This window comes from Podarcis pityusensis (assembly GCF_964106645.2).
Source record: "Podarcis pityusensis genome assembly, chromosome: 17".
Classification (NCBI taxonomy): domain Eukaryota; kingdom Metazoa; phylum Chordata; class Lepidosauria; order Squamata; family Lacertidae; genus Podarcis; species Podarcis pityusensis.
The window spans coordinates 28,570,412-28,642,500 of record NC_138042.1 but is presented as its reverse complement, the minus strand read 5'-3'; the positions used below and the strand labels follow the sequence as shown (position 1 = coordinate 28,642,500).

The 72,089-nt window shown below is 43.4% G+C and overlaps 1 long non-coding RNA gene across 1 annotated transcript; it reads left to right on the top strand.

The window, feature by feature from the left end:
• Positions 1-31,147: 31,147 nt before the first annotated feature.
• Positions 31,148-56,600, top strand: LOC308466353. Its single transcript, XR_013980790.1, has 3 exons — positions 31,148-31,285; positions 46,775-46,862; positions 56,125-56,600. It is a non-coding gene; the product is annotated as an uncharacterized lncRNA (long non-coding RNA).
• Positions 56,601-72,089: the final 15,489 nt, after the last annotated feature.

Below are 72,089 nucleotides of genomic sequence, written 5' to 3'. Positions count from 1 at the left end.
GAGTCTCAAAGCGGCTAACATTCTCCTTTCCCTTCCTCCCCCACAACAAACACTCTGTGAGGTGAGTGGGGCTGAGAGACTTCAAAGAAGTGTGAAGGTCACCCAGCAGCTGCATGTGGAGGAGCGGAGACGCGAACCTGGTTCCCCAGATTACGAGACGACCGCTATTAACCACTACACCACACTGGCTCTGTGTGGCCATGGAGAGTGCAGTGATTTTATATACACAGACACATTTGAGATCCTTGTGGGATTTCTGAGTATATGAGTGTGGACCACATTACATGGTGCTTTACAGAAATGAAAAGGGGAACAAGTACCTGCCATGAAGAGCTTACATTCCATTTAAAAGAAAGGGAAGGGAGAAATGTAGGTGGGGCTGACTTCAAAGAGCTGGCCTTTGGGGACATCTGCTGAGTGCCCACACCCCAGTAGGGCCCCCACAAATGCCAGCTGCAGTGAAGTAGCTGCGCTGAGGAGGAGCATGGATGGTGTCTTACCCATGGGATGAAAGGGTAGCAAAGTCAAATAATGTGACTTAATGCATTTAAATATAGTCCATTGTCATTTCAGTCTAGTGCTTCAATCAGGGAAGGGGCCTGTCACTCTCCAGATATGGTTGCATGCCTCATCAGCATGGGATGATAGGGGTTGGAGACTGACAGGTCCACTAAACCTGGATTTAAACTGTTTTAAGACTTAATTATAATATCAAAAATTCTCTCTTTGTGTGTGCTGTGCGCACACACTGATTTTTGTTTCTTCCCATTGGAGCCATTTTAAGAGATGTCATTCTTGAACCAGGCCCTTGTTCTTCAATCAAACTGGAACCTGTGATGTGAATTACCGAACTGCTGGCATAAACCCAAGGACCCTGTGCCTCTACACACACCCCACCAGTTCATGTGTCAGTATGCGCAGCTCACAACAGAATCACAGCAGAGGGGTGAGACCTGCCTTTATTTAATAATGGGAGCTATCTAATATTCATAGGTCATTATACCTCTCAGTTCTGTTCCTCCAAGATGGGCAAAAATCAGAATGAGCTCACATGATCCTCTTTGGCTTGGCAGCTTTGCTCATGTCTGAGTTGTTATAAACCCTACTGTTTGTGCAGCAAGCTTTCTGGGAGTACACCTTTTTAAAAAACAAAACAAAACCCAACTTTATTTAGCGCAGCAAAGATTTACAATCTGGTTATCCAGATACTAATCACTGGGCCAAAGCGTGTGATTGGTCTAAGAGCCCTTGCAAAGTTTTGTTTCCTCTAAATAAGAAAGTATTTGGCCTAATGTTCTGTGTGACTATATTCTGATACTGCTTGCCTCTGTTATCAGTTATGTCTTGAGTTTTGATTAAGGTTTCAGGTAATACGTTGACTGCCCAGCCCAACTCTGACAACTGGGCAGTAGAGCCAGTCAAGGCAGAGACATTTTGCTGCCACTGCACAAAAGCCCTTAATATTTTACAAGATACATTGATAGGTAGAAGCACAGGCGCCAACTCAAAAATATATATTGGGACAGGGCCTCCCCACAGCTGCAGTGGACCTCGTGCAATTGGCCTAAACGTGCAGTAGTTGGTTCATGCTGCTGTTTCCTGCAGATTTGTCAGCGATCTTCTCAAGGTTGCTGCCTGATCGAAATACTTATATGCAACAAGGATCATGGAGCTTCCACATAGGGAGGAGTCAATCACAGTCACACTTGCTTCCTAGGCAAGGAAACCTCAGCACATCCATTAGCATCTCATGCCTTGCCCAAGGATGGAGTCATAACTCACAGAAAGCAGTTACAGATAGGTAGCCGTGTTGGTCTGCCATAGTCGAAATAAAAAAAATCCTTCCAGTAGCACCTTTAAGACCAACTAAGTTAGTTCTTGGTATGAGCTTTCGTGTGCAAGCACACTTCTTCAGATACACTGAAACAGAAGTTGCCAGATCCTTCTATATAGTGAGAAGGTGGGGAGGGGTATTACTCAGAAGGGTGGTGGGAATGGGAGATTGGCAGATAGCTGAGATGAGCCTGCTGACGACTCTTAACGACTTTAATAGGTCTTACAGGAAAAGGCAAGGGGTGAGAAGGTGAGAAATGGCTTAGTCATGTATAATGGGATAAGAATCCAATGTCTTTGTTCAAACCAGGTCTCTCCATGGTTTTAAGTTTGGTAATGAAAGCAGTCTGAGCAATTTCTGTGTCATCTCTCTCTCTCTCTCTCTCTCTCTCTCTCTCTCTCTCTTCAGCTGAAATTTTCTCCGAAGGAGAAAGAAAACACACACACACTCGCAATCTGTCTTGAAGTTGTCTCTCTCAAGCTGCCTGTCCCCTCCAATATATTCCTCCCATATGTTACCTTCCCATCGGGCTAAATATTTGGATTTCGTGTATACTTTTAAAGCAAACTTGCCAAATGCGAGAGCGGCTCCAAAACAAACAAGTGGTTTATAGGCACATTGTCAACAAGCAGGTCAGATTGTATTAGTCTTGTTGACCCTCCTCTGGTGTCAATGGAGCAGTTATTTTCTCTGAGAACAGCCAAGTCTCTGACTCATCAGAAAGGACCAAGAGGAAAAGAAAAAAGCAGATGGATCTGAGTTACTGCTGGTAGTGGAAGGAACTGGGGTTTTTTTGGCAAGGGAGAGAGGTAAAGCTTAATTTCCACCACTTTTTCCTCAAGAAATGCAACCTCCTCCTCACATTTGGCAGCTTTATATGTTTATATTCAATGGTGGCTGGTGCCCACTGGGTCTGGTAGAGCAGATGGCAGGGACAGCAACACTAGGTGGAATCAGAGCCCATGACAGGCAGAGCCAACTCAGTCTAGATTTGTCCCCATCCTCCTCTCTGCTGAGTTCTACATGAGCAACACTGAGACAAAGGAGGAAGCTGATTGGCTGTGCTCTGCTAAGTACAGTAATTTAATTTACTGAAATTGGGAATGCTTAAATGCATTACTGTGTGTTTAATTCTGGAATGTTCCCCAATAACTTCCGTGTGATTGGTTAACTCTGGTCACATGGGAGGTATCTTATCACATTCTCCATTTTGGTCTTGTGTATGAGTGACTTGACTGTAATGGCTGCATCTCCATGAACAGTGCTGGCTAACTCTCTCTAAACACAATGAGAGGAGTGCTAATGTTTCTGTATGAATGTACAGTGGTGCCTCGCAAGACGAAATTAATCCGTTCCGCGAGTCTCTTCGTCTTGCGTTTTTTTCGTCTTGCGAAGCACGGCTATTAGCGGCTTAGCGGCTATTAACGGCTTAGCGGCTTTAAGAAAAAGGAAACAAACTTGCAAGAACTCGCAAGACGTTTTGTCTTGCGAAGCAAGCCCATAGGGAAATTCGTCTTGCGGAATGACTCAAAAAATGCAAAACCCTTTCGTCTAGTGAGTTTTTCGTCTTGCGAGGCATTCGTCTTGCGGGGCACCACTGTATGTGACAGAAAGAAGCATGGAAGCTGATGTTCTCGCAAAGAAGCAGTAAGGAGAAGTCTGCTGGAAGGAGAGTGGCTTTAATGAGCACAACTTCCTATACCAGGGGTGCCCAAACTTTTTTCAAAGAGGGCCAGATTTGATGAAGTGAATATGTGTGAGGGCTGACCTTTTTTTATGATCTTACACCAAAGTTGTTGAGATTTTTTAAGGATTTGACCCCAATAAAGAAACTGCCACAAGGGCCAGATAAAACTGGCCAGGGGGCCGGATTAGGCCCCCAAGATGGACTTTGGACATGCTATGACAGAGGGTGGCGCTTGGAGGGGAATTGTCATCGCGCCACTCCTTGGTGTGTGGAGTACCTCAGGGTGCGATACTCTCCCCGATGCTTTTCAACATCTTTATGCGCCCCCTCGCCCAGCTTGTTCGGAGTTTTGGGCTGGGTTGCCATCAGTATGCCGATGACACCCAACTCTATCTGTTGATGGATGGCCATCCTGACTCGGCCCCAGACACACTGACCAGATGTTTGGAAGCTGTGGCTGGATGGTTACGTGGGAGCCGGTTGAAGCTAAATCCTTCGAAGACAGAGGTCCTGTGGCTGGGACGGGGCGATATGGGATTGGGGGGGCAACTCCCATCTCTTGCGGGGGCGCAATTAGTGCCAGCACCGTCCGTTAAGAGTTTGGGTGTAATCTTCGACACCTCCCTTTCCATGGAGGCGCAGATTGCAGCTATAACAAAGGCGGCATTTTTCCATCTCCGCCAAGCTAAGCAGTTGGCTCCTTACCTCTCTCGCCCTGACCTAGCCACTGTGATCCATGCGACGGTCACCTCCAGACTGGATTATTGTAACTCGCTCTACGTGGGGCTGCCCTTGAGACTGACCCAGAAACTCCAGCGGGTGCAGAATGCTGCAGCGAGACTCCTTACGGGGTCTTCGCTGCGAGACCACATTCATCCGGTGCTATACCAGCTGCACTGGCTCCCGGTGGAGTACAGGATCAGGTTTAAGGTGCTGGTTTTAACCTTTAAAGCCCTATACGGCCTAGGACCCTCGTACCTACGGGACCGCCTCTCCTGGTATGCCCCACAGAGAAACTTACGGTCTTCGAATAAAAACATCTTGAAGGTCCCAGGCCACAGAGAAGTTAGGCTGGCCTCAACTAGAGCCAGGGCTTTTTCGGCTGTGGCTCCGATCTGGTGGAACACTCTGTCACAAGAGACCAGGGCCCTGCGGGACTTGACATCTTTCCGCAGGGCCTGCAAGACAGAGCTGTTCCACCAGGCCTTTGGCCAGGGCACAGCCTGACTCCCTCCCTCGGCAATCTTCGCGGAGCTCTGGCCCAATAGTTGCCAGTGGCTTGAATTAATTAATTTTATAACGAATGATTTTAGACTGTTGTTTATGCTGTACTTTTGTACTGTTTTATTGTTGTTAGCCGCCCTGAGCCCGGCTTCGGCTGGGGAGGGCGGGATATAAATAAAATTTATTATTATTATTATTATTATTATGAATAGGTGACTGAAATCAAAAGAATGGGATGACTCTGATCCTAGGCACACTTGCCCCATTGAACTCAGCGGAATTTATTTCTGATTTTAAACACACATAGGCTTGGCCATGAAGGTATTTAGGACTGGTGCCAAATGTCAGTTCTTTCCTATCACCATAGAGAGCAAAGGCAATGCAACATTACCAGGAAAAAGCATTTATATCTATTGTGCTGAAAATTTCCCAGAAACAGAAAGTATTAAAATGTCAGCTTAAAGTAATAAAAATGGGACAAATAAGCAGGACTTCTTGACTGCTGGCAAATAAATTTGTATCTTGGCTTTCAAATGTGTCTTTGCAAGGGTTGCAAGGCACTGGTCAAACGAGGTAATGACCGTCCCTCACTTCTCGTATGCTTGGTGGCACTCCTTTAGCAGCAAACATTTCCCTGGGTCAATTCAGACCGATTCCTAGCTGATTCTAGCCTGTTATATAATGATCGTAGAGCGCTGCTGTGTATCTAAATGTTGGGGAAACAGCCGCAAGGCCTCTTTCTTTATTGCTTTAGTGGCTGTAGGTTTGTGGATTTACTATACGCACCAGGTGAAAAGCTACTCATTTGTCAGATGATCATACAAAATAACTTGCTTTATAGGGGTAAAGTCCAGTTTGTGAAATGTAAAATGCCTGATGGTAAGCTCGAAAGTTTTCATCTAGGCGTGATTCAGAAAGTAAATATCTGAGTGCATGTATTCTATGTACAAAAGCCAACGGGACAGTTGAATGTTGCTTCAACACTAGCATAACATGAGAACACAAAGCCCTGCTGAATCTGACCAATGGTCCATCTAGAATAGCATCCTTTTCTCACATAGGATTATGGAACCATAGAGTTGGAAGGGACCCAATGGCCTTCTAGTCCAACCTCTGCAATGCAGGAATCTCAGCTAAAGCATCCATGACTGATGGCCATCCAACCTCTGCTTAAAACCTCCAAGGAAGGAGAGTCCAGAACCTCCTGATGGAGACTGTTCCACTGTCAAACAGCTCTTACTGTCAGAAAGTTCTTCCTGGTGTTTATTCGGAATCTCCTTCCTTGTAACTTGAAGCCATTGGTCCGAGTTCCACCCTCCAGAGCAGGAGAAAACAAGCTTGTTCCCTCTTCCAGGTGACAGCCCTTGACGTATTTGAAGAGGGCTATCATATCTCCTTTCAGTCTCTTCTTCTCCTCCAGGCTAAACATTTTCCTGATGTTTAGTCAGAATTTCATTTCTTGTAACTTGAAGCCATTGGTTCAAGTCCTACCCTCCAGAGCAAGAGAAAACAAGCTTGTTCCATTTCCCATACAACAGCCTTTGAGATACTTGAAGATGGCTGTCGTATTTCTTAGTCTCATCTTTTCCAGCTCCTTCAACCGTTCCTCATAAGGCTTGGTTTCCAGACCCTTGATCATCTTGGTTGCCCACCAGATGCCTATGGGAAACTCTCAAGCAGAACCTGAGCACAAAAGTACTTTCCCCACCTGCAATTACCAGCTGCTAGTATTCAGAGGTGTACTGCCTCTGATACTGGAATGCTGTCAAGCCACCATGGTTAGCAGCCACTGATACCTTGGTCTCAATGAATTTGTCTATAACTCTTTTTGATAGTATAGCATCTACAGGGTGTTTTGTCCAAAACCTTGCTGCTGCTCTGCACACTCCAGCACTGGCAAGCCGAGACTGCCACCTCACTCTGCCTGATAGTATTTCTGGCTCTGCAAAGCTCATACCTTCTAACATTTATCCAATGAAAATAGGGACATCCTATATAACAACAAGGGACGCGGGTGGCGCTGTGGTCTAAACCACTGAGCCTCTTGGGCTTGCTGATCAGAAGGTCAGCGGTTCGAATCCTCGCAACTGGATGAGCTCCCATTGTTCGGTCCCAGCTTCTGCCAACCTAGCAGTTTGAAAGCACGCCAAAAATGCAAGTAGATAAATAGGTACCGCTCCGGCGGGAAGGTAAACGGTGTTTCCATGCGCTGCTCTGGTTTCTCCAGAAGCGGCTTAGTCATGCTGGCCACATGACCTGGAAAAACTGTCTGCAGACAAATGCCGGCTCCCTCGGGCTGTAAAGCGAGATGAGCACCGCAACCCCAGAGTCGTCTGCGACTGGACTTAACTGTCAGGGGTCTTTTACCTTTACCTTTATATAACAACAAAACAACAACAACAACATTTATACGCCATCCATCAGACTGGGTTGCCTCAGCCACAGAGAAGCTACCAACATATAATAAAACAAAATAAAACATTAAACATTAAGAAACTTCCCTGTACAAGGCTGTCTTCAGATGTCTTCTAAAGGTTGTATAGTTACTTAACCCCTTGGCTCTGTGGGTCGCATAACTCCATACACTGCAACCTTCCTGCAATCAAAATAGGGACGTCCTAAGGAAAAGCGGGACATTCCGGGCTCAAATCAGAAACCAGGATGGTTTCCAGACCCTTCAAGTGCTCCTATTTTCCAGGGACATTCCCAGATTTACAGAAGCCATTTTTCAGTAAGATGGATAATTCAGTCTGGTGACACCCCACTCCATGCCCACTCAGAAAGCGGTGGTGTAAAGAAACAGTTTATCACCACATCTGTTGTTTGTTTTAGGGACATTTCAGGATCCTCTACTAGTGCTACCCTCATGGAGCTTTCTGTGGATGTAACTGTGGTCTGTGGAGTAGAGGCACCTCTGGCACAGATCTGGAGGTCTGCAGATCTGGAGGTTAAGGTTGCTCTGTAGGTGAGGTGTATATAGATTTTCCTGAGATGAGTGCTGGCAGAGCAGTGGCACAAGAGCTAATGTGTTGCTTGTGTTTTGGAACTGTCCTAGTATATTATGTAGTATTGGCTCTGCAGTGTGTAGAGGAAATCACAGGGTATAGCATACCCTTAGATAATTTAGTAGCGCTGTCTGGATATTCGCAGCATGAGGATCTGGAAATGATTTATTAGCAGCAGACAGAATGGCATGGCAATGGCCCAAACTTAAAGAACACACAAATCATCCCTGCTAATTGACTGTCTATTCAGGGTATAACATATTGTTCTAATGCTGAAACTGACTCATATATGTCATGTAATGTATGAGAAGTTCAACTATCAGGCAGGGGCTTCTTGAGAAAATGAGAGATTACTTTTGATTGTTTTAGGGATGCAGGGGAATGCATACTGATTATGATGATAATATTTATTTATTTATTTATTTATTCATTCCCTGCTCATCTGACTGGGTTGACCCAGTCACTTTGGGTGTACTGATGTACAACCAAACACTTGGCTCAAAATGTGTGGTTTTAATTTGCTATCTTATCATAAAGCCGTTAATTGTAATGGGCTTTCAACTCTGCTAGGCAAATGACAAATGGTTTGTGACACCTATGCAATTAATCTGGTGCATATTGTCCTTTCAAAGTAGGCTTGTTTTGAAATGCCAAGAGACCAGATTTTCAAGCCATTCCCAATCGCCACTACTTTTAAACCTTGCGGTTTGTGTGTTGTTGTTTTTCTTCTCCTCATTTCTGCCTTTTGCATAGCAGGAATCAAAAGGGTGCAGTCATGACTTATTCAGCTACCTTCCAGTACGTCAGGAGTGGGGATTTCACTTCAGTGACAATTGTGCTGATGGCTGATGTCCTGAGTCTGAAGCCTACTGTAACAAGTGGAGTAGGCTCATAAAAACAATTCCCCTTGCCTGTCAGCATGCCATGCTTATGAAAGTGGGCTTAAAGCAAAAGGAGTAATTAAAATATTAAAGTTCCAGAGATGGTTTGCAAGCTCTTGAGTCATCGCCACAGTAGGCTTTATTTAACCTCACCTAGCCAGGCACGCAGCATCACACAAGGAAGCCGACAGAGAAAAGCTCACACTGAAGATTCCAGCCAAGGGACGGGGACAAATTACAAATCCTAGTACCATTGACTAATAACCTGCTATAACACTTAGCTGGTATTTTTATTTATTTATTAGAATATTTATGAGACGCACTATCATAAAAAATGTCAAGGTGGCTTACAAATGCAATACCATTGATCTATAAATATCTATACAATGTGATCTAAAACTTCAGTAAAGTAAAGGTAAAGGGACCCCTGACCATTAGGTCCAGTCGTGACCCACTCTGGGATTGCGGCGCTCATCTCGCTTTATTGGCCGAGGGAGCCGGCGTACAGCTTCCAGGTCATGTGGCCAGCATGACTAAGCCGCTTCTGGTGAAGAAGAGCAGCTCAGGGAAATGCCGTTTACCTTCCCGCCGGAGTGGTACCTATTTATCTACTTGCACTTTGATGTGTTTTCAAACTGCTAGGTTGGCAGGAGCAGGGACCGAGCAACAGGAGCTCACCCTGTTGCGGGGATTTGAACCGCCGACCTTCTGATCGGCAAGTCCTAGGCTCTGTGGTTTAACCCACAGCACCACCCGCGTCCCAGTAGACACTGGTTAAAAAGAGACATTCAGGAGCTGGGACTAAGCCACTTCTGGTGAACCAGAGCAGCGCACGGAAACGGCATTTACCTTCCCGTCACAGCAGTACCTATTAATCTACTTGCACTGTGTCCTTTCGAAATGCTAGGTTGGCAGGAGCTGGGACAGAGCAACGGGAGCTCACTCTGTTGCAGGGATTCGAACCACCGACTTTCCAACTGGCAAGCCCAAGAGGCTCAGTGGTTTAGACCACAGCGCCACCCGCATCTCTACCCCTCCTTAAAACCCACCTTTAACCCCCTTGATGTGCCTCCACAATTGTACATGCTACTGTCCTGTTAAGTACAAGGACATCTGCCTGTGCAGTGGAACTTCCTCTCCCTCCCTCTCTCCTCTCCAAGACTTTTCTGAGTTTTCCCCGCAACACTCCTGAGCAGATTTGGGGTGCACACCAACATTTCCAACACTGGTGCTGACGGAATGATGGAATGAGGCTTACATCATACATTTGGCAACGGCCAGCTGGTTTCACCAGGAGAACTGGATGAAGGACACTTCCATCCAGTCCAAGAGACCTACGCCTGTCATGTGAGCAGTAGTGGATTGCTCTGCTAAATATCTCATGGTGGGGACCTCTTTAGAATCTAAAATTCACATGGCAATATATATTAGTTTCCTTCAAAATGCAGTAAGCCAGCCCCTTGGGATCATTTGGAGCCTGGACATCTGCCCCAAAGCCTTGAGAGTGCCACCGGAAAGCAATAGCAGACCCACCAAATGTCCCTATTTTCCAGGGACAGTCCCAGATTTACAGAAGCCGTCCTAGTTTCTGATTTGATCCCGGAATGTCCCGCTTTTCCTTAGAACATCCCTATTTGCATTGGAGAAATGCTGGAGGCGTTTGGAGTTATGTGACCCCTGAGCCACCTGAAGGTGGCCCTGTACATGGGACTTTTGGGATGTTTAATGTTTTATTATGTTTTTATATATGTTGAAAGGTGGCCAGAGTGGCTGGGGAAACAGAGTCGGATGGGTGGGTAATAATAATAATAATAATAATAATAATAATAATAATGGAAATCATTATTTTCATTGGAGAAATGTTGGAGACAAATAGAAATAGAAATAGAAATAGAAATAATAGAAATACTTTATTGTGTAATAAATTGTTGTGTAATATATAAGGCAAAGTATAGGATCAGAGCAAAATACAAATAAAAATGTCAACCCCTGCTTCAATTGTGCCTCTTTCAAAGCTGATTTGCAGTTTTGCATTCCTCCACCCAGTAACAACTTGTTTAATAGTGTGGTCAAATTGTGCCACATAATTGGTTGTACACCAAGTGTGGAACCCAAGGGGCTGTGTGCCTGGCTTGTGGCACCAAGGCAACTCTTTGCTCTTGCCTACTTCTCCCACGCTCATATGCTGCCTGCTTACTGGCTCAGTTCCTAGTGGCAAGCACACCAGGTCCCAGGGTGCTGTTTCTGTACTTATGTACACATACCGGAGTATCACTAAATCTTGTACTTTGGATTTGACATACGGCAGGCTTGGCAAACGTCGCCACTGCCAACTTATATAATACGTGACTCCAATGAGCTTTATAATAGGAGTGGGGAACCTTAGGCCCGGGAGGAAAAATCGGCCCTCCAGGGGTTTTTATCTGGCTCCCAGGATGCTTCCTGGGCCACACTTGTCACTGCTTCACATCCCTGACTGAATTATGCCCCAGTTCCCGCTCCATAGGAATGCCTGTCTGTAAGACCTCACCAAAAGTTCAGTGGGCTGCAACATGGCAGCCAAGAACTAAAAGCAATTTCCCTTCAGGCTTGCAGAGTTGACACATTTTTGGCAAGCGACCAGTTCCCTATAACATTTTGGTTGTTACATCCACCTTCCCTCTCCTCTTGGTCTCACCTCTGTCACAGGGAAATTGCCTTTTGCCAATGCTCAAACAGAACAAGGGTTGACTAAATATTAAAAAAAGCATTAGCTACAGTCAACCAGATTAGTTTGACATATCATTGAAATAAGTAAATCCCATGTGACCTTTGTGTTCTGAGACGCAGTACAAAGGCCACGTTTAGACTACCTTAGGAGGATATTTGCTGTTCCCTGTGTGGATAAAGGTAGCAATGCCATTTGGCAACCTTTCTCACACAGCTGTGTGTTCGACACGCACATTTTTCCAAGTAGACACCACAAACCTCTTCACACCAGCGACAGTGAAACTGAGGCATCTGCTGTGAGAATGCCTCCCCAGGGACTTGAAAATAGTCTAAATGTAAAATGCTGTTATTTTGGAACAGCACAGCATCACAGGGGGCTGGACTAGATTTGGGGTCCCTTCCACCTCTTCTATGATTCTAAGAACACATTCCATTTCCTCTCCCAACGGACATGCCAGCATTCCATGCCTACTGAGCATGCTCAGTCCTCAGTGGGCTGCTTTCAGGGTGCCCCACCCCCTTTGAGTTTTGCTTTCCAAGATGTTCCGTACTTCTGCAAGGCTTGCGTTTTGTTTTGTTTTCACTCGCATCTTCTACCTACTTACTTTCATCTTGGATGGTGAAAGGGTTTAGCTTCTCATGTTAAATGAAAACACCCTTAGTGCTGTGAGGTTTCCCACTGCATCCTTGCGAGGGAGGACTTTGCAATTCAAAATGTTACATAACACATGGCTTATAACAGAGGCTGGAATCCTGTGCGTTTTGATGTGGCAGTAACCCCCACTGAGCATATTAGAACTTAACATCTGAGTAAACCTGCTTAGGTTCATGATTAGGCTACAATCCAACATTTCTCCTTCTTCTTCTTCCCATGTAATAATCCGGCGATTTAATTACCTGCATGTTTCTGACAATCTGGCAAAAAATCTTCTGGCTTTCACCTGAGTTCTGGAAAATCTTAACCTTGGGCGTGTGGGGATGAAATTGTATGCATTTCAGCTTTCTTTTAGGCAAAACACCAAGATTCTCTTCCAGCAGCAAATTAATATTCTCTAAGCCATATAGTCTCTGAGTCACATTTGAACATGCCTTTGGACGTACACACTGGATCACATGGAAATGTTCAAAGCACATTGTGGGCTACTTCAAAGGGTTCAAAGAAGTTATCCTCTGTGGTGCTCAGTCATTTTGCAAAGCATAGCTACCTGCAGCCCATGGGCCTAGTCTGGCCATTTTGCCTAGGCCACACCCACTTGTCTCTCACTTGACATCATGTGACATTGGGCACACTGCAGCTTAGCCCCATCTGTAAAGGAACGAAGAGGAGCCTTAGAGTGTACTCCTGATCCTTCATTTGCAAGCGCAGCTTGCATTAGGCACTGTTTAAATTTGGCACCGACTGCAAGATGCACTGCTTTGTCCAGAATTTGTTTTACTTGGGACCTCATCAGTCTTCCACAAGGTATATCATCGGGGGGCAGTCCCCCCCAAATCAAGGAAGGTTCCGGCCCCCAGGCAGCTGTGCACACATGCTACAAGGTGTGTTTGCGTCCTGCGTGCAAGCTGTGGTACATGTGCATGTAATGTCAGCATACCATGCGGTGTGTACATATGGCACAAGCATGCTCCCAGGGCATGCTGATGCCCTTTGAGCATGCCCCATGCCATGCACATGTTCCATGCTGATGTCGTGCAGCCCTGGCCCCCTCAATTGAAGGCAAGTTGGTGCCCTTGCTTCTGCAGTTGTTTGTTGTTAATTCAGCTTAGCCAGTAGCTTGATTATTATTTTTTAATGACCTCTTCTCCACATTGTTGGATACAGTGCAGGATTTGGGGAGCCTTTGGGCACAGTAGCCTCAGTGGGATCTCCTAAACTGGAAGAGATGGGACATGCAAACTGAGACTTTTCTGAGGCTGCATCTGATCTCCTTGAATATTTACTGCAACATGGGGACAGTAGCATTGTTGGGGTAACAAATCTTCCGCTGGCCTTGGGTCGTTGCAGATTCACAACCTTGCCACCCTCTGGAGCCAGACCTGGTTAGCAAGTTACATTTTAGAGTGACTACCCCATCATTTGTTTGTTGTCATCTCTATCTGCCATCAGTCACCTTTTACAAAGTGGGTCTTTCGGTGAAGCGTGCAAAGCCACATTTCATTTGAGGGAGAGTTCTTCCGGTGTAGTTAGCTGAATGAGTCAGGATTTGCTGCAGATCCATTTTACTAGTTAATTATTATTACACAACAAAAGGGCAGGCTTTGGCTATTTCTAGAAAGTGAAGAAATCCTTTTCCAGCAGGGTGAACCAGTTGAGTAAGTAAAATGCTCTTGCAGCATCTAAGACTTATCCATCATCCCAATAGCTAAGAGCTGCCAAGAACTCCCAAGAATCTGGGCATACTTCTCATACATTGGTGCCTTGCTAAAAATAATAAAGGATTACTCTTCTTAATGGAAGATGAGGTTGCCACCTATTCCCCAGCCCTGTTCTTATGCTTGTAGCAACAGGCCAGAGTAGAGAAATTCAACAGGTGTTGGGAAAAGCAGCATGAATGAGCTAACACTGGTTGGCATGGGACTTGGCCCTAAGATTGTGTGGAATGTTGTAAAACACTACACATGAATGCAACCAAAGAGTATTAAACTTGTCCCACCAGGTAGGGAAGGAATATGTTTGTTTCATCTTCTTCCAGTTTCTCTTTTTTCTAATCTCAAGTTCTCCACATTTTCACAACAGTTTGTGATTTATTTTTAAGAGCATCATGAAAATTCATTGGCGTTTTAGTGCAAATTTCTCCTCATGTACTCATTTTTGCATACAGTTTTGCCGAGCACTTTTCCTAAATATAACACATCCCCCCCCCCCAATATTTTCACTTTGCCCTAGAATATGCACAATATGCGCACTTTGCCTTAGAATATGCATATTACTTGGCTGAAGAACTTCATTGTGAAATTTAGAGAAGAGCGAATTCCGGACGATGACTGTGTTTCGGTCTATGTATTGTTTTAGAAAGTGTGAGTTGGGTAGATTTGACTTTAAATGCAGACTGAACCGAATTTCTTCCCTTCCCTACTTGTTCATAACTTTGTTTGCTGCTATGTGTAAGGCAAAGCCATTGACTTTCAAAGAAAAGTCTTGATCTTTACAGAGTAAGCTATTAACACATCAGCCTTTTCCCTTGCTATACTTAAACCATGCATTGCCATATGTGGGCACACATATACAAAGGCCATTCCTGTCGTCTGCAACTACTCTCTTTCCCTGTTCCTCTCTGAGCTGAAATTAGGCTTGAAAGAAAGCCTTCTGCTACAGTAAATGGACAGCTTATTTGAAGCCCCATTACAGTGTATGTATGTATGTGAGAGAGAAGGCTTCAGGAAGGTTACTGCGGGGAAGGTTGTGTGTGGTGCCCACAACAGTTTCTACAGATTGTGAATATGCCCACACGTCCCAAAAGGTTGGTGACCCCTGGTTTAAATGATAATAACTCAATCACCCCTCTCTTCTCAAAATATAGCTTACAAGTTAACTGTGTTGCTGCAGCTAACGCTGCTTTGTTTACAGGCAAATGACTTCATGAAAACCTTGAGGGATTTACGTTTTTTGTGTACCTCGGTGGTCTGTGCTGAGGGCAAAGCACATAGACCTTACACTTATGGTGTATCTACGTTGTAGAGGAAGCCTGTTTACACTATGACAAGTTTGGTATGCCCTCTTGCTTGTCCTATGTTCCTTGCCTACAGAATTCCTATTTTCACAAGGAAATTAATTGCTCAAATAATTGCAGAATTGAAGCATGAAATCATCTGAATTGGCTCTTCTGTTTCATTCCTTGCTGCTTCCATTTATGTGACCAATGTCCCTGTCTTGTAACCTGTTAAAACATTGTAACCTCTGAAGACAGAATGTGGAATAGTAGCAAGATTCTTTTTTGTGTGCAAGCGTTTCATTGATCCACACATGCACTTCTTCAAAATGGTAAAACAGTGTACAAAAGAATGTGTTGATGAAGTCACACATACAATCCCATTCAGATTGTCCCCATTGTTTTATCTGTGCACACATGTAAAGCTATGAAGAAAATGAATGTATGAACTAAGCAGTGCATCCAGGGCTGTCTTAAGCATATGCGGCACCGAGGTGCAAAGATTCACCTGGCGCCCCCCCCCCCCAGGTTGCCCAGTCCCAGGCATGCAGGAGGGCAGAGCTGGCCGGCTGCCTCAGTGTCTCGCTGGCTCGGTCGCCCCTGAACTCACACCACAGTAGAAGAGCCCACCACGGTGCTCCGACCGACGGGTGGGCTCTTCCCTGGACTCCAACTCTTGGGCCCCAGCCTCTCAGCCTGGCGCCCCTGAGAGCCTGGTGCCCAGGTGCCCCGCACCACTAGTGCCTGTGGGTAAGACGGCCCTGAGTGCACCTACACAGCTCTCTCTAGAAAACTAGGAAATATAAAACAGAGCAACAGAGAATTCTTAGTGAGTCAGTGGAAGCAAGACCTTGGAAGCAAGACAATTTGGAATTCCGAAACCTAGAGATCAGATTGAATGCAGAGGGTTCGGGAAGTTGCCCTGCCCTCTGCATATGCATAGGATTGTTATTTGTAGAATTGGTTGCCCCAGGTGACCAACCATGCCATGAGGCATATTTCAACAGACTTCCACAATCCCATGTTTTCTGGAGGTGTGGTAGAACTTGCCTCGGAACATTGTGACACATTTCGGGTATATGCTTTTTTTACAGGAAGACACTGTCTAATACAGATTGATAATGAAGATATAAAGCTGGAAATGTGGCACGGAGGGTGAACGAAACCTGCCATGCCAGCCAAAATCTCACCATCGCAAGTTGGGCTCAGGGCATAGAGGATTCACAGGACTGTGCTGTGCTGCCTGTCTGCCTGCCTGCCTGCCCTTGCAGGGAGGAGCCCAGCCAGCCAACGCAGCCCTTGGTGGGTGCATCCACCCCAATGCTGGCCAGGGGGCCATTCAATGAGGGAGCTGGGGCCGCAGCTGCAAGGCCAGGCTGGGCTCCAGGGCCCAGAGACCCCCAGCAGCAGGCAGGGCAAGGATCCCTGGCATCTCCTCAAAATCATGTGCCTGGGGCTACTGCCCCACTGCCCCTCCCAATGCCATGCCCCTACACACTGTGCCGTTTCAGAAGCATCTGTATTCAAAAGAAGCATTATAGAACACATTGGAGCAGTGGGGAGGCTGTGGCCTAGAGCCAGTGCCGGATTTATGTATAAGCTAAACAAGCTACAGCTTAGGGCTCCAAAAAATTTAAAGGAAATCAACCTGGATGTACATTTCCAAAATATAAGATAAAAAACAAATAAAACCTACATACAGCAACAGTGTTTTGTGTTGTGTAGGCTCCTATGGTGTAAGTAATGGGCCCCGCCTGCTAGCCTGCTCCCTAAAATATCACTGGTTTGCTCATTTCTATATATAGGGTGCCACATTCTGCATGTGCAAATGGCTTTAGATACCTATTAGGTCCATAAATTACCACATAGCATATATTCAACACAAAAAACAGCAACAATTTGTTGTTGACAAAGGACATATAAAGGGCCCCATCACCTTCAGTAGCTTAGGGCTTCATCAAACCTAAATCCGGTCCTGTCTCTGAACCTCCTTTCTTGGCAGAAATGAGAGACACGACTCCTACATGGTAGGAGAGAGTGAATGAGCTGCTCAATGCCACAAACTCTACCCTCTTTGGGCTTTGGCACCGGCTGCTTCTGGCTCTCATCCCTGCCCTCTGCTGGTGGGGCAGCATCCCACTTGCCCTAATGGACCAGCCTCTACTGTTGTTGTTTAGTCGTTTAGTCGTGTCCGACTCTTCGTGACCCCATGGACCAGAGCACTTCTGTCTTCCACTGCCTCCTGCAGTTTAGTCAAACTCATGCTGGTAGCTTCGAGAACACTATCCAACCATCTCGTCCTCTGTCGTCCCCTTCTCCTTGTGCCCTCCATCTTTCCCAACATCAGGGTCTTTTCCAGGGAGTCTTCTCTTCTCATGACGTGGCCAAAGTATTGGAGCCTCAGCTTCAGGATCTGTCCTTCCAGTGAGCACTCAGGGCTGATTTCCTTAAGAATGGATAGGTTTGATCTTCTTGCAGTCCATGGGACTCTCAAGAGTCTCCTCCAGCACCATAATTCAAAAGCATCAATTCTTCGGTGATCAGCCTTCTTTATGGTCCAGCTCTCACTTCCATACATCACTACTGGGATGCCACTAAAAAGCCTCTACTGCCTGCCACTAAAAAGTTAAAGAGACGGAGATACAGTCATGTATCTCCTTTGACACATCCAGCTTGACCCTGATAAATATCTTTTGGGTGTGTATCCTAGATTCCATCCCCCTCCCCCAGTGAACCGAATAATTTCAATACACGAGAGCCAGTTTATCTTTGGCACATGACCAAGTGCCCCCTCCCCCCTTTTTTGTCTTTTTGCCAAGGCGGTTGAATTTTATCAGGCTTGTGAGTATTGTTTGTGGGAGTAGTCAACAATACACATACTTCGGGCCGCATGCACCTACAGCGTCAGAATTGCCATTTGCGTTGAGGGTGTCGCTCTGTTGGCAACAGCCTCGCACCTAAAAAGCTCCTAATCACAGCATTTGATCGCCAGCCAACCCGAGAGTGTGCAAGAGGTATGAGATTGTCTTTTGCGCCGCTTGTGTGTGTTTTTGATTGGAACAAGCTGGTGTCTCTTTGGTAATCTCTGGGCCGCTGCCCAATACTCTTGAGTGATAGCAACGCTTTTGAGAAAGGAAGGAAAAGTCCACTAGCACTCTCTCCAAATGGATTTTCAAAGCATTGTTATACCATGTTATGGTTTCTTTGGTGGATTTTCTCTCTTTGTCCCTGCTCCACTTAGTATTAGACAGAGGGAGTGAATTCTTCAGTTATTTATAAGAGCAAGTCATGTAAAATATTGCACGCTGTACTTAACTGTTGACCTCAGCTAATGTTTGCAGCTGCTGCTGAAATGACCAAATGGAGTAAGGCGGGGGGGGGGGGAGGGAGGAAAGAGAGAAACAACTGGAACAGGCGCAGCTGAAGGGCAAACTCTGTTTGTTTACAATGGGTCTTGCAGGCAGTCCCTGCACAAGCGCCACATTGAAATCAATGGAAGAGGAGGACCAGGCAGTGGCTGGTTAATTGCATGCAAATATTTGCATGGCAATGATAGGATTGCACACACGTTTCGTCTAGAAGTGCCAGACCTCATTTAGATATTTTCACAACCTACATGGCAATCGTCCATAAAGGATTTTGTTGCAGTGATTGTGGAGCTCCTGGGAGAGGATTTCCTTGCCCAGGTCCCCAACTACAACGAAAACATGCCAGTGGCCACGGTTGCCATTGCCTGGATAAAGGAGCTAAGCAGGCAGATGAGCAATAAGATGGAGGAAAGGTCCTCAAGAAGCATCAGGACAAGAGAAGCACAGGGGTGTAGGAAAGGATGATTGGAAGGGGGAAAGAAGGAACTGAAGAAAGGAATCCAGAGAAGAAAAGAAGCCAAGGAAGGGAAACTGGGAGCAAAAGAATGGGCAGGGAAGGGAGAGGTACACAACATAACCAGAATTTGGAGAGAGGATGACAGCTGACGTTGACATATTAATTTGGAATAACCACCCAAATCACAGGTGGCAGGCCTCCAAGTAAACACTGAAGTCAGACCAGGGTCAGTTTTCTTCATGATGCCACAGTAATTCTAGCTTTTTCTCTGAAAAGATATAAAATGAATGCTAACAAAGCAGGAGGGGCAGTACAGAGGCTAACTTTCATGGCTGGAATGGGTTTGCAAATTGCACAGACAAGCTCCATTTATTCCGTAAATTTAATGACTAGAGTTACTTTGGGGCAGTGTGGGGCGGGGGTGGAAGTCAAGCTGACTGGAAGCTGATGAGCCTACAAATAACCCAAATTAGAAACTGACACTTCCTTCTTAAATCAATTATATGAAAAGAAACCTGGAGTGAAAGGTTGTTTTTTTAAAAAAGAAATAAATAAATGGAATGCCTCTCTGAGGATCTGAAATATGAAACCTTCTGGAGAAGATTGTGGAGGAACAGGCTGAGAAGAGAAATTTGAAGAGAGATTAAATTTGGGAGATTCGCACAGGTACTGGGGGAAGGTTGCTGTCAGGAAAAGGAAATTAGGATCTTTTCAGACAGCAGAAAAACTTTGTGGAGTGAGGTAGAGAGAGAGTTAAAGACACGAAGGCCACAGCTGATTTTTTTTTTTTTTAAACTGATAAGGCAAGCCTTTCCTGTTGAGACCATCCCTCAGATGACATATATGCAGGGCTTTTTTCAGTTGGAACTCGTTGGAACTCAGTTCCAGAACCTCAGGTGGGTGCCATTGCCATTATAAGAGAACAAGAGAGACGCTCATTTTAAGTTCTGGTACCTCTAGAAAAAAAGCACTGCCTACAATCCTATAATGAAAACAACAAATAGCTCATCTAAGGACTGAGTATTAATCCATTCTCCTTCCTGGACAAGCTAGCACATATTATTGCAAAGTCTGCAAATGTTACTACTGGAGCTCAGGGCAAGAAGAATATTGATGACAAAACTGATCAATTTTCAAATTATTGTACTGGAAAACATTTGTGGGGCAAATGACACAATCACCTTGCAGTTTCTCTTGCTGGTGTGTTGTAGTTGGAGGTATATCATATAGCCTTGACCACAGCGGTGTTTCACTTGGCTACTATGGCTACTAGGTGCTTATAGGCCTATTTTCCATGTATTTATCTAATCGGAGAATTATTGCTTGGAAATTGATACTTGTTTAAGCTAAACTCGATTCCTGTTAGGGGATTTGAGGATTCCTTATAAACTGTCCAGCTGGCTTTTATTGGGCTCTCATTGTTTCCAGAAGATAGCCATCCAAGTGTGCCTGGCATTGATCTAGTTTTGACTATCCATTCCCTTCCTCCTCCCGCCTGCATTTTTTAGGAGATGTGTCAGTGGAACCATTAGCATCTAACCAATCGCTTTTAACTGGAGTTTCCATCTGACCATAAACCTTAAACTTCAGCTCCAGTATCCATATGCTGCTCCACTGGATACAAGACATGCAAGATGAGTTGAAACCTTACAGATGTAGGGTTTCCTATTCAACAGGCCAGCAATTTTTTTAAAAAAATATTGTAAGTGGCTGGTGACATAGGATGTCTTATTTCCACTCTTTCCACTCACTTGAGCTGTGGGACTAAGCTCCTCATCATGTGCTTTGGAGAGTATTTTCCCCTGATGTTGCTTTAGGGCAGGGGTGGGGAATCTGTGGCCCTACTGATGTTGTGGGACTCCAACTCCCATCAGCTCCAGCCAGCTTGGCCAATGACCATGGATTATGGGAGCAATATCTGGAGGTCCATGTGTTCTTCAGCCCTGCTTTAAGGATGCCAGAGTATAAGAACCTGAGCAAAGCTTTTTGGTTCAGGCCAAAAGACCATCTAGTCCAGAATTTGATTGTGACAGTTGCCAGCCAGATTTCTCTTCAGGTTGTGACAGTTGCCAACCAGATTTCTCTTCAGGGGATTCCTTCTGACGCTCCGTGTCCCTCTGTCCGTACTCTTAACTGCCATCATTATCTCCCTGGTTCTGTTCTTGTTTTATCAGGGAACTCACTTTAATTAGTTGTGCTCGGAAGTAACCCATGTCCATGCTAACAGCTTAAAAAATGATTTGAATAAACACTCGCAGCAAGTTTTGATCTTCTTTTTCTTTTCCCAGCATAGCTTCACTTCAGACCTGAGTCTTTTGCCCTACATCTTTTTTGATTTGTTTATGACTGTGTGGTTTTCTAAAAGAAGCTTTAGCATATTAGTTTCTCGGAAGCAGTACCCATTGAACATGTTCAGTCCATGGTAAGTGGAATAAATAATGTAGTTGAGAAACTATCTAAGAATGCTTATTGCTTCACTAAGGTCTCATTGAATTTAATCTGATTCTTTTTTGGTATCTTAAGTTAAGGATCAAGGTTTCACAATATATGTCAGTGCAGAGGAGGGATGGTTTCGGCTGATGGCTTTGACTCTGTTTTTCAAACTGTCTAAATCTCAGGAGTTGTTGTTGTTGTTGTTAGGAATTCCAGTGTGTGTTCTTAGAGTGCTAGCTCAGCTGCTGGTGAAAGAGAGAGAGACAGTAGTCATAGCCACACCTTGTATGTAGAAACACTCTTATGCCTCTTTAATGATCATGACTTGCCCCAAAGAATCCTGGGAATTAGGTTTTCTTAAGGGTGATGAGAGTTCTTAGGGCACCCCTCACAGAGCTGGATGTTCCAGGGGCAGCGCTGGAAGCTTTTATTCAATGAAAAAGATTTTCCACCAGCTTTTCTGGCAATAAGGAGGGCCAACTAAAGGGAGGGAACACACATAGGGGGCCAGAGCCAACAGGGGGTCTGTAAACTTGAATTTAGTAATAGTGGTGTTTTTGTTTTTCCTTTCCTACGATCTATTTGAATGATTTTGCAACTATATTGGCTTTATCTGAGAATACTGAGTTCTTTTTAAAATTCAGTTTAAATCTGAACCAAAAAATATTTCTATGATTATTTTTTTAAAAAATAAACACATTTATTTAATATTAAAACAAATCATAACAATACATTTCCCACAAAATCAAGAGTTACACTAGAATAGTGATTGAAAATGTCTAATGAACCAGACTGGTAGCTGGGTGTCGACTGAGGGTTTTTGGCAAGCCAACATGACAGTGATGGAGGATCAAGGATTGGAGTTATCATTCTGGGATTTTTTTTTAAAAGGAACCCATGTTTCATGGAGAGGCAAATTTAATTGTAATTGTCCACATTTGGACACTATCACTTCTGAGTTGGGGAGAGAGAATTGGAGGTTTCCTTCTGAATTCCCAAGAAATAAGCTGCTGTCCGGGAAATAATAATGGTGTGAAATACAGTGGGTTTAAACACAGAGACACACTGTGCTTTAAATAGAAAAACAACAACAACAAACCAACAGGTCCAGTCTGCAGGCTCACACTCTGAAATAAATCAGCCCCTGATTTAGTGATGTCAGTAACTGAATCTGGGTCCCTCTGCATGCAAAACTTGTCCTTTACCAGTGAAGTATAGCTCTTCATGTTTTTGAACTTGTCTCATGTCATAATTGTTAAAAAAGTTGGCTACATCTATCCCATTACTTCTTCATTACAGCATTTCTTTTTGTAGAAAAATCATTGCTTTATAACACTGATCGCAGTTCTCAGATTAAAACTGTCAAATTAAAGAAGTTATCCACTTACTGCTCTGAACTGTTGCAAGATTGGATCTGAAAACTGCCTTGTCCTTTGTGGAACACAAGTAAGTTAAAAGTTATGGGTGTTTTTTTTAGTTTTTTAAGATTTTAAGTGTAGTAAATTACAAGTGGTTTATATCCAGGATATTGGCAGCACTGGCTGGCTTCTTCTTTTCCTTTTTAATTGAACATACTGACTTAATTTTGCCAAGTAGTTTCCAAGGAAGATGTTGCAACAAACAACAGGCTAGAGTTTATTGATTAGTCTGGATGCAATTTCTGGTATCCGTCCAACACAGGGTCAACTTTTCCTAAAAGAAATGGATAACAGCTCCATTGAGTAAATTTGGTCTGCTGTTTACAAGGCCTGCTATTTCCTAGGAAACCATCTTTTATATGAGCTCTTGGTATCCAAAGCACCTAAGTAATTTAGGCTGCAATCCTATACATACTTGTAACTCAGCTGGACTTTTGAGTAGACATGTATAAGATTGCACTGTCAGAACTCTGTACAAATATTATATTTGTTTGGAAAGTGAGTATCAGGTGGTAGAGCAACATTGCAAAGGCATGCTCTGCCCCTGACTTATGTAGCATCATTTCAGATACTGACATTAATGCACTTAGATTAGAGTAGAGCAGAGGTGGGGAATGTTGGGCTGTCCCAGAGCAACCGTCTGTCACCGGCCCTAATCTGTGTCTTCCCAAAGTGCTTTTTCCTGGCTGGAATGGGTCCTTGAACTGTGACAATGCCTTCTAGTTGCCTGGATGGAGAGAAATGTCTGTCTGCAAAGAAACCATGGGATTTTGCATGGCTTCAAAGTTGCCTGCTGCACAAAGGAAGAGCCACATCTATTGCTGCACCTATGCTTGCTTCTGACTCCACCTACCATTTGTATGCCCCTCCCAGAAGGTTCCCCACAAAAGAATGTCAGTTTCCTCACTTCTGCAATAGAGATAACCACTGCAAAGCCCTTTCCCTCTCCTCCAAATACATTCTCTCTGCACTTAGGTGTCTGTACAGGGGTCAGATATTTGCACTGGAGGAATGAGTTGCCATGTGTCCTCTTTTTTCAGGACACGTCCTCCTTTTCATGGGTAGCGTTGTCACAGTGATGCATAGTTAAAGGCAGAAGTTGGCAAATGTGCCCTTTTTTGCTCTTCAAAATATGGCAACCCTAAATCTTTGGGATAATTTCTATGTGCATGCATGGGTTAGGGCCTAAATCTTAATTTAGGCTTGATTCCTGCAGTGCAGAGGGTTGGACTAGATGAAGTCAGGGTTCCTTCCAATTCAACAGTTCTATGGTTCTATAACCGAGAGTTTAATTTTTATGTGTTTATTTTGCATCAATGGAAAACTAAGTAGAATACCTTCAACCAGAACAGGCAGAGCACCGTAACCTTTTGTGACATATTTTGCCAAATAATCTGGATAAGCCATAACACACACACACACACACACACACACACGTCATTATGCAAAAAATATTCACCTTTCTCCTAGTCATTTTAGTTGCCTCTTTTTGGATATATTTTCCAGCTCTATAGTATCATTGCCAAGATGCATTGTGTATAATGGCAAACATGGTTATTTAAAATGGTTATTGAAATGACTGGATCACACTTATTGTTCATTCCACCTGTTGAATGTCTCAAAGCAACTTGCAATGATAAAAGCATACAAATATAAAATTTTAAACACAGGGTAAGAAATAAAATAACAAAAATAACAATTGAGTAAAAGTTACCAGCGAGGATCCTATGTCTGCAACCAGTCAAAGTTTGTCTCATTGGGAATACCTTCTATTCTTTATCTTAAGTGACCTGACTCATTTTTATTTGTTGTTAAACACTGGGTAAAATTAGTCTGAAAGTTTTGCAAAATAAGTAACCTTCCGTGTTTGGATGTGTAGAAATTTTGATCATGAATCCTTGTGGGTGATTGTTAACTATGATACTGCAATATTCGGTATTAGTAAACTGTATCACTCTATAACCTTTTAGCTGTGGCTTTTTTATATGTCCAAATTGGAGCCTGACATGACATGATATTTGGTTTGCTGAGGGTTGTTAGGAGACCCCCCACTCACCTCATGGAGCTACAATTCCCAGGGACTGAAAAGGGACTGACAGTTAAACCCCTCTGAGAATTGTATCACTAGGAGTGGAAAAGGAGGTTTCTACAACTCTCAGCAAACCAAACAGCTAAAAATTATTAACAAACTACAGATCCCAGCATTCTTTGAGGGAAGCCATGACTGTTACGGTGGTATAATAGTGCTTTAAATATATAGTGTGGATGTGTATACTGTGAAAGAGGAGCTTCAAGGTGCTTCAAGGAAATATGGGGAACTATCCTTTATCGTCTCTGCAGAAAAGTGCAATGCTTCGCTAACTTTCTCATATTTCAGCACTTGGAACACCAGGCATTAATATTTCCAGCTTCACAAGAAGGAATATTTCACCCTGGTGAGTGGCCAAGGGACGTGTCTCATAGCCATTTCTGTATGGTTCACTTTACATTGTCGGCTTAAAAAGAAACAAATATAGTGTTTGTTTTCAAAGCAGGTTTCTAGGCAACCCAAGGCAGGACTTGCCAAGAAATGTTGGGCTTTCTTGTCCACCCCCCCCCCCCCACCAGCCCTCTGCTTTCTCTATGAATTGCATTTTTACATGGCCAACCTAAGCCTTAGTTGTGTTGCTGTCCTGTGGCACACTTGCCATAGAGAGCCGATGTGTATGTGAGAGAGAACATGTGAGAGAATGGGGGCATGAAAAGAAGCAATGATGTGTGTGACATTCAACCCAAATAGGAGCTGGGACTGTTTCCTGATAATATCTAGTGCAGTTTTGGCTCAAATCCTTTACAACATTCTTGTTATTTGATGTTCAGTGCACATTTTTTGTTTCCGTGCGATTGCACTTGGGACAGCAGGGCGGGCCATTGGAAAGCATGGATGGTAGTTGATCGCCTGCCACCACCACTAACTGCCCAGCACATACTGAGCCCTTTCGATTCCATGGAACTCCCATAAGATCTTCAGGACCCATCTCCAAATAATTCAGAGCTCTCAGTGGACCCCCAGAAAATATTGGGTCTGAAGGCTACTTTCACTGGATCTCAGGCCTAGAGGCCTATCCGTTAAATGTGGCCTAGGACCCACGCACTGATGGGACTACCTCTCCTGGCAGGCCCCGCGGAGGACCTTAAGGTCCACAAATGACAACACTTTGGAAGTCCCAAGTAGCAAGGTGGTTAGAATGGTCTCAGTTAGGGCCAGGGCCTTTTCAGTACTGGCCCCAACTTGGTGGAACGCTCTGTCACAAGTGACTAGGGCCCTGTGGGACTTGACATCTTTCTGCAGGACCTGCAAGACAGAGTTGTTCCACCTGGCCTTTGGTTTGGACTCAGTCTGACCCTTATGTTTCCCTCCCCTTATGGTTTTGATCTATGGGCTACTATTAAAATGAGGCTGCATTTTAAATTGTATTTTCAACCTGTATTTTAAATTGCCCCCCCCCCCCCATTATGTTTTTATTGTAAATTTACTGGTGTTAGCTGCCCTGAGCCTGGCTCTGGCCAGGGAGGGCGGGATATAAATTATTATTATTATTACTATTATTAAAGCCTCCATGTGTGCATTTCTCGCTTAAAAAATAGGGGACAGGGTCATAGCTCAGTGGTAAAGGATCTGCTTTGCATGCAAGATGTTCCAGGCTCGGTCCCCAGTATTTCCAGGTACAGCTGGGAGAGACTCCAACCTGAAACCCCGAGGAACCGCTTTCAGTCAGTGTACACCAGGATTTCCCAAACTTGGGTCTGCAGCTGTTTTTAGACTACAGTTCCCATCATCCCTGGCCACTGATCCTGCTAGCTAATGATGATGGGAGTTGTAGTCCAACAGTAGCTTGTTCACCACAGATTGCTACTATCACAGAGGGTAAAGTCTCATGCAACAAATATGGGATGTCCACACAACAGCTATGGGATGTCCTAGAACACAGTCTGGGTTCTAGGTTGTTGTTGATCTCAAAGCAAAGTTTTTATTTATACTTTTCAAATTTATACATTTCATTAATTTTACAATCATTTTAACATTTCAAGGTTTGACTTCCTTCCCCCTCTTTCTGTGGTTCCTTAAATTTATTTTTTAATATCTTCTGTATATCCAAATTCATTAAATTTGCTCATTTAATTATCTACTTTGACTACATACTCTTATGAAACTGCAAATTATTACAATAATCCTCCCAATGTTTCTATCTGTTTGCAATTTATCTGTAAATATTCAATAAACCATTTCCATTCTTTTATAAAAAGTTTGTTATCTTGATTTCTTATTCTTCCAGTAAGTTTCACTATTTCTGCGTATTCCATATGTTTTTGTATCCATTCTTCCTTTGACAAAGCATCTCACAATAATAACAACTTTAAAAATTATTCAACTATCAGTATAATTGTATCCAAAGCATGATAGCATATAAATAAGACGCAGAACACATCCATCAAACTACACAATTTAGTACAAATTGAATTTAGTCTCAATTTCTTTTTCACCACCAAAGGCATGAATTTATCACTCCTGTGTTCTTTTCAGAATGTCAGGGCAACAGGTTCCATAGAGTACCTGGAATATCTAAATTTACTTTTCTCCATGTGGGATATTAAAGGCTTATCTCATGTCATATAATTTCTGTTCCTTCTTGGATGATGGCAGCACAAGTGAATGTTCACGTGGGAGAGAGCATTCTCTGAGCTCCTTTGCGCCTTGGATCTTTCAGAGTTCTAAAGGCCAATGCAGTTTGGCAGGAACCTTGTCGGATGAGCACCTTTGATACAGCGATAATGTGCTCTCTGCAATTAATCCTAGCCAAGAGCTAGACAGTTGCATCCCCGGCCCACTGCATTCTTCAACCTGTATCCAAGGATTGCTCCATACTTAGCACATTATAGTAATCAAGCTGGGTAATGCTTAACCTCATTGGCTGCAGAAGCTCAAAGTATGGGGACGTGGTAGATCAATTGTGCTGCTGCTCACCCTTGGAGATTTTGCAGTTCTCCTGCTGATGCTATGGAAGGAAACGTGCTGTCTCGCACTGTTTCACAGCAGCTAATGCCATCACGCTCATTAGATTCCTGCTATTTGCTGAATACGTTTCCAGCACGGGTTACTCTCAGCCATCAGACTCTCCCTAGCAGTAGACATAGCTGAACGGAGTAAAAACTAGAGAGAAAAGCTGCCAACCATCCTTCTGACGATGGTAGTCTTTTTACTACCACACAAATGCATCTTAGCCAAGGAAACATAAACTCCCCTCTTTGGTAAGAAGGTGGAGCTAGCTTTGGCTTCTGTGATGGAAAAGAAAAATTCTTGTTTAACGCTTGTTCATTCATGCAATGCAGCCTGCATGTGTTTATGGTTAGAATTAGCCACCCCTATTTATGCTGAGACCTCATGCCAGCTGTCACTCAGATGCCAAAGTTCAGCTGTCCAATGTGATCTAGAATTTGAATCACACTTAGCAAAGGAGTTTTTATGATATCATTCCTATGTCAGTGGCAGTTCATCTGCTGGGACTTCACAAATGCAAAGTTCCACACAGATGGTTAACACAGTACAACATTTGGACCTGTATCTGTTCCTCCAGCATTTTGAGAGTTCAGATTTAGCTCCTGCAAGCCCATATCTGCTTTGGACTGGGGTGGAGAACCTGGGGGTCTCCAGATATTCCTGGACCCCAACTCCCATTGGCCCCAGCCAGCATGACCAATGGTTGTGGCCAATGATTTGAGTTCTGATTCCAGACACATCTGTAGGACCACAGGTTCTCTACCCCTAATCTAGGATAGTGGCATAAGGAAAGCTTTTCTGAACTGCAATTTTTCTTCTCCTTCACTTACCTATAGAAATTAGATTTGCACACTTCACCCCAAAGTAGGTAGTAGATATGTGCTGAAATTTCTAAAAGTAATTTTATGGCCTTTCATGCTGCCCTTGAAGTGTTGGAGAACTTCTTTTGTTCCCTGGAGTTCCATGTTTTGTTCCATGTTCAGTGGAATTGCCTTCCCAATTTCAGCAATCCTGAACGTTGGGCAGAAGTTAAATGATATCTAGTTGTGATATCATTTAATATTATTTTAATATGATTGAAGTAGAAATGGGCTTGGCTACTGCGCCTTCCAGCCCATCTCTTTTAGCCCCAACACTTCCTCCATCCACCAATATCAACAACAGAGTTCCACTCAACACTGAGCTGAAATTCCTCCAAAGATAATTTTTGAGGAAATCTGCTGGAGAAATTCCTTCTTATGCCCCTCCACCATGAAACCCCTCCCCAATTTTGCTATGCGCAAATAGCATTGGAGGCCATTTTCACTCAGCCCTATTGAGAAGTCTCCGGATGAATTTTCAAGATCATTTTGTTGTTCAGAAAGATTGCCGAAGACTTCTGGTATTTGTCCACTAATATACTGTTAGAGCAGGTGGAAAACCCAGTGCAGGAACAACTTAACTCCCAAAGTAGGAAGAAAGCTTCCCAAAGCCACAGGTCATGTCTGAAGGCCCAGAAGGCTGCTGCTTGCCAGACGGTTCTAATACTCAAAAGTATTTGCCCAACTTTTCTCTCTGCCCAAAGTTAAATCTGCCTCTTTCCTCTCAGATCAGAGGACTGAAACTGTTTTAGACAGGAAAATGTAATTCCAGAAAGTGGGCTGGTTCATTACGTGATGACTGCAACATCAAGCAATGGCTCCCACTAGGGGAAGTTCCAGCACCACACGTCTACCAGCACAGATAGAACTTTTGCAGTATTATCCAGTGCAGTCCTCAGAAATCTCATGCACCAGCAAAAAAAGAAGAGGGCTGTTTAGTCTCCTTTGGGCTGCCATATAAGGTTGGTAGACTGCCTTTGACTTGGTTGGTCAGCAATGGCAAGAGGTGTCAGTGTGCCCTAGATCTTTTCAATACCTCCAGGATAGATTTGACTAAATGTTTTATTGGAAGATCAGTTTCAGTGTTTGAAAAGAACTGTGTTTGATTTACAGTCACATGTTGGAAAAGGAAAAGGTGTCCAAGTTGTATTGCTGTGTTGCCAGAATGTTTCAAGAGTGTGGTATACTGCTTTGTGTCCTGAAAATTTCAAGGCTGGCAATTCATGAGATTTTTATAGTTCTTCAAGGCTGGCAACCCATGAGTTTTTTTTATATAGTTTTGAGGTTTAAATTTGAACTAACAATCCTAAATAGCATACATTCCTGTAGAATTTTTTTTCGGGAGGGTGTGTGTGAAGAATTCAGTTTGGATCCTTTTTTAAAAAAAAAACCAAAAAACAAGCCCATAACTTTCTTCTTTCTCTCTGAATTGGTGCCCAGAACATGAACCAGATATTTTCAGTGAATTTTGCTCAGAAGACGCAAAAGTTGTTGTGAGTGACTCTGTCCTCAGACTATTTCTGGCTCAAGCTAAAGCAGGAAGTTTTTGCATCCTCGTGAGAGCAAATTTTTCCATGTTCATTCTTTCCAGTTTTTGCATTTGAAATCCAAGCAGCAAATATAGGTTGGGATTAGTAGGCCATTTTTGTTGTTTGTTTTCTGCTTAAAACTAAGCTCAGCACTGTATGAAACCTACTTTCCTCACCTGCTTTAATCTTGAAAGCAAAATAGCACCACAATTCCTTTCTTTTGTGAGTATTATAATTTGTTGTTACAGGAAAACTAAGCCCAGGCCTTGTTGGAGTGGGGCCATACCCCAATTTGGTCTTGGAAGCTGTGGTTAGCTTGGAATCCACAAGGGCAGTCGCTGAAACCTGAAGTTGATAAAACAAGGTCAGTCTCTTAGCATTCTTCTTCGGTATAGCCAGTCAGGACTCCTGGTATTCATATTAGGCATGGCCAACATGGTGCACTGTTGTTGAACACATCTATTTCTTTCTGCACACTGAAAAGGTCTCTGAGGCCTGACTGCACACACAGTCCTCAGCAGCTTACTAAGCTAGGTCCCAACCCTGGACGATGAATTTCTCCGTTAAAGGCCCTCAGCAAATAAAAATAAATGGCATTGATCTCCTGCAACATGTATTTTAATATTCCACCCGTTTCTTCTGGTGAGCCAGTCTCAAGTTCCCACATGCCACTGCAGGACAAAAAATAATAATGCCAGAGTTATTGTCATCAAACAAAATGTTAAAACTGTTGTTAAATAAGTAAGAGAAAAGGAGATCAAATGTTCGGTCAGTGACGTCTTTGGGTTTTTCAAATTCCCAAATATTTTTTTCAAGAGCAGTCTGTTTCTAATTCTTTCGGAACTTGCAACTGAATGCTTTCTCCATTCCAATAATGTGAATGCCAACTTGGCATCCTGCTCTGCGACGTAAATCAAGAGAGACGACCTAAGCAATACAGTTTAAATGGAAACACACAGTCCCCCCACCCACTTCCCCGCCCCTCTCTATCAGATATGTGCTATCCATTTGGATGAAAAGTGCTTTACTCAAATGGATTTTGTCAGAACTGGCAAGCAAGACGGATGGCTTCTTCCAGCTCCAGATGCCTAAGGCTCTGGTTCAATATTCAAGTGAAGTCAATGGAGGTCTCCCCATTGATTTAAATTGGCCCGTGTGCTTTGGATTGGCCAGAACTTACGCCCAGATCGAGGTAAACAGAACAGAACAGCTACTCGGCAAAACAATGTGCGCACAGTTGTTTAATGACAGGGATTTGATTTTTAAGATATCCTGACCTTTTCTGTTTTTCCACAAACATTATTGTGAACAATTTATTCTGGCCAGATGAATAATTAGAGAAGACGACTGTTTCAGTTTTGAAATATATTACCATAATTGGAAGCTAGGCGGAGGCAACTTTGAATGTTTGTGCAATGGTACTGTACCAGGATTGGAAATGGACTGCTTTGGCTAGAGTATTTAGCTTGAGAATTGTAGGTTCCTAGTCTTGCTAGATTGATAAGCTCACTGGGGATCAGTGATCACTGAGCACCAGTTCAATGTAAAAAGAGCATGATACAAATGTTAACAAGTTATGATGGCACTAGCAAAATGGTGGTGTGTGTGTGTGTGTGTGTGTGTGTGTGTGTGTGAATGACATGACTGAAGGAGTTGAGTATTCTTCTCTGACCACCTGAAGTAAAGTGTGAATAGCAGAATGGATATAGCCATTTCTTCTTCTTCTTCTTCTTCTTCTTCTTCTTCTTCTTCTTCTTCTTCTTCTTCTTCTTCTTCTTTTCATATTGTACCTTTAACACTTAGAAAAAGTAATGGGCTAGATCGAAAGCTCTAGTGTCATTGTCACAACAGAACTTCCTGTCCTGTCCCCTGTTGACCGACCATGAATTAGTTTAATCCTCCTTTAAAACCGTTGAAGTCAGTAGTTACCACCATGTCTAACTCTGCTGTCTCCCCGACATGCTAATTCCTCTGTTCAGGGTATATAGTTGTGAGGCAGAAACACTGACTCTTAGGAATCCAGACAGAAGCAGATTTACCACTTCATCCCATGTTTGGGAGAACTAGGACAATGCGTGATTCTCAAATGGCGACACTCTGTCTCTGGAGGGGAACGTATTGGTAGGAAAAATGTTCTCGGGTGGAGAGTGTACTTTCAATTTTCTTGGGGAGTATTAAAAAATAAGTGAAAAGCAATTTTTAAGATTGCAAAAAATGTTATCTGTGTTCTATCAAAGTGAAGCGAATTGTAGCATCCAAAAGAACATATGTAAATGCTTCCACAACATGCGTTTCAATTGTCATGCAATGAAATAACTCTTCCATAATAGCAATTTTATTTCATGCCAGAGTGCTTCACTTCAAGGCAAAGCATTTACAGTCCCATTGGTATTGGATTGCAACTGAGTGTTCTGCAGAACACATTTCACTGGTTAAGCAGTGATATATTTTCATTCTTTTTCTGCACTCGAAAAACTTCTATTCGGTATTAGTCCTCCGCTAAGAGCTTTTCGGGAGTGATAGATAGTTTCATCATTTGCTCAGGCTGTTTCTAGAAGGTGTTGTGCCAGACCGTGAGGGGGAGAATCTTCAAGATCTGTGTGTGGGGTGGAACATTCAATCATCACCCTGATTATAGAGAACTAGATGCCACCATGCCTTCTCCTCATGGACTAGTTTGATGTGTGTTTGTTTGTGTTTTGAAGCATACAGTCTCACACCTTTCGGAACTGATACAATATGGTGGGGACGGACGGACCTCAGACTTGGGGGCCAAGTACATCTCTCCAGAGCTCTCTACCTGTCCCTTGAGATGCAGCTCAGGCTCATACCCAGCTACTGTTAAGTGTAGTCATTTAATTCACTGAAATTGTAAATAATGGCATGCATTACTATGTGTTGAAATTTGATTGGTTGGTAACTGGAATTATAGAGAATTCTCTAGTAGTTCTCATGTGATCGGCTAATGTTTGGTCACATGGGGGGTATCTAGTGAAGGATAGGCTCCATTTTATGTGAAACAAGATGACTGTGTTTTTGAATCCACTGTGAACACTGCTAAGTTATATAGAGTGTTTGGAGTGCTTCTCTGCTTGAAAGAAAGAACAAAGCTTCAGGAGAAGGTTAAAGTGGAAATCCCTCAAAGGAGCTGCAAGGCATGGCCTAACTGAGATACAGAAGACTGAAAGTGCTGAGCTCTGGAAAGAGAGGAAAATACAGTTGTTTGGAAGTTAGAATAAGAGACTGTAGGCCCATGCTTGGAGAAGTGTGTGACTGTAAACATCATATTTTAATTCATCTATAAATTTCTGCAAGTAAAGTTTTTTAATGTTACGGTCTGGACGTTGGTTTAATTTCCAAAGAAGGGTTTCAGTCATATATATGATTTGAGCTTCTTAGCTGTGTTTTTGCTATCCTTATATTCAACAGTCTGGCCCCTCTCCCCAAGGCATACCCCTCACCAATCTTGTTTCTCACCTTCCTTGAATGTTTTTTGCCTTGCTTAAATGTGCCTTTAAACTCTTGTTTCTCTGGATGGAGGATAGACAGTGATGTGTGTGAAGAAAATAGCCTAAAATATACACCTGTTGTTCTGCTCACTTTTGACTCTGGCCCCACCCGCCGCTGGCACATGGGATACTCAGAAGGGAGTGTGGTCCTCAAGCCAAAAAAGGTTCTTCATCCTTGTAGCATGGGAATAGTTTGACCATAGACCAACCATGCCCAACCTTGCTTAGCTTCTAGATCAGACAAGACTGAGCATGTTCAGGCTGTTGGACTATGTAATGAATTGTTTGAATGGTGGCCAACCTTTTTGCCCAATGTTCCACAATTCAAGTTGAACATTTCTGGTGTGGTTTTCTTTTAGTTTACTGAACCAATGAGTAGGAGCAACACCAGGCTGACAGGAGTGTAGGTCTGGCTCACTGTTGTAACCAGCTTTAAGGCTCTTTCGCACCTGTTTTTCTATGCCACAAACTACCATTGCCTGTGCTTCCAATGGCACAGGCTGGCCTACTGTGGGCTTGTGGGCTTCTCAGTTTGCTGTGTTTTTCTGATGTTTGAAGCTGGTAGTGGTGTAGGCACTGATTAAAATCTGAGGTCTACCTAATCCTCCATTTTACAAGCTATAGCTTGCCATCTCAGGTGATTTTGACTGTGCCTACACATGCCTGTCAAATTGCTTGCACAAATCTCACCGGGAAATTGTATCCTAGAAATGTTTCGCACAGCTATTGTGATAACAATAAGCTTATGGTTGCATGGAGTGTTAGGGGAGGGGTAGTACCTCTGGTGGGGGACATGTTTGTTCACCTTTGGTCCCCACCCTGCACTCAGCTCTCACTTGTGGTTCCTGGAAGCTGTCAGCATGTGACAGAGGCCACACCCCAGGAACGGCTTTGACTGGATGGCAAAACCAGGTGAAAGTAGCTGATGGGTCTCAAACCCCTAGTGAGTTAGGAACTTCCCCTTGCATGTGAAGACAGGTAGATTGAGTAGACGAGATCAATAGTGGGTGCAATGGTCAAGAAGGTGGTTTTTGCACATGCTATAAAGGCAAGTGCGGGGCAGATGGGTTTGTCTACCTGGGAAGGAAGGCCATCTAGAAGGAAAGCTCTGACCTGAACCTCTGCTGCCTTGCAACATATCTTTGGGTGAAGAAAGGGCTAAGGAGTAAACCCTAAACAAATCCAGAGTGGAGTCAAGCTGGTGCCAAACTTATTGTTCTGCTTTCTTTTGGACCACATCAGCAAGGCCAAGAGAGGGGCCTTGTCACCTGGTGATCCTAGGACCTCCATACATGCTTCCCAGGCTTGTACCCTGGAGAAGCCACTTTAGTGCTGCTAATGCAGCAGTCAGACTTCACCCCAGAGGTGCACTTCATTGTCTCTTGAAACAGATGGAAACAACAACATGGTTGTATCCATTGTTGGCTCTACTCAACACTGACCTATTGAAATCAATGGATATAACTAACTTAGAGCCTTTAATTTCAGCGTGTCTACCCTAAGTATATCTTAGCAGGAAACTTCCAGCTGGTGGGCCAGTCTTGGCATGCCAGGGGGTACAATTTGGCCCGCCAGGTAATTTTCCTTAAACTACACCCACCTGTCCATCAACTCATATCACTCATGATGACAGCTGATGAGTGGGAGGATAGAGTTAAACCCTGCATTGGCTGCACACCTGTTCCCAGTAGTGAAAAGGTAAGTGCAGCCACCACAGCAGTCCTCCCCACTGTGATGATATTCACAGCATTCCTATTTCAATTAGAGTCATTCTTTCTAAATTTGCAGCTATACATTTTATGTGGATCAGTGTCTACTTTTGGTCTCTGCTTTGATGGTGTGTTTCCTCTCTTTTGTTTTTTTGGGGGGCACCCTAACTACTTACCAGAAAGGGACCTTTGAGTACGTAAAGACAGAGGAAAAGAGATAAAAGGCAAATGGCTCATTCCTAGTGCCTATTTCAAAGCAGCACTTTGAATGGCAAGAGTATGTCTGCCACCTTTCTATGGAACAAACTACTTGGAGACCTTATTTTCCTCCTGCACTCATCATTACCTAAATGGCTACATTAAGCTGAAGTGCTGATCCATCTGACTGCAATTGGGAATGGAACTGCCATGGTTGAATGACCAGCCAGATGCAACCCAGTGCCTTTGCAATGGCGAAGTTTCCATTGCCTCAGTTCTGTGGACTTCGGACGACTACAGTATCTGTTAAACATAGGTGGGTGGTTGTGGCTTCTTTCTCCAGACCAGAAGGAGCAGCAAACAGAGCAGAAGAAAAGAGGTAGAGAGTTTGACACTGACAGGCCCCCAGCAAAGTTTGCAGATAAGTTAGGAAACTCTTCTCTCCTCCCATGATAGGATTGCAGTTTCTCTAGCTTCCCAATGGAGTACATTGATTAAAATACCTCTGCTGCCTAATAAATCACTTGCAGTCATCCACAAGGCCTTTGATCTTGTGGCATTTGAGAAATTTTAATGATGCTTCTGTGTCTGTACCAACACTTTAATGTGCCTCTTTAAATACTTCCAGTCACGTTCTGAGATGCTGTAAATTGGGCTGAAACACCTGATCGCTCTGCTGCTTTTGTTATCATCCACTTGTGTGATAGTACAGAGCTTGTCGGAGTTGCTCAATGTGAATGTTGCTCAATATGTTGTGGGGGAAGGACTGGTGTGTGGGTGGGTGGGTGGGTGGGGGGCTTATGCTGGATCCTAACTCGGTTCAGCTTGATTACGTTGACCTGGCAGCCTTGTGGAACTTAAGGTAAAGGTAAAGGGACCCCTGACCATTAGGTCTGGTCGTGACCGACTCTGGGGTTGCGGCGCTCATCTCGCTTTATTGGCCGAGAAGCCGGCGTACAGCTTCCGGGTCATGTGGCCAGCAGGACTAAGCCGCTTCTGACGAACCAGAGCAGCACACGGAAATGCAGTTTACCTTCCTGCCGCAATGGTACCTATTTACCTACTTGCACTTTGACGTGCTTTCGAACTGCTAGGTTGGCAGGAGCAGGGACCGAGCAATGGGAGCTCACCCCGTCGCGGGGATTCAACCTGCCGACCTTCTGATCGGCAAGCCCTAGGCTCTGTGGTTTAACCCACAGCGCCACCCGCGTCTTGTGGAACTTAGGGTGGTGTCGAACTGTATTGTTTTCTCTCTGCTGGCTTAGGGTATCTCAGTCTGCTTTAGCTCTGCTCTTGAACAGAATTTGGATCTGACATACCTTATGGTTCCTTAACTTAAACTGGGGAAAATTATGCTGGCTTCCCATACTTAGGATTGCTCCCTTAGTCCAATAAAGTTTCTGATTGTGCAGTGAATGCGTTGGTTAGGCCTAAGACCACACAAACCTCAGCTATCCAGTTTAGTTGGGCGCTGATGCACAGTGAGGGATTCATGGCCACAGCTGATCTGAGAAACCCACTCTGCAGTCACTTGGAGCAGGGCTTTTCATGTGGTTGCCCCTGTTCTGTGGTACAGCATTCCTGCCAATACACAACAGGCACCCATTAGCTGCAGTTTCCAAAAACAACTGAAGACAGTTTTGTTCTGATAGGTTTTCCCAGCAGGACAAATAGGTGCTTATTTTGTATTTCTGAGAATATTTATTATGTATTTGTATTAATTTGGTTTTAAACATATCTAACATTTATCATAATTTATTATACATTGCTTTGAGATGATTGTGTAGAAGGTGATTGATTAATAATAATAATAATTCAGATTATCTGATATAACAGGTATTTTTGGCCTTCTGACAGTCTATTCCCACTCACCCTCTTGGCTGCTTATTCACTTCCTAGTCTGATTGGAATACTTCCAAATAATAATAATAATAATAATAATAATAATAATTTATTATCTATACCCTGCCCTTCTGGCTGGGTTTTCCCAGCCACTCAGGGCAGCTTCCAACAGAATATTAAAATAAAATAGTCTGTTAAACATTGAAAGCTTCTCTAAACAGGGCTGCCTTCAGATGTCTTCTAAAAGTCTGGTAGTTGTTTTTCTCTTTGACATCTGGTGGGAGGGCATTCCACAGGGCAGGTGCCACTACCGTGAAGGCCCTCTGCCTGGTTCCCTGTAACTTGGCTTCTCGCATTGAGGGAACCGCCAGAAGGCCCTTGGCGCTGGACCTCAGTGCCCGGGCAGAACGATGGGGGTATAGATGCTCCTTCAGGTCTACGGGCCTTTGAGGCCATTAGGGCTTTAAAGGTCAGCACCAACACTTTGAATTGTGCTCGGAAACATACCGGGAGCCAATGTAGGTCTTTCAAGACCGGTGTTATGTGGTCTCAGCGGCCGCTCCCAGTCAGCAGTCTAGCTGCCACATTCTGGATTAGTTGTAGTTTCCGGGTCACCTTCAAAGGTAGCCCCACATAGAGCGCATTGCAGTAGACCAAGCGGGAGATAACCAGAGCATGCACCACTCTGGCGAGACAGTCCACAGGCAGATAGGGTCGATGCTAAAATCTATCAGATTTTCATTTTTTAGCATTTCCTTCCATTGACAAATATCCCAGTTGTAAAACTTCGCCACCACAATAATATTTGTTTCACTTTACTGTAGACTCCGTCATAGTGGTTAACAGTGGATGCCATCCTTCTGATCGGTTTAAAACCACATGAATTAATTTACAGTGTGCATAAACCAGCTTTAAACAGAATGCGTTGAATGAGTAGAACTCTCTCTCTCTCTATATATATTTGCCAGTTCACAAATGCAGTTCTAAACCGGGAAAACAACTCTACTCTCAGCTATTTTACAAACAGATGGCATCTTGAATCCCAGTATGATTCCCTTCTCACTTCTTTGTTCTTCTTAATTAAACAGAGCCAAGATCTTTGGTAAATATAAAACAAAAGGCTCTCACTGAAGCATTGCTGACTTGCATCTGCCAAGACACTCCTGGAATTTTAAAATCCAATCATTTTTCAAAAGAACCACAAGATTAACTGTAGTGGGCCAATAACTAATTAATGTCTTTATTTTGCTGATTGTGGGCTTGTGTGGATGCTTTGTCAGTGAAGTCATCCATAGCGATTAAGATTCAGGTTCCACTTCTATTATTATAGGCAGTAATTATCCTGACGCTTATTATTCCCCCCTTCTAATCTAAACACTAATGCAAGCCTCTAGCTAGCATCTCAATTTAATAGTGCTCTGAGCATCTTAACAATGAGAAGGATGGTATTTAACTGCAGGCTTGTTGTGTCTTGGATTATAAATAAGTAGTTGTTGTTTGTTGTGGTCACAGTTATGTAGGTGTTTTCCAGGATCATAATTGTGGTATTTTAAGATGTCTATGTCTTGGATTTTCAGAGAATCCAAAGGCAGCACACTGTCAGTTATGATTTATGTTGATAAGGAATATGGAGAGAGGAGAAATTCAATTCAGTTCACATCTAAAACTTTTTAAAACAGCGCAAGAACTGAAACACAGCCATCCATTGAAATTCACACTTTTATGAATTTTGCAGTAGAGTTCTAAAGTCAAGTGATGTGTACAAAAATGCATATTCTGGAGTAAAATATCAATTAAAAATGTCAATACTAGTGAAAATAACATACAAGGTGCATTATTTTCAATAAAACAGCTTTGGGGGGAAAAGTCTATATGATACAAAATGGCATACAAATGTGTATATCAGCAGAAATTTGCATTAAGATGCTGGTGGTTTTTAATGAGGGCTTTAAAAAGGGAAATCTCAAATTCACGTGGAAATATAGAAGACTGAACTTTAGTTTGGAAAAATAAGAAACTGGGGGAAAGCAGAACTGACAGATTCACCCGTCTGCAATCAGGGACAGTTTAAAGTATTGAGCATATTTGGTCTGCAAAAGGGAAGGAAGTGTGGGGAGTGATAATGTTCTTTAGATATCTAAAGATCTTACTGTAACAACTACCATGGAATTTCCCTTCTGAGTACTGTGGGGAAAGCTCTTGTCCAGGTAGTTCTCAACAGATTACAGTCACCTGCTGACAGGGTCTATATCTCATTTCCTTCCCAAAGCTGGAAAAGGACTAATTAGGCTTTGGGAAGGAGGTGGGAGGACTCTAGGAACCTATTTGGTCAGTTTGGTATGCCACAAGGTGTGCAGGTCTGAATTATATATCTTGGGAGACACTGAACAACGTATTGCTGAGAGGTACCTGTTGATTCCAAGTCTAATTGTTGTTGAAGCAGATTATTCACCCACTTCACATTTATTCACAGGCTTAAAGTGGGTGCATTTTTCTTCTGTGTTCACAGGCGTCATGTATCATGAGATACTTAATTCAGTCTCATCAGCAAAAGCACACACTGCACCAAAAACAACCAGAAAAATAATGCATTTCAAGTAGATGTGTTTAGTAGAGTTTGTATCATGTTCTCTGCGTTTGTACATTTGCACAAGCACGTAACGGGGTGATAAGTATGCAGATGATCCTCACCACAGATGTCTAAATGTGCATCTGTTGCTGTCACACTTCAGGCTATCATTCCACACCAGAGTTTGCCTGGCTACCATGCATTAGATTTGTTTTCTGTTTCCATTCTAATTTGTGTTTATATGCATTGGTTTTGCCAAGCTCAGGGAGAGAGAAAAAGGAACATTGTGAGTATGCTGTTATTTACTCTCCTCCCAGAGGACCTTCTGGAACTGCTGATTCAAGATGGAGTGAGAGAATGCATAATGCAATCGTTTTTATTAGTCCTCTATAAATCTGTTTGTTTCCTTTTTTGTTTTAAGGACAGTTGCTTACAGATGAGGCAGATGGAAAATATTGTGGCCATGCCTCCTGACAGCCGTAGCTTTAACTCGGTGGTTCCTCTTAGCAGAATGTTCTGCCTCGAGGGAAGAAGAAACTTCCTACATTGCTTCCAGGGAGATTGTGGCCTGTGCAGATGTAAAGTTAACTGCATATTAAGAATCAGGCTGCAGGGTAACATATGCCTGTCTACTGCCCCCTGTTACCTTGTGTCTGAAACAACAAGGGAACCTCCTGCTTGGGGTTACATGTAACCATTGCCAATGCATGTTAATTGGGGAATTGGGGAAAGCTCCTGCACACTTGATTCAAATCAAGATGGCACACCCTCCCACATTTCTCCAATGAAAATAGGGACATCCTATTCAACAACAACAACAATTTATACACCTCTCATCTGGCTGGGTTTCCCTAGTCACTCTGGGCAGCTTCTAGGTGAAGGAAGTTTGCACAGTTGCTGTGGTGTTTTTTAAAAAAAATCATATTCTTTCACCTCTCCACAAAATTTGCAGGAGCCACCAACCTGGAGCCCATGAGCACCGTGTTGGCAATCCCTAAGCTAGAATATGGATACCAGCCATTTCAGGCAAGGATGCATTGCTGCATCACTGCGCAAAGAGCTTAAACCGATTGTTCGACCTTGTTTATGTTTTGGTGTCATGGTTCATTGAGAAGTTTGGAATACGATACTGCCAGACTATCATTACACAGAAGCTGATAAGTCCTCCCTGACTACTGTTTGAAGCTGCCTAATAGGCTTTTCCTGCTACTTTGTGGTTTGATTGCAACAGGTACAAAGGGGAGGCAGGTTGGATTAAGCCCAGTGCTTAACACAGGAGTGGAAATACCCAGAGGAAATGCAGAATGCATCTGTGTTTCATATAAATTCTGGAAGGAGCTGTTTGATAATACTTTGTATTATCCCAGCATTTCATATTTTCTGTTGCTCATTTGTTTTGCAGTCTGAGTTGCTCTTTTCACTGCAAGAGTGTTCAATGATGCACACCAGTCATTTCCCTTTACCTTCCTATTGCTTTCTTCTCCATTGCCTAAGCTGGGCAGAAGCTTCCCAGGCTTTGGGGAAGAAGCACCAGGCCTGCTTCCTCCTTCCCAAAGCCAGGTGGGCTTTGGGAAGGAGGGCTCTTGGACCCTGTCAGAGCATTGTGCCACCTCCATAAGGTGGGCAGAAGTGTTGGGAAGCAGGTGCCAGGCTTTGATAGTTTAAGCTTGGAGGGGCACTGTGGGCAGTTGAGATACCACTGAAATCTGTCATGGTGGTCGGCATTGGTGTCAACAAAGATGCTTTGACCATTGGGTTTGTGGCCAGCTCTAATTTCCAACTGACTAGGTGGTATTCTCGTTGCACACTGCAAAATTCAGGATCAAATATTGCAGTTTGTTTAAAGGTCTGCATGAAAGATTCTGTAAGTAAATTGCAAGCATGTAATGGGCAGCTGCCTCCACACATAATAGCGTACCGTGACAGCACTGGAGATGGACAGCTGAAGATGGTGGTGAACTTTGAAGTCCCACAGATACTAAGTGCCCCCAATGAGTACAATGGTGGCTGCAGAAGAGCCAAACTATAGGTGGTTGTGGTCAGGAAGAAATCCCTTCATTCTTTCTTCGAGACCAACAGAAACCTGCAAAACCCTCCCATTGGGACAGTTATTGACACAGAGGCTACTCGACCTGAATGGTACGACTTCTTCTTAGGTAGACAACTTGCTCACCAGGGCACTGTCAATCCCACATACTACAATGCGGTTTATGATAGATTCAAGCCAGACCACATGCAGCATCTTACGTATAAGATGTGCCACCTGTACTACAACTGGCCTGGCCTAATCAGAGTGCCAGCACCATGCCAGTATGCCAGCAAGATGATTTTCTTGGTGGGCCAGAGCATCCACACAGAGCCAAGCGTGGCACTCGCCGAAAAACTTCTATTTGTGAACGGTTTTGAGGTGACAACTGCCAAGAGGTTTTGTCTTGGTTTGAAAAATAAGTTTCTGTTTTTAGAATTGAAGCAATAAACCCCACTTCCCTACTGGTGATCATGGAACTGCCTGCCCACTGGAAAAGAGAGCAGCTCTCAGATGGACTAACAGCAAGTGAAGAATGATAACTGGATATTAAATAAGAGATGATGCGGCTATGGGAGGAAATGATCAACATATACTTGCAACAGGAACATGAAATCTGATTTTAAGAAATTGTATTAAATTAATTTTGTTTGATTTGTAATAATTTAATAAAAATAATTGGGGGTGGGGGAGGAGAGCAGCTCTCAGAGATTGCCGGTTCCTGGTTTCTGCCATTCCTGCCATTGGCAGTGCTTCTGGAACCATTTTATACTTCTAGATTATTATTATTTAAATAAAATAAAATAAAATTATGACACCTTCAGAAATGCATCGTGAATAATGTCAAAAGCCTGTTTGGTGAGTTTATGTATCAATGATGCAAGAGCCTAGTCAGTGGGCGTGGCATCTGGTTGCAATAGGTTGCCTTCCTTTGGCTTCTTGAACATTTCCTGGAGAGTGAAAATAATAATGGTTTCTCACAATGAGATGCTAGGTAAAGCTGAGCTAGAATCTCTTAAGAGGCATCATGCTTGAAAATACAGTTGTACCTTGAGTTAAGAACTTAATTTGTTCTGGAGATCCGTTCTTAACCTGAAACCGTTCTTAAGCTGAGGTACCACTTTGGCTAATGGGGCCTCCTGCTGCCACCGTGCGATTTCTGTTCTCATCCTGAGGTAAAGTTCTTAATCTTAGGTACTACTTCCGGGTTAGCGGTGCCTGTAACCCGAAGTGTTTGTAACCCAAGGTCCCACTGTATATAAATAAAATTCCAACATGCTTTTCTTTTTCTCAAGCCTCCATGAAAAAGATGACAACTTCGCAGATGTATCTCCAAATATTCCTAATCCATTTTTACAGGTCATTCCTCTCCCCACACCACACCTGAATGCCCTGGAATGACTCTAGGTGAGAGGCATTGTGGAAGTTGCAAAATGGTGGCCAGACTACAAGCACAGTTGGGACCTTTGTGGAAACGAAAGAAGCTGTTCTACTGCCACTACTAATGGTAAACCCCACCCCTAAGAAACTGCTGGAGAATTTATCACCTCCCTGGAGAAGTTGGATGAAATTATTCCTTCTCCCCACCCTCAGATTCTCTGCCCAAAAAATAAAAGTGGGAAATTTTGAGAGGCCGTTTGTGCACAACACTAGTTTCAGGTGTCTTTAGGCCTGTCCTCACTGGAGCAAAAAGTAGACACTATCCCAGGATGGCCCTGGACAACACTGGGATGGGGAGGAAGTCATGTGTATTCCTCAGCATTAATGAGGAGGGAGGCCGGTGCAAATCCACATTTTGCTCTGGTGTGGCAAAATCCAGACATGCCACATGAAGGTCACTGTTAGCCCAAAGAAGGGCCAATTCACGTGAGCAGAAGATCCAAGTCATAAAGCTATCTTTGAAGATTCCATGCTTTGCTCAGCCAGACGAGTGTGTCCTTGAATGCCAGAGGTTAAACAAATGTAATATGGAATCAAACTCCCTGTGTTTAGAGAAGGTTAGCACGTGTCCCTCCCTAGCGGCCTTGGTTACATCTGATGATTGTCATCAGGAAAAACGGAGAGGGGGCCGCTTACACAAAATGTCCCAGGTTTCGGGTCGAGCAGACAAGGCAGTTAAAACCGAACACATGGCGCTGTTCAAGAACATTTTCATTACACGTGGAGGTCCTTTTAGCAGCTCAGCTGAGACCCTTCAAAAATATTTATTTTATGACCAGATTAATATTTTGTCGTTTATTATTACAAACAATGAAAAATGATCATATCATAAGAGCTTTCCAAGACTTGTCTGCTGTGATGAATGCAAAATAAATAAAGAGATTGGGACTTAGACAAGGTCGGACAGTGGAAAATCTCTACGCCACTGACCATTGGGAATTGAGTGAGTGAGAGGGAGGGCTTTGCAAAGGTTTTCTCTTTGTGTGTTCCTTCTCTCCATGTTGAAGCAATGCAGCACCCAGTCGAAGCACAATTTCACACATTAAACAGAAGCCCAGGTCTGCCAAACGAGTGCGCTGACAACAGGAAACTGCAGTCAATCACAAATAATTACTTGTTCAATCAAAGTGATTGCATACCCTCTAACATTTCTCCAGTGAAAATAGGGACGTCCCATTCCATAATGATAATTTTACTATTTATACCCCACACATCTTACTGGGGTGCCCCAGCCACTCTGGGCAGCTTCCAAAATTAAACATTAAACAACTCCTCTATACAGGATTACATTCAGACGGCTTGGGGGTTGGATAACTCCATACACTCCAACATTTCTGCAATGAAAATAGGGACATCTTAAGGAAAAGCAGGACATTCCAGGATCAAATCAGAAACCAGAATGTCTTCTCTAAATCAGGGGTGTCCCTGGGAAATAAGGACACTTGGAGCCTCTGTGATTGCAAGTTTGTGTGTGACACTCACACTTTTTTAAGATGTACCTTTTAAAACAGCTTGGGTATACACCTACAAATGTGATGTGACTCAAAAATAAATATATTACAGTGGTACCTCAGGTTAAGAACTTAATTCATTCTGGAGGTCCATTCTTAACTTGAAACTGTTCTTAACCTGAAGCACCACTTTAGCTAATGGGGCCTCCCGCTGCTGCTGCTGCACCACCGGACCACAATTTCTGTTCTCACCCTGAAGCAAAGTTCTTAACCAGAGGTGCTATTTCTGAGTTAGTGGAGTCTGTAACCTGAAGCGTATGTAACCTGAAGCGTCTGTAACCTGAGGTACCACTGTACACCCTCCCTAATTGTTGTGCTGAATCATGTGACAAATTGTTATATAAATATATTGTACAGGCATTTCTTTGCCCACTATAATCCATGGTTATTTATGTATTTATTCTTATTCATACACCTGTATGAGTGATGGCTGGACATTTCTTGCCGTAAATGCAAACACAAGTTATTTCTGCTTAGGGTGGAATATTTTTTTGTCATTTTCTTTTTCTTACATGGCATTTTACACAATGCCTTAAGTCAAAAAAGAGAATTCCCTGCCCCAAGAAGATGACAGTTCACATTAAAATAGAGGAGGAGAAAGAAGAGGGACTGAAGTTTCTGGAGAAAATTAGAGAAACTGAGGATAAACAGAAGCATAATAAGAAAAATTATTTATGTAACCACAAGTTCGCATGGATGAAGCACTGCCTAAATATGTGAAGACCTTTTGTGCTTGGCATATCTTGATACCACTAAGCCTCAAACCAAGGGACTTGTAGCAAAAAGCCCAGGATTTCCCCATCATACTTTGACATTTTATGTTGCTTTTAAACCCTGAACTGAAACAGCATTAGGCCCATTTGGCCTCTTCACCTGACATTTCTCCAAGTATAATGACAAGTCAGCAAAGGTAATAATTTGTGAGTCAAATCGTAGTCAGATGTGGGTTGCTGTATTCTTAATTTATTTCTCTAATTGTACTTTCAAAAGAGAAGGAAGTGGTGTGTGGCCTAACATTTGCATTGCCACGGAAACGATTTCTTATGCATTTGCGTCTAGTTATCTGTGTCTGTTTTCTTCCTCCTTGACATATAAAAGAGAGGTTTTGCCATATTAAACTGATCAGTGTGCCTTATTGTTGGAGGAGCTCTGTGCAGGTTTCAGTTGTCATGACCAGTTCTCTCTCTCCAGAATCTTCCGATTATTTTAGTCAAGAAGAGCAACTGAGAATACTTCTGCATTTCACTCTTTTCTGGCAAGTTCTCATTTTCTGCACAACTCAAGAGATTCTGAAATGGACCGAAGGTTAACACAGACACAGTGTCATTGAAAACCAATTAAAACTCCGAGTTTTAGTTGGCCTTGGCTTTATATATGTATTTTTTTTAAAAAAAACAAAAACCCTGTTTTTATTTTTTGCAGTTATTTCATATCTGTTTTATTGTGGAATGACTTTGAGATGACCCACAGGGAGCAATTTATTAATATTAATAATAACAGAAAAGCAAAAACCTGAGACTTGCAGGTTACTACTGCCCAAGTTTGGAACCTCTGAGAGACAAATAGCCAGGTGATTCTATCTGGGGTTCCCATTACCAGGGTTTCCAAATAATGGATTACAGATAGGGAATGGCTGAATATGTCCATTTTGGTTTCTCATTTTTTTCCTATTCTAAATTCAGTTCTCCATGTTTCCACATTAGTTAGCATTTATTTCTTTGTTTGTTTATTTATTTATTTATTTATTTATTTATTTAACAGCTGCTAAATGTGGCCATTTAATGCATTTTTGCTTAATTTCCCCTTATATAATGCATTTAAAATATTATTTTCATTAATATGTGCATTTATATGCAAAATTTGCCTTTTCTGTATAGGAGAACTGCGTTGGAAAAAATTCAGAGGAGCGTGAATTTCAAAGGATCACCGATTCGAATTGCTAATATTTCAGAAAGCTTGGATTAGGTAGGTTCACCTTTATTTCAAACTGAATCACATTTCTCTCTCATCTCGTATCACAAGTATGCTTTTTATTTCAATCAAATAAGAAGCTTGATTAAATCGTAACAGGGGTTGCTTAGCTTTCAGCTTAGGCAAGAGACCACAAAGTTGGAAACTAGCTGCAAGAACTGCCTACAGGCAGAGGGGTCAATGTATCTGTGAAGACAGAAGGACCAATCAGTGATGGCCAAACTTGGCCCTCCAGCTGTTTTTGGACTACAACTCCCATCATCCCTAGCTAACAGGATCAGTGGACAAGGATGATGGGAACTGTAGTCCCAAAACAGCTGGAGGACCAAGTTTAGCCATCACTGGTGAATGCCAGGATGTGAGGTCCAAGACAAATTGATCTGGAAGCTTACAAGTCCAGTCTAGAGGATTAAGGGCAGTTAGCAGCTGAGCCCATCAGAGGTCCAAATGACACAATGACCTTCCTTGGCTGCTATTGAAATGGTGGATCAGAAGCCCTGCTATTTCTCGCTATCTCTGGTAGGCCTTTGAATCACAGCCATAACTGAGTGTGATAAAAGCAAGCATCTACATCTTTATGAAGCGAAAAATGAAAGCTTTCTAGGAGGTAGCAGATGCATGTTTTGAAGATAATAAGTTATAGCTAAGTTTTACTCAGTGCAAACCCACTGAAAGTAATGGACCTAAGTTATTCGCACCTATTAATGTCAGTGGAAGTATTCTGAGTAGGAACAGTGTTGGATGCAACCAAACGATTCAAATCTTTTAGCAGGGCACTTCAGCTGTCAAGCATCTTGTCATTACCAAATCTTTCCCTATCACGAGGAGCAGCTTTTAGATAAACAAGTACAAATTACCTTGTTTTCACCTGAGAAATACTGAACGCTCAGCGATGTTGTGTTGATAATTGCATCTGATCTCATTTGTGCAAAAGGCTTATGGTGTGGGAGGGATATAACATGTGCCAGCTAATGCATTCCCATAATATTCTCACTGGTTCGAAATTCTCGGAGCTAGTCTATATACACAGCAGGTCATATGACTGCAGTTTGCACACGGTAAAAACTGGTCTGGGAACTGTGTCATTTCAGACTCCAAACCATTTCCCTGTGCATATCTAAACAACCTACCTAATTTTCCCTTTGCAAGGACTGAGCAGGGGGAGATGGGCTTTGAATACATGACTCCCCCTACTGTCTGATGTATAATACAGAAACAGTGGTGCCACATGACCTGCTGTCTGCAGAGTCCAGCTCTGAAATAATGATTCAGAAGGTGACACTGCAAAGACCTTTTTGCATTCAGCCATGAGGCTGTTAATTTCCTCTAATTTACCCCAGCTCTTGGAAGTAGCTGATTTATAATTGTCATGCTTAAAAAAGAAGAAGTAAACATAAAATTTCCAGGGTAGTGAACAGTAATGGTTATGAGAGATAGAACACATTCACTGGCAAGGATTAATTGCCTATTGAATAGGAAAGGAATGATGCCCTTTGGCTGTTCAGCTTTTACACTCTGTTTACTATAATGATGATCTCAGGACAAATATTCAGCATAGCTGCAGAACTTTGGCCGCACTTAGGAATTGAGTTTAGCATGAGTGCTCAACTTTCCTTTCACTGCAGTGTCCCACAAATGACCTGCGTTTTTCTTTTCTTTTTTGCATTACGGAGCAAGGACCATGAAGGCGCTGAGAAGCCCTCTGTTTAGGCTATGAACTCCTAAAGCCATTTGATGTTGTGTTGCCACAACCTATGACAAATGAAGTACATACTCCAGTTATTCATGCACACACAGTGACATACATAAAGTGTTTTGAGGTCTTGGTGATCTTCAATTAATGCAATGTTCACAATTGGTACAATGTTCACCTTCTGTAACTGTTTTGTTGGATAACATTTGATTTGAGTTTTTCTTCTGCCCCCATTGCTACATTAAGTAAATAACTTCTAGTGAACTCTGCACCTCATCTTTCCACTGGACTAGTGATGAGGCAGAGCCATGGCTCAATTTGTGGCGTGTTCAATTAGGTACAGTGGTACCTTGGTTTTCAAACGTAATCCATTCCAGAAGACTGTTTGACTTCCGAAACGTTCAAAACTGAAGCATGCATTTCCGGAAGCCTTTACTTATGGAAAATTCAAAACGGAAGCTGTGTGGCACATTCCACTTCCGAAAACCGTTCAAAAACCAAAGCAATTACTTCCAGGTTTTCAGCATTCAGAAACCGAAACGTTCGACTTCCAAGACGTTCAAAAACTGAGGTACCACTGTATTAACATTGGAATCTGATATTAAGAGCAGGGCTGAGACCTCAATAATGAAGCAAGTAAGGTACAAAGATTCATGGATTTTCCCCTTACTGTATGTATACAATCTGTCTGCAAATGTTTTGTTACACGTGAGTGCCTGTTGTATTAATATAACAACGGAACAACTATGACTGTCAAGAAAAAATAGCTCATCTACCTCTGATTGTAGATAGAAGTAAGACTACAAATTGTCAACGGAGAAGGGCTAGAGTACAGTGATTATTTTTATTGGATTCCAGCTTCCAGTGGCAATCTGGCCTACTGATTTATGTACATTGGGTACCAGCTGATAGTTCCTGAAAATATTGCATTGGAAGCACTGAATAAGCACATTCATCAAAATATTTGCTCTGGGTTTTGGATGCACTGCATTTCCTACAGCCATACTGGGGAGAGGTCAAAAGTCTAGTCATGTGGAAACCATAAGACCTTTCACTGCTCAGAGCCAAGCTGGGCCTCTAGATGGAAGGACCCTAATCTAGGTTGGTTCATGTGTGTCTCCAGTTCAAGATCACTGAACTAAGTGGCTTAATTGGGAGTTGGAGCTTAAAGTGCAGGGAACAGAAGAGGCTGCTTTGTTGATGAGACAACAGCAGGAGTTGTGCAGTGCTATAATAAGTTAGTTCTCATGCTTCAGTCAGAGGCAAGATAAATTCTTGTTCAAGTAAAAGAACACGCCTGGACTTAGTTTCATTTTTTTTTAAAGTGCAAAATATTTTTTTTAAAAAACTATTTCTGTAAAAAGAAGACGCTTCCTGCATACAGAAGCAAACCTCTGGCTCCAACCTGCTGTTTATGAAAGCCGCTAATTAGTAAGTAAATTTTAATTAAAACTGCTCCTTGTGCCAATGTTAAGTCTTCATGACATGGTTGTAAACAGTCTGCACAATTTCTTGGTTTCAAGTTCATTTTCTGCCAAAAGCATTTGGTTGTGTGTTGTTGGTTTTTGAGCTGTCAATTATTGTACTCCAGTCTTGAAAATCTTAAACTATAAATTAATTAGCATTAAAAACAAGTAAGCCAATCTGTTCAAAATAGTTTAGTGTAACAGCCCGACCTGTGGCTCTGGTATCAGGTAGCTTTTGACTCTTCAGCATGATATTATTCATGCTCTTGCAACTGGAATGCAGAATTCCTTGCTGCTGCTACCATAGCAAGCCCAATATCGTATAAGTAGGGTAAGGTAAAGGTAAAGGGACCCCTGACCATTAGGTCCAGTCGTGACCGACTCTGGGGTTGTGGCGCTCATCTCGCTTTATTGGCCGAGGGAGCCGGCATACAGCTTCCGGGTCATGTGGCCAGCATGACTAAGCCGCTTCTGGCAAACCAGAGCAGCGCACGGAAATGCCGTTTACCTTCCCGCCGGAGCGGTGCCTATTTATCCACTTGCACTTTGACGTGCTTTCGAACTGCTAGGTTGGCAGGAGCAGGGACCGAGCAACGGGAGCTCACCCCGGCGTGGGGATTTGAACCGCCAACCTTCTGATCAGCAAGTCCTAGGCTCTGTGGTTTAACCCACAGCGCCACCCGCGTCCATAAGTAGGGTAGTTGGGTGAAAAAGAGGACAGGCCTCCTGCATCTTCAACATCTGGGTAGAATATAGATTTTCAGCATGTGCAGAGGTTGCTCCATGGCTATTAAAGCTGCAGGAGCCCTGATTTCACCTGTCCACTCTGGAATGTTTGGAATAATGGTGATAGAGTTTCAAAAATTAAAATAAGAGATACTGAAATGAAGAAGAGCTGTTCCGAAATAAAAGACTTGGGGCACATGCAACTGAACAAGTTATAACAAAAAGACAGCTGGGGTCTGATGAAAGCTATAATGTTATTAACGGTGAGAAGGTCGTTCCGTCTCCCCCTTCTTCTTGCATGGAATTCAGGGTCACCCTGAAACAGTAAATTCAGGGCAAAATTAAGAAGTTATTCATACAACATGGAATTCAAGGCAAGACTATGAGACACAGAAGGTCAGGAGATTTGATTTCCAGGCCACATTTTTGTGTGCTAAAAGAGGCCAGGATTGGACTGGGTCAGGGAATTAGCACGGGGGATGGAGAACACAGATAGATCCCTCTACCACAGTCCCAGTTCAAAACCCCCACCCCCCAACTGTTTTCCAGTAAAAGATATCAGGAGATCCACTTGTGGATCTTTAATATTGAACCTAATGTAGCATTCACTGTCACACTCTGGGAAAATATGCAATGTAACTGAGAGAAGAAAGAGGAGGAGAAGAAAGCTTTGGTAAGACCGGGGGAATTTCTTTGCAGACGGGTTGACAAATCAAGATTTGAAAGAAGCACGCATCTCACTTTGCAGCTACATGGTGAACACTAGCACATGTCTCTGTGTGCTCGTTTTTTGGCCACACTTCTAATGTCTCGTCCTCCCAAGTCATCACAGAGAAATGGCGAGACCTGCCAAAACACATGGGTATCCTTGGGCGACTGCCCAATTGTGTTCTCAAATACCCTCCAGGAACACTTCTGTGGTTGGAAACAGCCTTGGTGGCAAACCACCGTCTCATTATCAGAAGATTAAAAGAATGTCTGTACAACCACTGAGAGTAAACAACCAACATCTTGGGCGCATCATCACATGATTTATCAATGTGTCTTCCCCTTCCCCTCCCACCCATCCCACATGAACATGTACAAATGTTAGCTCACATTTCAACCGTACATACATGGATGCTAAATGGTGCCATTCCTCTTGGCCACCCAAGTCCCTCGCATTTCTCCCCATATCTTTATCGCAAAGCACTTCCACTTTGTCTTATTCTTCAATGCTGGAGTATATTTGAAACTCCACTTTCAAGGTGCTCCATGCAGCAACATCTAACAAAACAGATGTTCCTTTATCATCCTCTATCTGGCAAAGTCTTCCGTGCTGCAGATTTTATTATATTCACTGTGAGCAGTGTTGCGCGCATGTTGAAATTCCCCTGTGGGGTGGTTTATGTGGGTAAAGTCGACGGCCAAATCAAACAATCTGTGGCTGCCATGGAGAAGCATTTTTCATAGGAATGATAAAGAATGTCTTGCGGCATCCAGTATGAACATATTCTGCCAAGATGTTTCCTCTCTCAAAGTTAAATGGAAAAGGGGAAAGGCTTGGTGTTGTGTGCTGAAAAGAAGAGCATGTGACGTAGCAGGGGACAATCTTTTTTTTTTTTCATTTTGGGGAGTGAAATCCCCAAAACAATGGGTTCCCCCCCAACCCCTCCCATTTTTTATTTTTGTTGCTGCTGCATCACCCCAGCATAGAGCAGAAATATAATTCTCTCTTTCTGAAAAGTATTCGATCAAAGGATGTTGGTCTGTCTTTGTGCCAGATATCTGACTGCTGCAATTTTGCAACACTTCTGTAAGATCAGTAGCAGTAGCAATGGCAGAAGCACAAGCCCCTCAGTTCTGCTGAAAACCAGGAGCGCAAGCCTTGATCTCTAGCTCTTGTCTGGAAAGAAACAGTACTCAGTCTGGCCAGAAAGTGTACAGCATTACAGTCTCCCTCTAAGTCCTTTCATCTGTTTTTCCCTCCAAACTTGCGTTAACTTCATTTTAGGTTTGCTTGTTTGTTTGTTTGTTTGTTTTAAGAAAAAAGCTCAATGGAGGGTCAACCCCCCCCCTTTTAAAGTACCGTATTGGCCCAAATATAAGCCGCACCTTTAAAATTTACAGGGAGAAAAAAAGACAATACCCAAATATGAGCCGCTCCCTTAAAATTCCACAGGCACTCACACCTGTTCCGTTTTACCGTATGCCTGTTTCAGCAGCGATATCGTACAAAAGCCAATATTCGGGCCAATATGGTATATATTTATTGTCAATTTTTATAGACTGATGTTCACTGTAGAGTATCACAAAGTGGGTTACACAGCTATCAGTAAAACAATCAATAAAAAATGGTGTTTCAAACAAGCTAAAAACACAGATTTTTTTAAAAAATATGAGCTCAATAAATAGGTATAGCGCAGCTTGCTTAAAATGCATGGAGTTCCACAAAGTCAGGCCCACAGTATTGAATGCATGGCCTCTGGTGGGTAGAAGCAATGCTTTTCTTCTAGAAAAAATGGTTCCAGGACTGCATACCCTTGAGTACTCCCAGAAAAAAGCACTGGGTAAGAGCCACACATTTGGGCCTTTTGGGAACCACTAACAAAGGTCGTCCTCACACCATAGAAGCATCCCAATCTGATTCACCAAGAGAGCAAAGTTATGAGAAAGAACAGATTTTGTATTGGTTAGAAAGGTTAAAGTTGACACAACTTATTAAAAAACAAAAAAACCTTAAAGTGCGACACACTTTACGCATGGCTCCTTAATGCCACACGCTCTGAAATGTGCCAGGGAAGACTGTGGTTTTTAGGCCAACTTATGCATTTGATCTTTGGGATAATTGTTCAGAATGAATCACTGCACATTTTGAGCCTCATCCATGACTAAACAAAACTTTTTTTAAAAAATGTTGAGGGGCTGATTGACTGATGACAAATCTGATGCTAAGAACTAAGAGTAACGATGACTCCACACATATTTTCTTTGCCTCTCTCTGGTGACTCACAAACAGGCAGAATAAACTGTTCCTAACAGAAATGCATGTTCCATACCTGTAAGGCAGGGGGAAAGGGGTGAAATTGGATGCTTGACCTCTTCCCAACATTTCAGCTCTTTATCGAGAGATGCTGCTGAATTTTGGGACTGGGGAATTCAAAGTACAAATCTCTGCAGCTATTAGCTCAGACGTTCCAGGTTAGAGATTACGGTATATAACTTCGGCATTCTAGCACCTCTTGGAGGCTGCCTCAATCTCAGCACCCCTGAGTAGGCTTTCTTACTCTTTACCTCTTGCAAGGTATGTTTTTGGAGAAGGGAAAGGGTCACAGGGAGCAGGGGCGGGCAGTGTCCTTGAGAGGAGGCTATAGACATTTACAGGCTTAATTGTGCAATGTAATTAATGTCAAAAGTGGGTGGAACGGACTTATGAATGCATACATGAAACTTACAGGGACTGGAGAGAAGCTGATCTGCCCATTTCTGATGTTGATCTTTCTTCTGGAATATTTCAATACCATAGTATTTATTTATTTATTTAATTTATATACCACCCTATACCCAGAGGTCTCAGGGCAGCTCACAGAACAAAATCAAAACACAAAACCACAAAATACATACTCATCATAAATACAACTCAATCACCCCCACCCCCTCAAAACCCCACATTTTAAAAGGGCATAGGAGGTCAATCAAATAAACCAAAGTCCTAGTTAAAAAGGAACATTTTTGCCTGGTGCCTAAAGGTGAATCATCATCATCATCATCATCATCGTCGTCGTCTACCATTTGTACCCCGCCCATCTGGCCGGGCCTCTCCAGCCACTCTAGGCAGCCTCCAACGAAGACTAAAAATACATTAAAATGTCACACATTAAAAACTTCCCTGAACAGGGCTGCCTTCAGATTTCTTCTAAATGTCAGGTAGTTGTTTATCTCTTTGACATCTGATGGGAGGGCGTTCCACAGGGCAGGCACCACTACCGAGAAGGCCCTCTGCCTGGTTCCCTGTAGCTTTGCTTCTCGCAGTGAGGGAACCGCCAGAAGGCCCTCGGTGCTGGATCTCAGTGTCTGGGCAGAACGATGGAGGTGGTATAATGAAGGCACCAGGTGAACGTCCATGGGGAGAGCATTCCACAGATGGGGAGCCACTGCAGAGAAGACCCCGTTCTCGTGTTGCCACCCTCCAGACCTCCCAAGGAGGAGGCACGCGAGGAAGGGCCTCAGAAGATGATCTCAAATCCTGGGGAGGTTGATATAGAAAGAGGCGGTCCTTGAGGTATTCTAGTCCTAAGAAAGTTGTTGAATAGAGATGCTGCAGGGGACCCTAAATAAAGCTTTCCTTTATGGCTGGTGGGAGGAATTTTTGGCTCTCCAGATTTTGCTGAACTACAACCTTTTCTTTTTCAGGGGCTACTCAAGAGTATGCAGTACTGGCACCTCTTTTTTGTTGATACAGAGTGCGGCACTTACTGTAACACTGGCATAGGCAAACTCGGCCCTCCAGATGTTTTGGGACTACAACTCCCATCATCCCTAGCTAGCAGGACCAGTGGTCAGGGATGATGGGAATTGTAGTCTCAAAAACATCTGGAGGGCCAAGTTTGCATATGCCTGCTGTAACAACTTCATGGTGAGTATTGGCCATACTTGCTGGAAATAATGGAAGTTGTAGTTTAGCACCATCTAGAGCAGGGTTCCCAAACTTGGGTCTCAAGCTCTTTTTGGACTACAGTTGCCATCATCCCTGATCACTGGTCCTGCTAGCTAGGGATAATGGGAGTTGCAGTCCAAAAACAGCTAGGGAAACCCTGATCTAGAAGGCAAGTGGTTCTCCAACCCTGCGTTAGGACAAGGGCTCAATCAGTTTCTTATGATGGTTTTCAGAGCTCCTTCATCTGGAGTCTCAAGAAATTGCCTGAACGTATGTCAATTTTAAGCCATAACTTGTTAACAGAAGGCTGCTTTGCCATAGCTGCTTGTTGGACGTGAGGCTAAGCAAGGGAGCTGCTAAAAAATCCAGTGGTTACCTCAGGTTTCCCTGCTCCCCCTTATTCTATCTTAATGGAGATGAGATAAAATCAATAAGAGGGCCTCTTTGAATAGCATCCAGCCCTTGCATGCTTCTGTCAGAACACTCTCCCTCAATCGCTTGCGCGAGGAGATGAAAGCAGCAATATTTAAAGTTCTGCAACCATAATTGCATGTTTGGTTTGGAAAAGGATATGTGCACAGGAAGCCTATCTGCAATATGAGATGAATTTTATGTGTGTTTGGGGGGGACTTGGTGTTTACCGATGATGGAAAAGATTGATGTGATGACAGCAAAGACCGTCTCTGGCTATGTTAAAAAGCTACCATATGCTTCTTGTTTTTTTTGTTTTTTTAGGGGAAGTTTTACACTGGGCATTTGAGTCTGGAATGAAAGCAGAAGATGAGCCCTGCTGGGTCAGATCCTGGACCCACATCTAGTCAAGTGTCCAGTTCCTACCTGGCCCCAAAGGGGTGTGTGGCTTTGTGCACATTTCAAGCAAATTTGTGCAAAGCATCGGGGGGGGGGGGGGGAATCATGAGCATTGTGGAAGCCACTCGACGAGACATGAAGTGCCTGCAGCTACTGTCCTGAAGGAAATAAATGTTTGTCTAATGCCTCACTGTGGGCTTCCTAGATACATATGGCTGGCTACTCTTAGAAATAAGATTGTTGTAGGCATTCGAAAAGAGGTGCTCCAAAAGGCAAATGCGCATCCATGGCTAGGCTGTGGGCCCTAGTCACAGCCTGCTCTGAACAGAGTACAGTGGTACCTCAGGTTAAGTACTTAATTCATTCCGGAGGTCCGTTCTTAACCTGAAACTGTTCTTAACCTGAAGACCACTTTAGCAAATGGGGCCTCCTGCTGCCGCCGCGCCGCCGGAGCCCGATTTCTGTTCTTATCCTGAAGCAAAGTTCTTAACCTGAAGCACTATTTCTGGCTTAGCAGAATCTGTAACCTGAAGCGTATGTAACCCGAGGTACCACTGTACTGTATTGACCCGAATATAAGCCGCACCTTTGAAATTAAAGGGGGCAAAAGAAAAAAAGACAATACCTGGGCTGCTTCCTGGGGGGGGGGGGAGCCGTGCTGCTTTGCCTCTGGGGAGGGGGAGCTGTACCACTTTGCCTGTGGCCTCCCCCCTTCCTTACAATGGCTCAGGGGAGACTTGGGAGTGGCGGGTGGGCTGCGTGCCATTGCCCTGCGCTCCCAGCCTGCTTCCTGGAGGCAGGAAACCACACCACTTTTCCGACGGCCTCTCCCCTCCCCCCTTCTTTCCAGTGGCTTGGGGGAGGCTTGGGAGCTGCGGTCAGCACAGGCTCCATTGTCCCGTACCCCCAGCGGCCCTCGTGGGCAGCTATTTCAGCAGCGATACCGTAAGGTCGTGAATATAAGCCGCACTTTCACTTTTCACAATCAGAATTTGGAAAAAACAACAACGTGTGGCTGATATTCAGGCCAATACAGTATACAGTGGTACCTCGGGTTAAGAACTTAATTCATTCTGGAGGTCCTTTCTTAACCTGAAACTGTTCTTAACCTTAGGTACCACTTTAGCTAATGAGGCCTCCCACCGCCGCTGCACCACTGCTGCACGATTTCTGTTCTCATCCTGAAGCAAAGTTCTTAACCCGAGGTACTATTTCTGGGTTAGCGGAGTCTGTAACCTGAAGCGTCTGTAACCTGAAGTACCATTGTATAGAGCTATGTTCACTGCAATCCTGTTAGTTGCTGCCATTTCCCTGCTTCCAAGGCTCCCTGGCAATTTTCCTTGAGGGAGGAAGGAGACTGAGGCAGCATGATTGTATCTCAGTGGGCACTGTGTACACAGCATTCTACATGTTCCTAAACTTTTGGGGCCAACAGCTGCACATGGAATTTTGAACAAGTGCCATGGCTGCCAGTCACAAATAGCTTCTGTGGGACATGTCAGAACACAAAATGGCCGCCATTTTTAAAAGAGCAGAAAAAAAGGCTAAGGGGACAAAGTAATGTGGGCATGCTCACCAGCCTCCCATTAGTGGGGAAAAGGCTCTTACATCGGCCACAGCTATGCCTGCTCAGAGAGGGAAGCTTTCTGTATGTGAGTCCTCAAGGGAAGGTGGAATGAGTGTCCAGACCTGGCATCGAATGAAATGGATTTTTGAGAATACTGTATTTACTGAGACCCTTTGCAGGTGCCATAGCAAATATTGGTTGGCATACTTGTGGCCACAGGCATTGTGCTGGTTCCTACCCTACCCAGTGAGGAAACAAAACTGTGGGAATAGGGTACACATACTCTCCAGTGGGAAATGGACCCTGAGAATGCCTGTATTCTCCATCTCTGCCTCTTCCTCCCACTACCTCGTAGTAACACTGCCTGTCTAGTTGGCCTGGCATATGAAGAAGTAACATTTCAAAAACAACACGCTGGACATTCTGAGCTTCTAGTAGCTATTCTAAGCTCTCGCATTACTGCCTCACCTTAGATTTCATGTCAGGGAGGTTGCTTGCTTAAAGGCTCACCTAAGTTAGAGTCATGCACCCTACATGATTTGATCTGCCTCCAACAAATGAATGTCATATCTATGTTCATTAGCAATACTGAAGTACAAGAGAGCAGTTTTCTTGGCATGCTTTCATGTTTTACCCTCTAGGTTCCTTGACAGCAGATTTGCCAGAGTTCCCTTGAAGGACAAGTGCTGTCCTGGTAAGCATTTAGAGCTGGAAACAGCATTTCATGTGTTTTTCTACTGTACGGTTTATCAAATGGTTGGTGGATGGATAATTTATCTCCTTATGAGGCTGTTTCTTGGTCAAGAGACCCTTTTGAATGTCTTTCTTTGGGGGTCTAGTAAAGGCAGCAATATATCTGAATGTTGTAGCATCTCTAGATTTACTATTATTGTTAATTTCTAGCCTGTCACCATTAACAAAAATTGGTTCTACTGAGGCTATGATTTTGTACTTCTTCATATTTTGTACTTCACAAAAGTTACAAGAAAGGAGATTCCGACTAAACATCAGGAAAAACTTTCTGACAGTGGAATGGTCTCCCTCAGGAGGTTGTGGACTCTCCTTCCAGGATTTAACTTCCTTCCACAGGGCCTGTAAGACAGAGCTATTCCGCCTGGCTTTCAATTTGAACTTAGCTGATCTTTTATTCCCCTTCCTTTCCTTCCATTCCCCTCCCCTTTTTATGAAGATTACCCGCTCTGGGATCCCACAGCTAATTCTCCCCTGGTCTCCTCGCTGGCCCAAGTAGGACTAATTTAGCCAGCTAGCCCTGGTGATCATCTAATGTTTATTGGATGGATTTCCCCCCTAAATTGATTTTTGAATTCTGAATTTATTGTTATTCACGTTTTATACTGTATTTTATGCTGTTTTTTGTTGCATCAATTAAGTGTTTTAAATTTGTTGTTAGCCACCCTGAGCCCAGTTTTCTGAACTGGGAAGGGCAGGGTATAAATAAAAATTTATTTATTATTTATTACTTCTTGGAGGTTGGGTGGCTATCTGTCATGGATGCTTCAGATGAGTTTCCTGCATTGCAGGGGGTTGGACTTGATGACCCTTGGGGTCCCTTCCATCTCTACAATTTGATGATTCCATGAACTGTTGCATCTGCCCTAAATATTAAAACATAGCACTTGCGATTAATACAGTTGACAATAATAGAACGATATCTCAGAAGGCGTAAGACCATGTACCTATTATGTGTCGCAAATTATTAGGCTGCAAATGAAACACTGTTTTCAATAACAAGAATTTGCATTGTGCAATATTTCCCAATCTTCATTCCCAGTACCCATCTATCCTAGTTATTATCCCTATATAAATTGCATCAGTATTTCCCCTCTTCTTAACGAAGCTGACATGTTAGCAAAATGAAACCTATGTTCAGAATTGTTGGTCCCAGAAGCCTACTATCAACATCTGTCTTATACATCTCCCTATTTTTGGAGACTTATATGCTAGTATAAAGTTGCTTGAAGGGGAACATTTACTGATTATGTGTTTTCTCTGGGGCTTAAGAGCTACAGTTTGTACCGCAGTCTTGCCCTCTCTACTCGCTATAAAGTGTCATCAGTGATAACTACAGCAACATGGGCTGTGCTAGAATTCTTCCTTCTAGCACAGAATTGTTTACTAGAGTGCATAAGCCACATTTTTAATAAAATGAAATTTAAGAAGCCATTAGGAAGAAAGACCAGCTTAGTGGTCTCCCATCACAGTCAAAATACTGAGATTCCATAGAACCACAATCCAAGTCCTGGCATGGTTGACTCATTCCTTAATCACACTTGGATAGGAAAAAACTGAGTGCAATGTGTTTTATTGAGCCAAATCCCCAGTTAGATAATCGGTGGGCCTTAACTACACCAACCTCAGTCAACCTTTGGTCTTAAAGATACCTGGTATAAATCAGCAACACTGACTCAAGGCCCTAAGTACTATACATTTCCATTTTGGATGAAAAGGGAGAAACACTAACATCTTCACCTTTTTCATACGTTCACGAAAACAAATGTTTTAAAAAATAAACAGGGCCTCTTGACACTGTCCAGAACCTGCTTAAAGCTACCCAGGAAACAGTTCAATGTTTAACAATGACCCAACACTGTGATCTATGGAATCTCTTTATTTACCATTGGTCTTCTTCAAACAATGGCTAATGACCTGATATAGCATGCATGTTACAGCTGTGGTGTTGCCATTGTCTTATTTTTAGCCCCCACCCCATACTTGGATGGTCAAATAAGAAGTTAGGATGCAAAGTGGATGGGTTTTTACCATGGTTGTGGATAAATCTAAGGTCGCTGCAGAATGTAAGTGTGTGTGTGTGTGAGAGAGAGAGAGAGAGAGAGAGCACAGTGGAAAGAACAATTACTGATGGAAGCTGCACCCAGCTATTTGCTTGAAAAGAGTGCTGAAACATTAATAGTAAAGGGGTTTCTAATATTATAACCAGCTGCTTAAAAGCAAGATAGCTACAAACAAATGGGCCTTATGGTAACAGTGGAACCTGGACCAAAATATTGCAGTGTATCCTTCTTCCTAAAAGGAGTGCTGTTTTGCAGGATTCCATCCAACTGTTCACTCCAGACAGGGTCATCTTCCCTGTCATATCCAAGTTATGCTTTTCTTTTTCAGCTGTCACTCTACATTCGGTGGCTACACCTCTCATTGATCTGTGTTTTCTTTCTCATTTTCTGGGAGATTTGCCGCCTTCAATTTTTTTTTCTGTTTAAGATTTGTTTGGCACTTCTGCAAACTTCAAATTTACTGGTCATGACAATATATCCCTCTTGATTTCTATTGGCTTGATTGGGGCTATTCCCTCAGCACTCAGTGCCTGAGTTTGCCATTGAAAGAAGACCATTCACCTTTTACCTGGTGTACAGAGTTGCAGCCAATCAGCTGAGCCTCAACAGCCCAGTGTAAAGCAAGGCACTTGCCTTCCTTCTTGCGTCACTGCCGGCTGCATCATCAGTGCTGGGGACATCCCCAACCAATCTGCTGCTGGAGGGGTGTGGCCACGGGCTGTTTAATTACACTGTGGAATGGAGGTGACAGGCTGGGGAATTGTTATGTAATTCCACAAGATAATTTCCCTGCCTGTCATAAACTAGAGATAATTCACAATGTTTACATATAGATGCTATCTCAAATATGGGGCAATGATAGGATTTCTGTATAAAGTGAATGCCATGTTTTTAACTATCATGTTAGCATGGTTAAAAAGGTGCGATAAAGGTTAACTGCCATATATGAAGCAGTTATTTTTCCTCTTTCTCTGATCCTCGAGACATGCACATTTCCATTTTTTGCCACCCCCCCCCTTCATCCTACCAAAAAAGCAGGAGCAGGAAATTGTGGTTGCCTTCCTTGGTTACTCCCCTCCCTCCCCATTCAAGTCGATAGAAGATTCCTTACCAAGAGTTCATTGGTAAGTCGAAGGCACCTATACCGCTGCCATCAACACATAGCTCTGCCCAACGGATATTTTTGGTAGCGAGAGGCATGTATCCCCATGGATGCATTCAATAATAAAAGGCTATTTCATGTACTTTCAACAGTTGTTATAAATGGTTTCTCCCATGAATGAGTATATTATGATAAGCTACAGCAAGCAAATAGGCTTTCTGTTTGCACTCTGCTACAGAAGGGGCCAGAAGCTGTGAAAAACAAGTTTGAGAAAACAAGGAATGTATTTATGTTGACTTACTACTTAAACATTTGTGGCATATGTGATAAGATCTCTTTTTTCCCCCCCAGAGCTATGAAGCTTGGCATGTATATTTGTTTGAACATCTGGGGCATTTTTAACTCGGGCAATGAGCAAAACAATAGAGTTAGACAGATTATCACCACCTCTATCATAGGAGTTACTCAGAGTTTAAACAGGAATAGAATTAAGTTTTGTGAGCAAACCTGTTCTGCTCGAACCGTTACTAAAGGCTTCTAAACTTTCCCAAAGAACGAAGGGCGCGGGAGATCGAACAAACATGAAGCGAGAGAGTGAGAGATGTAATTTAAAAGCTGTTCAATAGATCACCCAAGTTCAGAAATAATGGATGTTCTTTAAGAAATAAAAAAAAGCAAATATCCATTTCTGGTGAGGCTTGGAAAAGCTTTATTGCTTCTTATGAAATATTCATGCGAATGAATCAATGTTAACAGGAGCTTAGAGGCAGCAATGGAAGAGAAAAAATATCAAAGCATCAAGAAAGGTGTTCAAAGCCTTGAGGGAAGTAACATTTTAGTAACACCGACTGATAACCTCTTGCTTATTGTTTACTTTTCCACATGCTTACAGTGCTGTAATTTTAATTGTGTGAAATTGATGAAATTGACAGTGCAATCTTACGCACAGCTCCTAAGTAAGTTGAGCTCAGTGAGCGTAGGATTGCTTTGAGGAGTATATGTTGTTTCTTTCCATTTAGGCAAGGAGCTCAAGTCAGCCGTCTTACTTTGCTTCCCCTACTTTGATCGTGAGAATTTGGAAAGCGACCTGGACATATGATAAGATCAACCAATTACAGATTGTATATTTTATGCCTGGCCTCCCCACTTCAGTCACACAGTTTACTGTGCTTGTTTCATTCAGCTGTTTTGTTTAAATGGCAACGCACATTCTCTGGGGAAATTTATGAAAACAGAGAAAATAACTTTTGTCATTTTGTTTGTGAGTCCTGAAAGACCTGCTTCCTGACTTGCAGGTCTTTTCCCACCTGGCCTGGAAAGGCAGGGCTCGGACTGACTCCAGCTACAAAAGGCTGCATGAGGCTGCTGAACAGACTCTTCAGTTGGGACATTGTTTAGGGTTTTTTGTTGAGGGGGGAATTGTTGCTGTTTTTGATAATTTTTTGTATCTTTATTTTAGATCTTATTATTTATGTGGAAATGGCTTAATTTGGTTGTGTACATTTTGATGTTTTATTTATTGTAAATGACTATTTTTGCTTTGTTTGTAGTTATTTTTTTAATGTTGTAAGCTGCCTTGAGCATGGTTTCAACTATGGTTGTAAGGTAAAGGGACCCCTGACCATTAGGTCCAGTCATGGCTGACTCTGGGGTTGCAGTGCTCATCTCGCTTTATTGGCTGAGGGAGCTGGCGTACAGCTTCCGGGTCATGTGGCCAGCACGGAAATGCCGTTTACCTTCCCGCCGGAGCGGTACCTATTTATGTACTTGCACTTTGATGTGCTTTCGAACTGCTAGGTTGGCAGGAGCAGGGACCGAGCAACGGGAGCTCATCCCGTTGCGGGGATTCGAACTGCCGACCTTCTGATCGGCAAGTCCTAGGCTCTGTGGTTTAACCCACAGCGCCACCCGCGTCCCTTTAACTATGGATAGGCAGCATACAAATTAATTTATGTATGTATGTATGCATAATAATTTTTAATTGGGAAAAAATAGTGGCTTTCAGCTTTGCAGTACCACTTAACTCTCCCTTTGGAACTGTAAAAATAAAAATAGGCACTACATTTTTGACATAGTGGAATCTGGCATAATGCTTCTGCAAAGGTGTTCCACAAACAAAGTTTTATCACATATCCCCCTGGTTGTATTAGAGCCATCTTCACCAACCTGGTGTCCTTTAGAGGTTTTGGACGAAAATTTCCTTTGACCATGTCAGCACAACTATGCAAACTCAGGCTGATGTGAGTTGCAGTCCGAAACAAATGAAGTTTGACACCAGGTTGGCAAAGACTATATCAGAGTAAAACCTTATACCCTACAGTGTGGTGTAGTGGTTAAGAGTGGTAGACTCGTAATCTGGTGAACCAGGTTCAATTCCCTGCTCCTCCACATGCAGCTGCTTGGTGACCTTGGGCCAGTCACACTTCTTTGAAGTCTCTCAGCCCCACTCACCTCACAGAGTGTTTGTTGTGGGGGAGGAAGGGAAAGGAGAATGTTTGCCCCTTTGAGACTCCTTCAGGTAGTGATAAAGCGGGATATCAAATCCAAACTCTTCTTCTTCTACATCAGGTGTGGGGAACCTTGGTTTCTCCAGATGTTGGTGAACTCCAACCACCCCTAGCCAATGGCCATGCTTGCTAGGGCTGATGAGAGTTTTAGTTCAGCAACTTCTGGAGGGCCAAAGGTTCCCCACTCTTCCTTACATGCCACTTATGTTCAGTTTGCTTCACTTGGATAACCTGTAGTACCGACACAGAGAAGAGCAGACTCTGTCATAAGCTGCCAGAATGGGTAAGGTCTGCTTTGAATTTCCAAGTAGACAACATCACGCAGTACAGTGACAGGATAGTGTTTACAGTATCAGGTAAATACAGTAGGATAAACTCCACCTGGTAATTATTGCTGGAGTGAATGTATAGGTATATTTAATAATTTAAGAACTCTGCTGGTTTAAGACCAGAGTTAAGGCTCATGTTGGGTCAGCCGCCACAAAGCCGGGACAATGGAACCTGTTATGGTTTCTAAGGGGTTGCTCGTGCGCAAGCAGGCAACTATTTCCCTGGCTGGCTGCAAACACCTGTCTGGGTTGCCAAAGCAAACTTTATCTGTCCGGACACCACTCGCCCGTGGCTGACTCAGTCGCTGGCAGAATCCGTGAGTGGGCGTTTCTTGAACTTCTTCCAGCAAAGAAGCTCTTTGACGCCTAGTCTCCTCCTACCCTCTCTGCGCGAAAGCCTTCTGCGCAAGGAGGGCGTGGACAACGGAGGACCCCTACTCTCCCCGCTGGTCCCAGGCAAGGAGTCATGGGACCGCCTCACCGCTTCCCCCATCTGCCCCCCCTTCTCCACTGGTGCTACGCTGATTCTCTTCCCCAGAAGATGGGCTGCTTCTCCCGATCCCTGGACGCTCTCTGGAATCCCTCTGGCTTTTGCTCTCTCCCTCCGGCACTGATGGCAGTTCCCTGACAGAACCCAAGGCTGATGCGTTAACATACATGCTCTGTGATCAGTAATGATGTTGTGCAAGCACAAATCACAAATTGTGCTTGCTTATTAATTAAATTTGTATAAAGCCCTTCACTCATTGTGGGCAGAAGGAGGACTGAGAATGGCAAATCGTCTAACCTTTCTGTGTGTGCCATGTATAACCTTCTAGGAAAGGGGCTGCAATTTTAAGGCAGGAAGGAGAGAACTTACATAGTACCATCAATGTGTTTCATAGACTCTCTGTGCCATTTGTCAGTACCAAAACTGATTAAAATACGTTTCTGTGGACTGCTAATTCAGTTCCTTTTTAATGTCAATATTGATTCTGGCCTCACCCTAGTCACATACCATGGAGGATTTTTATATCCCGCTGGATGATTTTTGTGTGTGTGTAGATACGGTACTGTACATATTTGCCTTTTGTTCTTCCTCTTCCCTTCTCTGCTCCCCGCCAACCTCTACCAACTTGTGCTTATAAAACAAGGCAGTGAACCATATCTCTGTGTTACATTTTCCCTTCTTGTATGCCTTGCTCCTCATAGCTGTAGCATTTGATCCATAAAGACAGATTAATGTGGCAAGTAATGTCTACAGTGTCCAATGCCATTTGTGCTCAATATATCCTTTGAACGATTGGAGGTACACTGTGAGTTGAAAGTCTTATTTTCCCAGGTCACTCAGCACAGTCCAGCTAAAATGACTAATTTTTAGCCTTCTTGTATTTAGTCTCCTGCACCCTGCTTAGAGACACTATGATTGAGTGGTATACAAATTGTTAAAATAAAATAAAGTTAAGAACAGTTGCTTTTCAGGAGATAAGTGATTTATGTGCTTAAAACTCTACCACGGAAGATAATGGGATGTAGGCTAAAGATGTAAGAAGGCATCACTTTCTATTCTGCCTTGCATATACTGCAAGCAGCGTGGTTTCTGTTCCACTGCAGTTCATCTTCCACCCAAAACTATGTTATTAGTTCCGCTGTGCTGAAATTATGTAACTTCCATAATTTATCTCATTAACTGTGTAAATCAGTGCTTTCCCCCCCTGGGGGTACACAGTGGTACACATATCCCTAAACATTTTGTGAATCTTTGTACTTTTGTCCATTTACTGTATTTATTTTCCCCGATCTGAATGATAAAATAGTGATTTTCTTGAGTCAAAATGAGAGTACCCCTAAACATTTTTTAAGGAAAAAAAAGCACTGGTGTAAATCATATAAATGTCATCATGTCATTCCATTGTGTTCATTTCATTGCGAACGAGGGAGGGGAATGTTACGAATTACATACTGTTTGTGGGCTAAAATACTGATGGCACTCACTGGATTGATTTCCCTTCCAGACATGGAATGAATATGTGAATATCAGTTCTGTTTCCAGTTCCTTTTTCACCTGAATTTTCCAACAACCCTCATCTATGCCCACTTTTCATATACTGTTCCCAGCTTGGTTTCCAATGCCTCAGTGCTTGCTCCCTCGTTGGTCCAACTGTGTTTACAGGTCCTCTGTAAACTCCAGAAATAGGAGAGTTGAAGCTATCCATGCTGTAAAATGGTCCATAAAATGCTTAACTGTGGCTGGTTCATATTCTTATGTTTCAAATTAAACAGAAGGATATGACACATGGCTGAGTTACTCACAAGTAAAAATCTGAACTGAACCTGTGGTCACAGTGGACAAACTTACTCTGTGGCTGCTTGTCTTCTAGGACAAACAAGCTAACTAATAGTCCTGGCATCTCTTGGACCAAAATGTTTCCTGGGTACACGGTGAGAGATTTCAGCATGGGATGTTTGTATCATAAGAGTACTCCAGTGTTAGAGAAAGTTGCACAATGCTAAGCATCTCCTTTCTAGTTCAGAAGATATGTACAAAACAAGGCAATAGACAATTATGTGCCACTCAGGCACACATTTTGCTCATGACTTCTAGGGGAGATGAAGGAAACAGAATTTAAACGTCTAGAAATCTATACAGAATGCCAGTTTAAAAGGATATAACAAAACTGTAGGATTCTTCTGTATGTCCTTATGAGTCACAGCCACATCAGGTATTTAAAAGACATTGAAAACATGGCTTCCTCACAAAGAATCCTGAGAACTACAGTTTTCCTCTCACAGAGGTCTGATTTACAGCATCCTTAATGAACTACAGTTCCCAGTATTCTTTAGGGGAAGCTATGTACTTTAAATTTGCTTTGAATGTGGTGTGTGGTTGTGACCATGATACCTCTACAGTGACACAATATGGAGAGAGATACAGCGGTACCTTGGTTCTCGGACTTAATCCGTTCTTAGTCCGTTCAACTCCCAAAACCGTTTGGAAACCAAGGCGCGGCTTCTGATTGGCTGCAGGAGCTTCCTGCACTCAAGCGGAAGCCACGTTGGACATTCGGCGTCCGAAAAACATTCGCAAAGTGGAACACATACTTCCAGGCTTGCGGCGTTCAAGAGCCGATTTGTTCGGCAACTAAGCCATTCAGGAACCAAGGTACCACTGTATACAGAAGGTGCATTCGGGTCTCTGAGCTGGTGAGGAGAAGATGGCACTGAGCAGCAGCGCTGCTTGAGAGACAATTATCCACAGTGACTGTAGAAATTACTGAAGCTGGGCCAGAAATTCACCCCTCCCAGATTTCAGGAGAAAAAAAGAAACAACTTCTGTGAAAATGGAGAGGGGAGGCAAGTTTATGTTGCTTTCCTAAAAGGAGGAATACATTTCTCTGGCTTTTTTGAGCAAGGCATTGCCACTTACCATAGTTTTCCGTGTATAACATGGAATCATAGAATCATAGAGTTGGAAGAGACCACAAGGGTCATCGAGTCCAACCCCCTGCCAAGCAGGAAACACCATCAGAGCACTCCTGACATATGGTTGTCAAGCCTCTGCTTAAAGACCTCCAAAGAAGGAGACTCCACCACACTCCTTGGCAGCAAATTCCACTGTCGAACAGCTCTTACTGTCAGGAAGTTCTTCCTAATGTTTAGGTGGAATCTTCTTTCTTGTAGTTTGGATCCATTGCTCCGTGTCCGCTTTTCTGGAGCAGCAGAAAACAACCTTTCTCCCTCCTCTATGTGACATCCTTTTATATATTTGAACATGGCTATCATATCACCCCTTAACCTCCTCTTCTCCAGGCTAAACATGGCCAGCTCCCTTAGCCGTTCCTCATAAGGCATCGTTTCCAGGCCTTTGACCATTTTGGTTGCCCTCCTCTGGACACGTTCCAGTTTGTCAGTGTCCTTCTTGAACTGTGGTGCCCAGAACTGGACACAGTACTCCAGGTGAGGTCTGACCAGAGCAGAATACAGTGGCACTATTACTTCCCTTGATCTAGATGCTATACTCCTATTGATGCAGCCCAGAATTGCATTGGCTTTTTTAGCTGCCGCGTCACACTGTTGGCTCATGTCAAGTTTGTGGTCAACCAAGACTCCTAGATCCTTTTCACATGTACTGCTCTCAAGCCAGGTGTCACCCATCTTGTATTTGTGCCTCTCAATTTTTTTTGCCCAAGTGCAATACTTTACATTTCTCCATGTTAAAATTCATCTTGTTTGTTTTGGCCCAGTTCTCTAATCTGTCAAGGTCGTTTTGAAGTGTGATCCTGTCCTCTGGGGTGTTAGCCACCCCTCCCAGTTTGGTGTCATCTGCAAATTTGATCAGGATGCCCTTGAGTCCATCATCCAAGTCGTTGATAAAGATGTTGAATAAGACTGGGCCCAAGACAGAACCCTGTGGCACCCCACTAGTCACTCTTCTCCAGGATGAAGAGGAACCATTGATGAGCACCCTTTGGGTTCGGTCAGTCAGCCAGTTACAAATCCACTGAGTGGTAGCATAGTCAAGACCGCATTTTACCAGCTTCTTTACAAGAATATCATGGGGCACCTTGTCAAATGCCTTGCTGAAATCAAGGTAGGCTACATCCACTGCGTTCCCTTCATCTACCAGGCTTGTAATCCTGTCAAAAAACGAGATCAGGTTAGTCTGACATGACTTATTTTTCAGAAATCCATGCTGACTATTGGTGATCACAGCATTCCTTTCTAGGTGCTCACAGACTGTTTGCTTAATGATCTGCTCCAGAATCTTCCCTGGTATTGATGTCAGACTGACTGGGCGGTAATTATTTGGGTCCTCTCTTTTCCCCTTTTTGAAAATAGGGACAACATTTGCCCTCCTCCAGTCTGCCGGGACTTCGCCTGTTCTCCAGGAATTCTCAAAGATGACTGCCAGTGGTTCTGAGATCACATCTGCCAGTTCTTTTAATACTCTTGGATGCAGTTCATCTGGCCCTGGAGACTTGAATACATCTAAACTAGCCAAGTATTCTTGTACTATCTCCTTAGTTATTCTGGGCTGTGTTTCCTTTGCTGAATCATTTGCTCCAAATTCTTCAGGTCGGGCATTGTTTTCTTTATCGGAGAAGACTGAGGCAAAGAAGGCATTGAGGAGTTCAGCCCTTTCTGTGTCCCCTGTTTGCATTTCACCATCTTCTCCTCTGAGTGACCCCACTGTTTCTTTGTTCTTCCTTTTGCTACGAACATACCCATAAAAGCCTTTTTTGTTGCTTTTAACCTCTCTAGCAAGCCTGAGTTCATTCTGTGCTTTAGCTACACGTGGTGGCTATTTGTTTGAATGCCTCTTTGGTGGTTTCCCCCCTTTTCCATTTTTTGTACACATCCTTTTTAAATCTTAACTCAGTTAAAAGTTCTTTAGATAGCCACCCTGGCTTCTTTAGGCACCTTCCATGTTTCCGTCTCATTGGTATTGCCTGAAGTTGTGCTTTTACTATCTCCCTCTTAACAAACTCCCAGCCATCATGAACTCCCTTTCCTTTTAGTATTACTGTCCATGGGATCTCACCCAGCACTTCCCTAAGTTTGATGAAGTCGGCTTTCTTAAAGTCAAGAAATTGAGTCCTAGTATGCTTGGCTGCTCCTTTCCGCTGTATAGTAAACTTCAGAAGAGCATGATCACTCGCGCCTAATGATCCTTCCACTTCTATCCCACTAACCAGGTCATCAACATTGGTTAGGACCAGATCTAAAATGGCTGTTCTTCTTGTTGCTTCTCCCACTTTCTGGACAATGAAGTTGTCTGCAAGGCCAGTGAGGAATCTGTTTGACCTTATGCTCTTGGCTGAGTTTGACATCCAACAAATATCCGGGTAATTGAAGTCCCCCATTACTACTATCTCCCTTCCTTTTGCATGCTTGGCCATCTGTTCCAGGAAGGCATCATCTATCTCCTCCGTTTGGCTTGGGGATCTATAGTAAACTCCCACAATGAGGTCACTGTTATTCTTCTCTCCCTTAATTTTGACCCAAATGCTCTCACTTTGGCTTTGAGGTTCTAAATCTTGGATCTCTTCACAGGTGTACACATCCCTGACGTATAACGCCACTCCTCCTCCTTTCTTGTCTGGTCTGTTTCTCTGAAATAGATTGTATCCCTCCATTATTACATTCCAATCGTGGGACTTATCCCACCAGGTTTCAGTGATGCCTATTATGTCATATTTAGTTTGCTGTACCAAGAGCTCAAGCTCATCTTGTCTATTTCCCATGCTTTGCACATTAGTGTACAGACATTGAAGTCCATTAATCATTCCCCCGTGCCTCTTATTTAAGGATTTTTTCCTCCCACCACTAGGTCTGCGTGCTGTTTGCTCCATTTGGTCTATGACATTTGGATGATCATCTTCATCAATTGATAGACTCCTACCTTCAGGAGCACTGTCTCCCTCCCCCACATTAGTCAGTTTAAAGCCCTCCTGATGAGGAGCATTATACATGCCCCCATGTATAAGGCAACCCCTATTTTGGGGAACTCGAAATTAAGGAAATGGGGGGGGGGAATTGCCCCGAGCTGTTCAGCTTTGGGGGGGATTGCCCAGAGTTCTAAAGCTTCTTTGGGAGGGGGGGAATTGTCGACAATTGCATGCCTCGCCGATGACACCAGTCGTCTGCCTTCTCACCACCAGCAGCCGCCATTTGCCCATCCAATAGCCGCAGCAGTAGCCAATCCACGACAGTCCTTGCCTCAGTCACCAATCACCAGCCCAATCACTGCTGACAATCTCCTGCTGACACCAATTGCCCTCCCCCCTCTGCACTATCTGTGTATAAGAAGACCCACAATTTTTATCATTTTTCTGTAGTATAAATTCCTCATTATAAATTCTGTAGTATAAATTTTCCCAGTAGTGATGTATAGAAGTGAAAGCTGGACCATAAAGAAGGCTGATCACCGAAGAATTGATGCTTTTGAATTATGGTGCTGGAGGAGACTCTTGAGAGTCCCATAGACTGCAAGAAGATCAAACCTCTCCATTCTGAAGGAAATCAGCCCTGAGTGCTCACTGGAAGGACAGATCCTGAAGCTGAGGCTCCAGTACTTTGGCCACCTCATGAGAAGAGAAGACTCCCTGGAAAAGACCCTGATGTTGGGAAAGATGGAGGGCACAAGGAGAGGGGGACGACAGAGGACGAGTTGGTTGGATAGTGTTCTCAAAGCTACCAGCATGAGTTTGACCAAACTGCGGGAGGCAGTGGAAGACAGGAATGTCTGGCGTGCTCTGGTCCATGGGGTCACGAAGAGTCGGACACGACTAAACAACAACAAATAAATTCCTCATCTTATACACGGAAAAATACGGTACCTAACTTGCTATAAAGCTCTTTCCCCAGCTTCCCACTGGGTGTGCTTCCTGGAGCACCTTAGATGGGATATGTCATTCTGAAGGCCTTTTGAGAAATACAGCTAGTGAGAAACTGTGGTGAGAGTCTTGTGCCACTTCCCACACGACTATACTTCCTAGAATGCCTTGGGAGTGATCTGATGTGATGTGGCATCATGCCAAAGGCATTCCAGGAAATGAATCCAGCAGGAAACTGTGGAGAGAGCTGTGTGCC